Raw genomic sequence first — 72,089 nt, 5'->3', positions numbered from 1 at the left:
GGGTACCTCTATCATGAAATTATTTTGTGTAGAATTCCATGAAGACGAAAAATGTCTGTAATAGAGACATGACTAATTTCTTTAGCAGTGGGCGGTTTTTTGAGTAGCACAAAATAAGCCAGCTTGGAAAAAACATCCATGGTCACCATGATTATAGCATAACCATTGGAAAGAGGAAGGCCCACCATCAAATCAGTGGAGACAGTATGCCAAGGGGTAGATGGGAGTTCAGGTTGGCTAAGTTTAACAATTGGTTTACCATGAGCATACTTGGACTGAGTGCATGTAGGACAAGGCTTGACATAGCGTTCAATGTCCTTCTTGAGAGATGGCCACCAAAAGTGTCTTTTTACCAATTCTTTAGTAGTACATACTCCTCAATGCCCAGAAATCTGGGACTCATGACATACTTCTAAGCTTTCCATCAGTTGATCTTTGGTAGGAAGGAACAATTGTTGGCCATGAAACAAGAATTCTGAGATTTCTTAAGTTTGGTAGATGTCAAACTACACACCTAAGGATGTTGGTGTAAAGCTTCTTTAATACGTTGAACAAAGGTGTCAACCGTAGCGGTAAAGGCTTTCTCTGTAAACATTGTTGGTTTACAGGACCGTAGACTCCAGGACAGAGCATCCGCAAGAATGTTTTTAGTACCAGGAATATGAGTAAAAAGTAGATCGTAATGATGAAAAGAATTAGCCTCTTGAGCCTGACGGCTGTTTCGGCATTCAAACTCTTGTAGGTATTGGAGATTCCAATGATTTGTGCGGACCAATGTGGGAAAACGAGAATCCATCAAGATGTGACACCAATCTCTGCATGCAAGTTTATTAGCAAGGAGTTCTTTCTCTAGGATTGAGTAGTTATTTTCTGCTGGTGATAGTATTTTGGAATAATATGCCACTGGGTGATCTTGGTCATCCCTTTGAACTTGTTTCAATACGGCTCCTACCGCATGATCCAAAGCATCAGTCTCCAATATGAAGGCTCTATCTGTGTTAGGCTGGCAAAGGATGAAGCGGAGGTCAAGCATCTCTTCAGCTGTTGAAAGTCTTCATCAGTCTCATTAGATCATAAAATGCAGACTAGGTGTTAGGGGTATGACGATACAGGAAAAAGATGGTATGAATTTCCAATAAAGGTTTGCTAAACCCAAAAATCTCTGTACTTGTAAAAAACCTGCATAGTTGTGCGGCAAGGAGAATAGTCCAGGGTAGTAGCTGAATCCAAGTCGAAGAACCAAACGAATGACCAGCAGAGCAATGGTGCACTACACCAAGCAGCAGAAGAGGAAGGGCCAAGGCAAGGGAAAGAAGCAGGCGATCAGCATGGAAGGAAGTTTGAGAACAGTCGGCAATAGGCAAACAGGAACACCGAGGGAACCAAAGGGGAATTAGGAAAGAAGAAAACAAAGTGTCCTGCAATAGAGTAATATTGCGACGCGGTGCTCTGCAGTGTGTTCATATACATATAGAACTTCAGACTCTTCCGGACTTCCAGGCGGGTGACGTCATGGCACAGCGAAGTGTGCTAACGTGACATAGACCTCCATGTTAGTATGGTAGGAAGTGGCGTCAGCATCACCATAGCTACCATGATGGGAAGCCAGTGCTCCGGTGGAGCATCAGGAAATCTTCTGATCAAATACTTATTATAAGGACGTAATAATACCAAGTATAAACAAAGTAGAGATAAATGAGTAACATGTTGTGCCAGCGAGAAGGTTAGGTACATTATAGAGTAGTATGTAAATACTTCTAACTATTTTAGACGATTTCAAATATGGTACTCTGGTAATGGGCTATATTGAATCATAAAAATTATGATTACCCCGAGGCTTTCCCTATACGAAGCAATTCTACCCAGCAAATATTGAAACATCTAATCTCTTTCCTGTCAAGGGTTTGATTTCCCAATAGATCCTTACTGACCAAAGCACCAGTTTTATGAGTGAAGTCATGGCTGATGTGAACAAAGTCCTTCAAATTAAGACCCTCAAGCCATCTGTCTATCACCCACAGACTGATGGCTTGGTCGAACTATTTAACCAAGCCCTAAAAAGAATTCTAAAGAAATTGGTTGAGGCAGATAAGAAGAAGTGGGTCATGATGATACCCTGGGCCCTGTTTGCCATAAGAAAAGATTCCCAAAGCTCTCTGGGATTTTCACCCTTTAAACTCTTATATGGGATAGATCCCAAAGACGTACTAAACATGCTGAAAGAGACGTGGGAATAGAGGGCGGAAGCTATTTTGCATTATCTCAAACTGTGCAACGAATGAAGGAGCACATGGTGCTGGTAAGGGATATGGTAAACTCCAATCTAGCTAAGGTCCAAGAAAAACAGAAGTGCCATAATGATAGGAAAGCAACCCCTCACTCCTTTGCAGTAGGGCAGAGAGTCCTTGTTCTATTCCCCACTTATTAGGTTTGTTAAAGTGCCTATAATAGCCGAAAGTAGATGTCTGTTGAATGTGGACTATAAATGTGAAGACAATCAGATGAACAACAACAAGATTGTCATTCGGTTTGCCACCAAGCAATTTCTCAGGCAGTATCAAGATGAGTTGCTACCAAGTACACTGCAAAGGTTCTATGCAGATGTAAGGATGTGCTATGTGCAGTGTGCCACCTACATTAGAATAAAACGTCTATGGGAAGACCAAATAATAAAGAGTGAAAAGTTCTGTGACTGGCAACATTCAGTTTCCACTTCTAAGCAAATTTGCTAAGGCTCTTCTTATTCTACGTCACAGTAATGTAGACCCAGAGAGGGTTTTCAGCATGGTCAGAAAAAACAAGACTGAATTCCGTGAACTCTTGCATCCATTATTAAATGCAAAGTGACCATGTTGAGTGGGAAGCACTACTATGATATGAACTTTGCAAAGCCTTTGCCCAGGAAGGTGAAATCTGCACATACTGTGGAAATTCATGGCAACAAGTCATAATTTGCTTATCCTCACAGCTGAACAAGCATGGGAATCGGCACCATTGTTGCTGCCTCCATTTTTTAATTTGTCGTTCATTGATGAAAGATGTCGTTCATTGATGTTCCCAAGAATCACACACTTTTTAATCCTGGTGATATTGCATGTTCTTGGACAATCACATTTACTATATTCCAGTGTAAATCACAAACTGCAAATGTGTTTCTAATGGCAACTACTACAACCGAGTTTGCCTTTTTAACATTTGGCCGGGGCATGTGGGCAGAGCCTTGTGCCGTTGGGCTGAGTCTTGTGTTGCTATGTGCAGTGCATAAATCTCAGGGTTTTCAAATGTAGGCAGGTCTGGCCTCAGAAGGGAATCTGGATAACTCACACAAAGGGGCAGCAGTGTGGTAGTGAATGTACTACAGAGTAGAGGTAATAGCTCAGAGAAAGGGAAAATTCATACTTCCGACTTCGTTGACATGACCTCCAGTAGAGACCAATTTATGCAAATGAGGGCAGCAGAAGAGGAGGGAACGTCTGAAGGGATGAGCAGGAGGGAAACAGAGTCCCAGTTGTTGAGCAGTTCACCTTAAATCAAATGACTCACAGGGCAATCAGGAAAACATACAGAGTACAGCAGCAGTGTCGTACCAACAGACTGCGGGGACTTCTAGTAGCTCTGAGGTAGGGGAGAGTTTGTACTTCTCCCTAATTTACACAAACCTTCTGTAATAAACACTTCAGACAAGGGATGGTGGTAGAAGAGAAGGGGTACAGAGGAGAGGGGAAAATGCTAAAAGCAATGAATAAATACAGATATGTAACTAATTAGTCACAAGAAAACACAGTCTGTTCAAACCAATTCACACTAATTGGATTACAACAAACCTCAAAGGTATTCAAATATTGTATTCCTTGCTAAAACATGTTGTGCTGCGTTCTCTGTCTTGTGATGGCTAATTGCACGGTACTGCCTATCTCAGTTAACTTTCTCGTGCTAGTTTTCCCAGCACTTACCTTGGTTGATCACAGAAAATTCCGGGAATCCAACAGTTCAACTACCTTACCCATGTGTTACTATGTACCGGCCACACTCTTTATGATCCTTGACTCATGTACACTCATGCAACTGTTCTCCATCACTGCTGCCACGTTCAACCTTTAATGTCCACTGAATTTCACCCCTTCCCACCCAAAATGAGATGAGAGAAAGTGTTATGCAATGCTGTCAGTGCCACTGAGGTGAGTGTGGCTTATAGACAGTAAGTTAAGGGCAGGTTGCATTTGGTCTGCCAAAGACATCACTTTTATATGTAACACACACTTTGAGGTAAGTTGTACATTTGTAATGTGAGAAAGAAGAAACTACATTTGAAGAAATTAACTTTCAAATGTAAACGACGAACACTCAGTGTAATTGTGTACTGAAAATCACTACCTGCACGGTAAAGTGATTTGAGTCATACAATAAGAGGTGGTACATTTTTTAAGAATTGGCTGATATGCGATCAGATATAGTAAACCTTCAGAAGTCTTGCATTTCTAAACTGTATAGGAAACTAGTTGATGTTCCACAATTTGAATTTTTGGTCCTAATAGAATAGAATTCTAAAATCTCAGGGGTGACAATGCTTAAATGTATACATCTACAAATAAGTGATATCTGTGGTAGATGGGAAATAAAACCAAATCACAATTAATACTGAAACGCTTACGGCCCTAATCTGGCTGATTCCAGGTCATATAGGAAAACCTATCCAAATAATTTCAAAGGCCATGTATTACAGGTGGGGATTTAAATCTCTCTTTTCAGCACAATTAGAAAATCCATCAAAGAAATAGAATAAACACATATTTCCAATAATTCTGAGAGGCTTTAAAGGAAATCCTATTCGAGTTTAATTGAACTCATACCTGGAGAGAGATGAATCACCAAAAAACAGGAATGTACATTTTATTCCTCAAGTCATAAGCAATACTCCCATACAGGAGTCCTCGTGATAAGTAAAGACATGCAGACCGAAACAAGAGTAACTATAAAGATATGTATCACATCATGCAGATATTCATGTTGAAATTAATATAAATCAAAATTGGAAAACAAGTTTTAATAATAATAATGATTATACAAAAAAGGTAGCAGGCGCCCCTCTCCAGAACAAACATGGCATGATAACCTGTTCTGTGTTATTTTTTCTACTTTGAGAGTTTGCAACCATCGCTTTTTGCTCACTGTACTTTTCACAAAGGAGGAATATCAATTTGCATATCAGTCTTTGTCCCGCCCACAAGGGCAGTCCAGCACCAAAATGCCAGGCAAAACTCCTTTGAGCAAGAGCAACCCCTTACACGTGTTTCAGCCTTGTTGGGCCTCATCAGTGAGGTGGAGCTGTGCCTCTCTGAGCAGTGAGCAAGGGGTCCACGTCTGGGTTCCCCCAGGTTACTTAGGGTGACCAGCCCCAAGTTCCTTCCAAAAATACAAAAAAGGTTGCAGGCGCCCCTCTCTGGAATTAACATGGCATGATAACCTATTCTGTGGTTTTTTCCTACTTTGAGAGTACGCAGCCATCACTTTTTGCTCACTGTACTTTTCACAAAGGAGGAATATCCATTTGCATATCATTCTTTGTCCCACCCAGAGGACTCGCAGGACGAGAAGTGGATAGGCTCTGCCATTTCCCTGAGCCTGGGAGCCTCCAAAATTTGGTACCAGAAGAAGGGGCTGCTGGAGAGCGCGGAACCCCGAGGACGTGGTCCACGTGTGAGAACAAGAGCCAGAGGTGCTGGCGTGAATGAGAAGCTGTACAGTGAGTGAGTGAAGCTTGCACCAGTGGGTTTCCCTGCGTCTTGAGTAGAAGGGAAGCTGCGGGAACCATCAGACAACTTAAAGAAGGCTGGTGAGTGTCGGAGGGACAGTGAGTAACAGTCCTTGAAATCTAACAATTGAACACGTATTGAATACTGAACTATACAAAACATTAACTTTGAAACAAAGCAATATGTTTTGAATGCCAAACTATATGAAAACTTAACATTGAGTCAAGCAAAGTATTGAACATCAAACGTATTCATAGTTTTGCTGTGAAGCAAACACATTTACAATTGAAGCTGAATATCATTAAGCATATAAAACCACTTTGAACTCTGAACTGAAATTCAACCATAATGAATCTAAGTTGCACAATGAGTTACACTTAAGATACAAGTTGAATATATTAAAGGCTGAAGGAAGCTGGAATACTGAAGGATAAGAACTGAATGCAGTGTGGCAAATCTACAACTTGACAAGGGGTGTGTGATACATGGTTGCAGAGCAACGGGGCAACCAAGGAGAAGCCAGAGGAATAAAAGAGGGCCCTAAAGCCAAGAGGTCCATACAAGGGGGCAAGTGAAAGTGACTTGGTGCACAGGAGTGAGTTCCAAGAAACCTGCATATGGGCTAAGAAATCTAGGGATCCTGGTTGCGCAACCTTTTATGGGTGGACCGTGTGGTATGACCGCAGCACCTAGACCAGAGAACCCTGAATGGTGAAAAGTAAAGGACACCACAAAGTAAGCCCAACAAAACCACTGCAACACTTTAAAAGGCTCAGGCAATTGAAATGTTGGGGAAGGGAATCTTGAAAATTGAGGTATTACATTTGTTTTCTTGGGAATGAAGTCCCAAGATCCTTTTTGTTTGGATTGTGCAACATAAAGCTTGGGGAGGGAACCCCAAGGTTTAATTTGGAATCATGTCACATTGAACTGGAGAAGGTCAAATTTTGAGACATTTTGTTGAAGGAATTGTCATATGCTTGTGGAGAACTTTTACATACTTGGAGAAGGGGAGATGAAAGAAAGCTGTGAGCTGGAAGAAGCTCAGAACTTTAAGTTGAATACGGTTTCTTTTGACTTTGATATCCCTACACATTTAGTGGTTATATTTGTGAGAGCAAGGATAAGCTTTGGACACAGATGGACTATTAAGTTGAACTCTTTGACACAGACTTTCCTTAGTTTTTTTTTTCATATAGGGAAATCCCACCATACTGTCATGTTGTCACCCAGTCTAGTCCCGATGACTGTGAAACACCCCTTGTAAAGATTAGAATCAACATCTATGTATCATTGAGCATCTTGGTCATTTATAGACCTCCAATGGGCATGCCTCACTTTGAGGAAAAATTCCTCAACCTTTTTAACCTCATTACTAAGGCCAAGACTCCAGTGATTATTCTCAGAGATCTGAATCTCTGCGCTGAAAGGCTAGCTTCCTCCATTATTAATGCCCTCCACATCATCGATTTCACACAATGGGTGACAATTCTTACCCATACAGGAGGACATACACTTGACTGGGCTATACCTTGGCCAGCATAGTAGATCAGGATCATTCTGCCCTGCTGATGCCGTTGGATCCCTCTGGGGCCTTTGATCTGGTTGATCACTTCTTGTTGGTCACCAGACTAAGGGATCAGGCCCAGTGTTCAGATTTAGCAGCTCAATGGATCTCTTCTTTTCTCAGACAACGCCCTGTTAGATTGGTGATTGGTGAGGCAAGCTCATCACCCACCACACAAACATGCATCGTGCCATAGGGGTCATACATCACACCTACACTCTTTAATACCTATATTAGGCCCCTCCTCAGTCTCTTGGACAACCTGGGTGTACAGTATACCAACTATGCAGATGACACCCAGGTTGTCCTTGAGCTCACTGGGGATTATGCTGTGGACTCTGATGCTATAAATAAAGTGTATGATGCTGTACAGACGTGGATGGCGGACAACTCACTAGCTTTAAACAGATAAAAGAGAGTGGCTGATCGCAGCCTTAGGTCCCGGCCTGGAAAAACTGGATCCAACCTATGGCTTTTTCAGCATTGCTGGCAATTCCATCATTGTCTCTAAGAGTGTGAAGGCGCTATGCGTCTTTTTAGACGCTGAATTTACCATGAAAACACATGTCTCACAAACATGCGCTTCATGCGGTTACACAACAAAGCATCTAAGCCCGATTCGCCCCTTGATCTCGGCAAGTAACTGCTCTCTTCAAACCACTGCGCTGGTGAACTCAAAGCTAGACTATTGTAATAGTCTGCTGGCAGACACCATGCAAGCTAATCTCTAATCGCCCCACGTATCTCAAAACTTTGCTGTCCATGTTATTTATGGTCTGTCTAGATGGAATCATGTTTCCGATGCCAGAAGAGAACTTCACTGGCATGCCATCGAACACTGCATTACCCATACGATCCTAACTCTCCCTTATAAATGGTGGACCAACACAAGCTCTAAATACTTCAAGGATCGGATCAAGGTGAACAAATCGGTACGCCACTTGCACTCCCAGGACAATTCTAAACTGTTTCAACCGAGATACAGGCTCGTCAGGCGTGACGGCCCTGCTTTTCATGTCCAGCCCTCCTTGCATGGAATGCGCTACCAGGTTCCATAAGATCAGCAGGTACTCTTAGTGTCTTTAGAAAAGCACCACCTTTTGAACCTGAAACCTGGCTGATTTGGTATTCTATCCTAGCAGCTTCCCCTCCCAGGGTTGACCCTTTTACGTCATATTTTTGTTTTGTGTTTTTTTATGTGCGTCCGGAGGCCCATGGGCATGTGGCGCTCTATACAAATTAAATAATATTTTTAATAATAATAATAGCATAGGGCAAGTTAGGCTTTCAACCATCCTGACATTTGAGTTGATAAACATCTTTTGTTTGAATTTTAAGTCTGTTGTCTGTGTCCTTCTTCATGTTGCCTCCATAGTGCTTAAATCAAGCAGGAAAGATCTACTGTGGGAGGCTAAATAGGCTGAGAAAGGCGTTGCAGGTATAATGATCAACTCCCTCGGCTGTCGCCTTTGGAATTGGTTCCCAATCTTAATTTGTCTCTGTTCTACCATGCAAAGCTTTAAGACTAGATTAAAAAAAGCATCTGGTCTCGTCTTTTTTTATTCCATGAATTGCTCAGATATATAGAACACTGCTGATTGGAGGAGGCCTGAACTGTTTCTGTGTTTAATATAATTTTAGGTTGATTATGTTTTAAATCTAATGTACGTGATTGTGTTTGTATTTATGTAGCACCTTGAAACTGGTTTCGCTGGCAATAATTGCGCTTAGTAAATATTGATCTATCTATCTATCTATCTATCTATCTATCTATCTATCTATCTATCTATCTATCTATCTATCTATCTATCTTTTGCTTACAAACTTACCTGGTGTTAAAAACACTTCTTTAACAAACAGCATATGCAAATAACAACCAACTGCAAATGCGTAATGTACATCAACCAATCAACATGCAGAAAGACTCTGCCGTACTTACGTTACCACAAACGCACGTGCAATTTATGCTTTAGAGAAGACAATGCCCAAACGTGCAACTTATTCGACAACTTCAATTGAAGACATTGGTCAGTGCGGAGGCAAAGTAAGTGCCCTTTACAAAGATATAAATAAGGCACTAACATATACATAATATCACCATATCACCATATACAAATATTAAAAATTTCAATTTTGGAATTTTCAATTGGACTCTTTTTTAAAGGTTCTTATTCAATTTGGAGGTAAGGGACGGCTTAAAGGGGTGATGTGGAGGCCGTCAAAAACATTTGATTTCCATTTTCACAAATGTAAATAATTTCAATTTTACACAATTACATCAAAAAACACAATTAGAACAAAAAATTAAATATTTCAATAAAATACCTTTTAAGACATAATACTCTCAAGAATTCAATAATAATACTAAATATTGTACTTATAAGTTCACAACATATATTATTTTAATATTAATTATTAGTTACGAGTACATTTCCTCAAATTCTGGTGATTTTCATAATGATACCCAGAAAAAATATTCTTCTATAACTTAAGAGCCTTTAATTGGCATTTTTCTAAAAGCCATTATACATAACTAAACTGCACCTGGGCGAAGTACCGAGAAGTACCGCTTTGCCGCTCTACCTGCTGGTTTCTAATCTTGTTTGGAACTGTACTGCTGAGCAACACAGTATTTTCCTCTTCACGGCTTCAAGATCTTCATTACCTTGGTGTACAATTGTGGATTGAATCTAAGTTTCTTTTCTTTTTCATTTTACAGCTCAAGGAAGCCTTTAATAAGGCTGTTACTACTTAAATATTAGACTCTGCCCCTTTTTTTGGCGTGAACATATATAATCTGGCACGCACTCGAAGTACCGAGAAGTACCGCTTTGCCGCTTCGCCGCGACGACGCGAGCGGTGCTGGCTTTTTCTTACTTAGTACTTTGCTTTGTACAGCTCAGATTGGCTGAGGTTTGTGCCTTTTGTTGTTATTTACGTTGTTGTTTGCTTTGAATTGCATTTGTCATACTTGCACTGTGAGTGCATATTGTAGTGCTTTAGCTCCTTAGCATAGTGTGAGAGGTTTCTCAAATGAAACAAAGCCGTTACACGCTGCAAACAGGCATGCCGCCTCCTTACTGTGAAAGCCAGGATGCAAACTGCAAACAGACTAAAGCTGTCCCCAGTGTCTCCACTCCACGACAAGTGTGCTCTACCCCGAATGCTCGCTTCAAAGCAAAGAAGCGGGTGATCCAACGCTCTACGGACATAAAAGATTCCGCTGTGCGTGATATATGGTTTTTCTATCCCGAGTTTGCTGTAAAACTACAGGCTTCAAAGAGCGATGTGGCTGCTTGTCAGTCCCATCCTAATATGGATATTAAGAGCAAGTCCACTCAGTGCACAATCACTAATGTCTCCCTTTCCGACAGTACTGTCTTGAGAGGAGACTCCATTGCCCCTATAGTCTTGGTTTCCCAGGATAAAAGCACAGCTGTTTCTGCAGTTTCTGATGACGTTGCAGTCATCGATTTACTGTCTCCAGGATCAAACTTCACTGTGCAGGAAACAATTGAAAACTTGTCCTTTTCGCCTAAGATGTTTACCAATACTGACCTCACGAAATCTAACATAACTTCCTCCTTTCTTGCTCCCACTCCCCGAAAATGTAATACCACGGAAAGTCGTCCAAATACTCAAAGCATTCCAAAAGTAGTCGAATTCACATTGGAAGCAATGAACCTTACAATGAAAACCATTACTCAACTCTTCAATACGTTAAATATGAAATTAGATGCTCAAAGTGCACAACTAATTTCCGTTATTGCTGGGCAATCGAAGCAAGACCTACTCTTGGAACAAAAGGGTTTTCATTCAGTTGAGCCAACTTCGCGCAAAATTATTCCTCTCCCATTAATTGATCGAAGCACATCTCCTATGAAATCCTTAACTTCAACCATCGCAATAAATACTTACTTTTCAACATTGGAAAAAGATTCTTTGGTCATGCTTCCGTTGGCCCCATGTTCGCTGCCGCAAACGAGTACAACGACTGCGGTAAATCCTGGTTTAATCTCTTCTCTTTTTTTTAACACACAAGAACACTTATTGGGGTCTACCTTTTCAGTGTGGAGACTGATCCTTATTTTGGTACCATTTAATGGGTGACCTCAGAGGATAGGTTTCACAGAAGATTCCTCATAATGTATGGGGGCTCCTGTCCTTAGGCATGGGGTGCATGGGGCTGTTGCCCATTTCAGAGACAATTGTGTTGTTTCATAAGAACTTGGGGCCACATTTCAGTGAGGAACTATTTTTTCTTTTTATTCGACCTTCATAAGAAGTGTGTGGTCCCCGAATTATAAATCACTCGGTGATTCTTCAAGAGTGAGGTTATCGTAGGAAAAATTTAAAAGCAACGAACTTCGTCCATAGTGCAGAGTTATATGGTGTTGTTCACAGGGTATCCCGGGTTGGTTTTTGAGATATCCTTAGTTAAAAAATGGTCGACCGGTTTCGATGAATTTAATTGATCATCTTCTTCAGGACCTTGATTTTGGCTTGTCTCTATGAGATCAGGGGTATGGGAGGGGCATAGACACCATCATCCCTTTTACCTAAGAGAAATCAAACCGAAATGGGTTTTAGATCTTGGGGTCACAGTGATTCTTGAAGTTTTATTCTATAGTACTTTCTATTGATTTTACACAATTAAATTGATATGCTAAAAATTTTTTTGACAGTCATTTGGCTATTTGGGCTAAAGTGGACATAGAAGGCATCTGGTGATTACCTTATATATATATAGACACTGACAGCCAGGTCTTTTTTGTATCATGCGTGTCTCCAGTCCTGCAAGACATTAACAAGGCGTATTTTAGAAGACAAAAAAGCCTGCATGAGACCTCGTGGTGCTGTATCATAAGTGAGTCGTAATACGATTATAGGGATGTCTGGCACCGTCTGTTTTGGGGTTGACAGACGGAGCGCTGGTGTGCGCTCATATCTCTGTATTTGCTTCCATTCGCACGTGCAGCTGTTGGTGTGGCGGTTCGCGGCACAGTGCGGGGAAACCATTTGTTCTAAGGAACGCCACTTTCTTGTGAAGAGGGGCCATCCCAGTCACATGCGCGTAGGCCATATGGGAATACATCTGCCCACATTCATGCGCGGTGAACAAGTCTACATACCTGTCCATAGAGCGTTGATATGCGCCCGAATGCTTGTAAAGATACCGATCGCGTGCGCGGCTGCTATCCCAATAACAGTTCGCGGTCGTGCGCGAGGGATCTTAATTCTAAAAGGGCCATGAGTGTCGACGCATGAATCGCGTTCGACTAGGAGATCACTCACCGTGTGTCACGAATGCTTGCTGGTGTCTGTGAGACGCCGGAGGAGTTGTTCTGTTTTAGCAACCGTTGCCCGGCAACGGCGGCATTTATACGTTGGCCGTTTTCGCTGTTGATGATCCTCGTTTTTGGGGGCCATCTTAGAGTGACTAGAGTTACATTTAGGGGATATACATTTTTGCATAGGCGGTTTAGTAGCGGGCTGCAAAGATAGCTGGTGCAGCAACCTTATTTTCTTTTAACTCCTGTATTCATTACAGCAATCCTTTTTAAGACACAGTGGTCTCGTTCCCTTATTTGGTTTTTGAAAAAGGGGAAAAGGCAAAGATAATTTGTTATTCTAAGCAGTGTCCATATTTTATTTATACCACCTACATATGTATTCGCCTTCTGTCTTCATCACGGGTGCTGGGCAGGGGACTTGGGCATAATTGCGATTCCTTATTTGGGTAGCTTGGTGATTGTGTTATGTGTAAGGGGGGGGCGGGGCGGGGCCTCAGCAGAACTTGACTGCGGAGAGGAGGTTCCACATATGTAGGGGGTGTACATTATCATTTTTTTATCATTTTTCAGGTGTATCCCCAGTAGACGAAATCCCATGTGGAGTTTCTTGTCATGCTTCTTCATCTCTTTTTTGAACAATATCTTCATTTCATTAGAGCCAGGCTGTTCCACTGGATTTCTTCATTGAGTCCATTTTTCTCTGTATTGAGTCTAAAAATCCAGAGTTGTTCTCGTTTCAGGAGCATTTTTCCAAAATCCCCGCCCCTTCTGGGTGGAGTTAATTTTTCCAAGATGGTCCATGTGAAGTCTTCTTGTTTGTGACCTTTTTTCACGAAATGGTTCACAAGGGGGGCTGTCAATTTTTTTGTACGAATACATGATTTGTGTTCAATAAGTCTTGTTTTTACTTCTCTCGTTGTCATGCCTACGTATCGTAGGGTACATGGGCACGTGATGAGGTAAATTACCCCTTTGGATTTGCAATTGGTGAAACTCCTCTGTTGCCATGGTGTATGCATCCGATCTCGATGGATTTGCTACGTGTAGTTTGGGCGCACATTGAGCACCCTCCACATGGTGTGTGTCCCGTTGATTTGTTGGCTCCCCAGATTGTGTTCTCCGATTCATTGTTGCTTGGTTCTCTCATAGTGTGGACCAGACTATCCCTTAGGTTTCTGCGTCTTTTGATGGCAAAGGACGGTAGAGCCAAAGAGCTGGAGCCTGTGTTTAGGATGGGCCAAAGTTTTTTTATTTCTTTTTTGATGCGGTTGAACATGGGGGAATAACTCATTACTGCTGTTATTTCTTCTCTTTTTTCATCTTTTTTGTGTTGTTGGAGAGTAATTTCTCTCGGTATATTTCTTGCCCTTTTGCATGTGTCATTAATGATTCTTTTCAGATAGCCTCTTTTTTTCAGTTGTTTCTTGAGAGCTCCAGATTGTTCTTTGAAGTCTTCTAATCTTGTACATGTCCTGCGATATTGGAGAAATTGTCCAAATGGGAGGTTGTCCCTCAGGGCTTTTGGGTGATAGCTGTTGTATTGTAGTAATGAATTCCTATCAGTGTCTTTTTTATAGACCCGTGCCAACAGTTAATTTCCTTGGTTTGTGATATGGAGGTCCAGGAAGTGTGTCTCTGTCCTGTTGGCCTCAATGGTGAATCTCAGGTGTGCATTACAGTTGTTCAGCCACTGGTGGAAGGCTGTGAGTTCTTGTTCAGTCCCTTCAAATATCATGAGGACATCGTCGATGTACCTTTTCCAGACTTTTATTTTGTCCCTATAGGGGTTAGTGTCTTCATATACGAATTCCTTTTCAAAATGTTCAACATAGAGATTCGCCAAGCTAGGCGCAAAGATTGCGCCCATTGCTGTCCCAGAAATCTGCTGGAAGAATACGTTTTCCAGAATGAAAGAGTTTCTAGTTAGGGCTATTCTAGCAAGTTCTGTGATGAAGCCCACATGTCCTGGGGTTAGACTCTGGTCATTAATCAGGGTTCTTCTTACCATTTCCACTGTCTCCTGCTGGGGAATACTGGTATAGAGTGCCTCGATGTCCATTGTTACTAGCCATTGGTTGGTTCCATCAAAAGGGAGAGCAGTGAGCAGATTTAGTATGGCCGTTGAATCTTTTACATAGGATGTCATCTTGGGGATCCTGTCACGTAGGAATCAGTCTACATATTGGGACAGGGGTTCCAAGATCGAGTTGATTCCTGATACTATGGGTCTTCCAGGTATGGGGGTTATCCCTTTATGCACCTTTGGTAGTGCGTAAAACGCTGGCTGCCTTGGATGTGTTGGTGTGAGGAAAGAAGCTTCTTTTTCGTTAATGTGTTCCTCATTGAGTGCCTCCTCCACGATAGGTGCAATCAATCTTCGTAGAGATGGAGTAGGATCACAGGGAAGAATTCTGTAACTGGTCTGATCTTGTACCAGAGTGTTGACCATCTGTTGGTAATTATGTATGTCCATTAGGACCGTGGCTCCTCCCTTATCTGCTGGCTTGATTATTATTGTATCATCATTGGCCAATGTTTTAAGGCCTCTGCTTCTGCTTTACTGTAATTGTTGTGTACGAATTTGTGTTCTTTTTCCATTGTTTCCACTTTTTTGATGAGTGCTTGTTCAAAAGTGTTACACTCTGAGGTGTTGCTTTCAGTAGGCGTAAAAATCTGTGAGGCCGGATGGAGGTCCGTAAATTTCCCAGTTTCTTTTTCCATGGTGTCTTGAAAGAATTGTTTCAATCTTATTTTTCTGATCAGTTGCTTTATTTCGATTCTTGTTTGGAATGGGTCATATCGAGCAGTTGGTACAAAAGAGAGTCCTTTTTCTAGAATTTTTCTTCCTGCTTCTGTGAGTATATGTGATGACAAGTTCATGACTAGGGAAAGTTCGGTTGTTGGAATCCTTTGCCGCGGCTGCGGGTTGTCATTGGGGAAAAGGGTTGCCACCGTGGTCTCCCTCGTTGGTTCCCTTGTTGGCCTAAAAAACAGACATTGTTGGTGCCTCGAACAATCTTCTGTGAAACCTATCCTCTGAGGTCACCCATTAAATGGTACCAAAATAAGGATCAGTCTCCACACTGAAAAGGTGGACCCCAATAAGTGTTCTTGTGTGTTAAAACATTGTTTCGAATAACACTTCGGGAAAAACTTTGAAGCCTAATTCAACGCCTCCCTGAATGTGATCCAGTTAATCTCTTCTCTACCTTACATTGGTCAAATTATTACGGAACAAACAGCCTGTAAATATAATTGTGCTGTAGCTCCTCTCAGCTCAAATAGTACATTTTCAGACCAGGAACCATATACCATCTTTTGTAAAAAAGAAAACTCCTTTAAGTAAAAAAAACATTCTCTCTGAAGAGAAAAAATCAAAAAACATAAAAACGAGCCAAGTTACTTCAACAGCTGGCTCAAAGCAATTTATTAAAACATTAACCATCCCACCTAAGAACAACCATCTAGCCTCTATGGCTGTAACCAGAAAATACATTCAATTGAACCAAGCCCGTATATTAAAACTTGCAAATGCAAACAGTACCTCTAAACTCATAACACCCTATGCACCGCTGGATAACTTAGTTCATGCTGTTCAGAATCATGAAAATTTGCAGTCAGCGTTGGAAGCTAAAAACATAAAAGCCATGATATTTGTTGACACTGATCAGGTTCTGTTGAATAACCCAAATATCTCAGTTGAAAAGACTAAAACTCTGTATCCAGCTCTAGAATCTCAGACGATCAAAGCTTATTCCCAATGTACAATCTCCTGTGATAAACACTGACCCTGTAAATAAATCCTCTGTAAAACCTCGGCCTAGCAATGGCAGTTTGGATTTGGTTTCCCAACCCTTCACTCTTCTCATGATGCTGAAATAGCCCTATTGCTACAATCATTGTTACCTTCTAAACAACATAAGGTTCTAACACCCATAGCTTCCAATCCCCAAAAAATGACCCAAAATCCAAAGCCAATTGCTAATGCAAAACTTTGCAATAAAAACTCCACAGCACTAATACTTGGTTGTTGACCTTTACCGTACCCGCAATATGTTCTTAACAGACGCAGTGTTTTAGAATTGTTTTCGGATATTCCATTATTGGAGGACATCAGTACTGCAGATATTGAACAAGTTGAATTCTTTAATGACTCTACTTTGAGCACGGCATGTTTGTGGGCCAGCTAGCGAGTTGTTCAAATCTTACCTGGGAAGCTAAAGATCCACTCCTAGCAATGCGGTTTTTGATTCTGTTGGGTACTTCCCAAACCATTAATGAACAACCACAAGCGGGTCTGTGGGTTGATGCGACCGCAAAAGAACTCAGCAAACTTACTATAGAAAAAACAGCCGAACAGGCTACCTCGAAATGCATTTGTAATTGTGATTCCAGAAGTTAACTAGAGTGTATTAACAGCAAAGAGCACTTTATAACTCTCGCCTCTTGGAACACTAGTGGTCATCATCACCTGATCAATAACGAAAAATTCACATTGAACAGTTATGACTTGATCCTCTTACAGGAAACTTGGCTGACAGTAGAACCTTCTTGGGACAACCATGCTCTTCATTTTACTCCTGCCCTTAAGGGAGATAAAGGTCGTCCCATGTCTGGTCTCCTGACTAGATCTAAATTGAGTTCTAATATTAGCATTATTTTTACCTATGCTCTGAACGCTTATTCCCAATTTACTGTTGTTTCAATTGATGCAGTTTTATATGCACTAGTTAATTTATACTGGAATCCCAAGAGCATTAACGATCAGAGGTTCTTATCTGATGGATTAACCGTGCTGGATTATATTGTATTGGTACCTGAAATTGCTCATACGATTGTAGCTGGAGATTTAAATCTGCACTGCCTTTTGCAAAATAACATTTACGATCTCTCAAGACGTACACAATGGGAACAGTTTATGACCGCTAGAGGATTTTGCATGCTTAATGGGAGTAGCTTTGACAATAGTGACTCAAAACACACTTGGTCTCAGGGGTATAAAAAAGCTACCATTGATTATATTTATGTTGACGACAAATTATTTTTACAATCTAAGTCCTTCCAAATTAAATCTATGGTGGGAAGTGATCAGTGTATGCTTGTCTTTGAGTGGATCGTAACCTTGGCTTCTCCTAATCACCTTTCTTTGCCCACAAAAGGAACAATGTTTGTCAATGGACGCCTGAATCGAATAAATTGGACTGAAACCACATTGATCCAATTTGACCAATCCTTACATTCTGTTTTCCTCCATTCACGAGTAAATCAATCAGCTTGCGACATTCCTTATTATGACCTTATGCAATGTTTTGCTGTAGAAGCAATAACGATCTATCTCACGGACGCCGTAACCACACCTTCGAAGTCGAGGTTAAGAATATGAAAACTGCATTTCGTTTGCAAAAACGAGAAGCCATGAATTTACCTTTGATTCTTAGATCAAAAGCTCTGACTAAGGCCAAAACAACCTATAGAAATTGGCGCCGTTGGCATCATATTACATTTTTGCAACAAGATGGTGAGACTATGTTATTAGCCACTCGGGATAAAAACACTGCCCACATCTGGAAAGTGCTGAATAATGCATTAGCTACCCCTCAGCCTATGTCTCAAGTACACAGTGTCCCTGAGTCTGTATGGATTAGCCATTTCACAAAAATGTATGGTAGTCCTTCTCGCTCAGGCAAAGCATCCAAATCTGTCCCTGACAGCACTTTTTATATCAACATAATAAAGTCTGTTATACTATATTTCATTACTACAGTAAGCCAATCAAGAGCCCCTGGACCCGATGGCCTTTCCAATAAAATGCTTAAGCAACATCCTGAAATGTGGTCATCAATCTTGCAACAAATATTTGAACAAATTAATATAACACAAAACATACCTGCCTCTTGGAAACATTCCATAATTGTCCCTGTCCACAAGAAAGGTGATTGTCGTTTGCCTGAAAGCTATAGACCCATTGCCTTATTGGATGCACCCGGAAAGATCTATAGTCGCATTGTTTCACAAGAACTAAACAAGTGGACCTTAAGAGAGTGCAAAAGAGACCCATTTCAATCTGGCTTTGTCTCTGGGCTAGGCACCTCCATTAATTTGTTCACTCTAAATATGTTAAAGTCTAAATATTTTGAGCATAATCAACCGATTTACATGGCATTCGTGGACTTCCACATAGCGTTTGATTCGGTTGATCGAGAACTTTTCTTTGGTAAACCAAAAAAATACGGCTGCCCTTCTTCTCTTTTAACTGTTATTATGAAGCTCCACACAAATACCACCATCCAAGTTAGATTATCACTCGATGGTTCTCTATCAGCTAACATCAAGACTCAGAGGGGACTAAAGCAAGGGTGCATGCTTGCATCAACGTTATTTAACCTCTTTTTGTTGGATTTAGGAGTGGCCTTCAAAGGTGTTCTGACTTATTCACCAAAATTAGGCCCTCAGAAGATTATCTGGCTATTATATGCTGATGATCTTGTATTACTTTCCCAAACTCCAAAGGGCCTGCAAGAGTCATTAAACAAACTGGATGAATATGTCACTAATAACACCTAACTATTAATGTTGACAAAACCCAAATATTGTTTTGCGGAAAAAAGAAAGAATCCCAAAATGTCAAACTACCAATGGTCCCTCCAGGATATAACACTTGTGGTGGTACCTCATTACAAATATTTGGGTTTGCCCTTTGCAGGGACCGTGAACAATTTGATCTATGAAGCAACTATGTATGCTAAAATTAGGACACTGATTTCGCAAGTAAAGATCATACTGCACAGATTTGGTAAATTCACAACGGCTCATATATTAACCTTTTTTCTTCAAAAAGTGGTCCCTATTCTTTCATACGGGGCGGATACCATACTACCCAGACAAAGAAAATTTTGGGACCGACTTGAGGGTACATTTTGGAAGTCCGTTCTCTGTTTACACTCCTGCACTCCGATCAGTCTTTTACAATATGAATTGGGCTTCATTTCTATGTTTGGACAAGTGCTTTGGAAGATGTGCAATCTTTACCGAAAATGTTTATTGAGAATGAATGCAACAAACATACTAGGCTCGGTTGCAGTGTACATTCACACTTTGGAGGCTGAATTTCCTAAAAAATGGGTTAAATGTCTTTTGAATTCCCTTGTTGATGCTGGCATAACTATTGATCTATTACTAACTAATCCTGGAAAGGCAAAAATTCAACTTTATCGTTATGACTGGATTTTGACACAAAAGTCTTGTGCATGTTATGTGGACTTTAATTTGCAACTATTTCCACACAAGAATCTTAGAACAATGAAAAGTTATCACATTCAACGTCCATCAGGTTCCGTTATATCTGAAATGTTAAGACTGCGCCTAAAGTTGTGCCCTGCTAACCAAATTCTAGCGAGAAGAGGTTTAATTCACAAAAGCCAAAACTTCTGTCGATTTTGTAAAAACCTTGAAATGCTGGAGACTTTACCACATTTGATAGTAGAATGCCCAGCCCTTCTCTCACTACAAGTACAGTACTTTCATAACTTATTGCAATTCACATGTGCTCGTACCTCAAATGAAATATGGAATACTTTGCTTACTAGTTCTAGAACAGTTATACATACCGCGTTAACTCAATTCATAAAAACCATTCTACCTCGTGATTTGTACCCAAAGGGAAATTGAATAACAGTATTCATATATCTATTCTCAAATGTGTATTAACCAGCTTTAATACTGTTTTTTACTTTATGAACAAAATTCCTTTTATAATTGTAATCCTTTTTTCCTTTTATTCTTGCTTCTTGATTTGAATTGTTGCAAATAATGAATTATATTTGCAGACTTGTATTTTAATTTTGTATCTGTGAAATTCTTTTTTAGGATCTTCAATATTTTTGAACGTTTGTATTTTGTTAATGCTGATTATTACTATTAATTGATGTAAATATCTGTTTTAACCTTGTTGAAAGTAAAAAAAAAATGAAAGGTTGAACATTTCAGCCAAACAAATAAAAAAAAAATAAAAAAATAACTAAACTGTAATTGGAATTTTGAACATTTATAATTTGGAATTTTTAATTGGACTCTTTTTCATGAGTTATTATTACATTTGGAGTGTTTGCTGAGTGTTTGAAGGTACAAGGCTGCCCTCTATTGCTGTCCTTTGCAGCTGCACTTGGAGAAAAGGAAAGACTGCTGCAAAAGGTCTGTCCACAGTGACTACCACTTAGCTTCACTCAGCTTTAAAAACACTTTCCAGACACGGTGCATCACAGAATGTTTGCAGAGTTTTCGTGGAGTGGACGTAGCCTCAGAAGTGCATTGACTGACGTTCTTCTAATGGAGGAAATTCACAATCGACGTACGAGGAGCCAGGTACGTTTACATGACTCGCACAAACTGCATGCCAAAGCAGCTTTATCTAGTAGCCTCTGTAAAAATTCAAAGACATCATCTCATACTGTTAAAGTCTTAGACATCACACTTGACAATAGTGTACACAGTGATGGCAAGGCCACCTTCGCAGACTGTGAGTTTGCACAAGCTTCAATATGTGACCCACCTCCCCAAGTGCTACTGCTGACTTTTCCATTCCTCACACCGCGGCTGACCGAGCAGCTCTAAGTTCTGCCAGAGATTTGGCCTCTGGCACCTCTGTTCTTGCTGCAAGTTCTGGTTGTTGCGGCCGCAGTGTGTTGCGCAGCAAGAAGGTGGCTGGCGGTCATGCAGTGCTGCCAGAGCAGGCAGTGGAAATGGGTGCTGTAGCTCCCCAGCTTTGTTGCGAGAAACTTGCTAACGAAGATTCTGACATGACTCTACAGATAGTAGATGAATACAACACACGAAAGGAAAAAGCAACACACACTGACAGCTTACAAGATAGCATCTGTACTGCCCCTAGCGGCCCTGTGGCTCACAGGTTTGCTCAAAAACCAATGCAAAATCTGATCATAAAACCTTAAAAAAGACAGCTACTAAGAGAAGCTATTCCAGTTTTGATATGGGGACCCTAAAATGGCATTTTAAAGCAAAAGTGACACCCATTGTTGCATGTCCTTGTGAGAAAGGTATATTAGACTCAACCCATACTCTCCTGAACGATTGCAGAATGAAAGCTCTCCCGAAGCATCAAAAGAAACCGAAATTACCAACGAAGACCTGATATTTGGCACTCAAATGATATGCACTGAAATGGATCAGATAAAACCTACAAAACCAATTGCCGTAGAAGAGATGTCCAAAGGGCTGATATCTCCAGAAGAAAATCCAAACAATACACACAATTCTTGTACATTCAGTCCACGAGGTACATTCGAAGGCGACCCTGAAAGTGAGTCCTGACTGCAGTCCGGTGCAAATAATAGAACTCTGCACGCTGTGCCAACAATTTCTCTGCTTGCAGATAAAATTATGTCAGTATCAACAGATCTATTGGCAAAAGATCACATTGCCCTTTCAAGCAACGCTATTGATCAACCGCTGACGCAATTGGAATCAGAAAGGTGGGCTCTCAAAAGACCGAGATTGGCACAGAATAATAGTAAATTACCCTCTTATGTGGAATTGCGAATCTAACTATGAAAACAGGAGCCTCACAAGGAGCCCCCATTTGATTACCAGCAGAACTTTCATTCCCACCGCGTCGGAAGGTGGAACAATCACCACTAGCACCTTAAATGTGATCTCATTTGACAAATGCCGAGATTTATTGTGAATCAGCATGGTCATTTAAATTCTAAACCCAACAGACGGTTGATAAACTGTGAAGATTCTTCAGACTCCTCTGATACAAATGACAGTGAAAGCCCAAACCGGGAACCTGCCCAAAGACCAAACGAAAGACAATCAAACTCATATAAATTGAAGAAAAACGCCAAGACCTCAGAGACAGAGTTGATTGAGGTAACACGAATAAAAGAAATACAAGAAGCAATCACCTCTGCAGTAACAATAACACTGGCCCCCTTCCTCAAATTGTATGAAAACTTGACCAACAATTACATAGACCAGAGTACTTTGATTGCGCTAATGAATACCAAGATGTCTTATGTTGAATCAGTTATGGAGGCACTCAAAGAAAAATGCAGTTGAGAAAAAGAAATGGAAAGCATAGTCCTCAAATCACTGATCGACCTCTTACAAGATGCAAAATCTGATAAACGTATGTTTCTAGAAGGAATTAAAGAAATTGTTTCCAAAATCCATCCAACGGGAAACAGTTGCACAATGGACTACTCAAAATTTCCTGAAATAATAACAGGCTCAACGAAAGACATACCCTTACAATCAACTTCTGGAAATTTGATACACAAAACAGCAAATTTAGCAAATGTACCTTCGAATATTCAATCCAAATAATTCCTGGACAAAATCCACCCTTCGAACAGTGTACAAAATCAAGGTTGCCTGCTTCCGACTAGTCAACCTGACTGCACTCTTGATCAAACACAATCCACAGGTAGCGAGCAAAAGCAAGATTGCATACATGACCTAACAATCAGTGAGACTAAAGAACGGAACACAGAGAACCCAAATACAGGAATAGATATGAATATGACAAATCCGTTTTCAATTTTTGATCATAAGAACTGAATGAGAAAAATACGAAAGGGAGCGGTCTTAAACACACGTGTAAATCAAAAAATATCAGGAAACCGGATTCAAAGAGATTCTGTGGATCGAGAAGCTACTTAAGAAAAATCAGTTTACCATCTGGGAGCCACCCAGGCTCATCTCAAACAACTAGAAACTGTATAAATAAAAATAAAGTTAAACAGAATATGTCACAAAGTGCTTACAGAAGAGGCAAACAGATCAATTGAAGCTTTAAGTGAGAGCGAGGAAATTGCCCAAGATCTGTTAGAATTATCAGAATATGAAACTGAAGATCTGATCGAAATTCCCAAATTTTAAAGGAGAATAAATGATTTTAACATCTATGAAGCAAACACGGTTTGTCTGCCTCTTAAGGCGGTCCCCGAAGATGAGCCTTGCTTTTTGACAATGAACGAAAAAAAGAGATAGATTCAACTTCAAGTATCACATAACTTGCAACACTCTTGCTCAGGACATTGAACCGAAGCCTTCTGTCGTTAAACCAACAACAGCCATAAGTCAAAAGAATACCAATCTTAAAGAACCAACGAATGGCATAGCTGACCGAATGCCACAAAAAAATGAGAACTATCGATCCAATGAAAAAAAAATGACCACTCCAGATTTGAACACTAAGATAACCTTGGAAAGGATTGCAAGAGCCACAAATGGTCTTATCCTTAATAGATCTTCTATGATGAAACTTCTACAATATATACCACAACTGAAAACCATCCGGTCTGAAGAAATATTGACCGTAAGCTTCCCAAATGAAGCACAAAATTATCTGGCAGAACTAACTCTCAATTCAGTGGTCTTAGCCTCGATAATGATACAAGCTGAGGAAGACTTCAGATTATTAGGCTTTAAGATTCGAAGAAGTGCTGACTCTACTGTCCCTCAGGACTTAAGCATAAAGCTTGCAAAATCCATAGTTACGGAAACACCGCAACAAGAGGACAAGACACCAATCATACTGTCTGAGATGAAACTGCAAACATTATCCACAGATCCTATGATAAACCTTGAAGCAGAAAGTAATAAATATCAAAACATGCTCAAAGAAAAAGACCATCTAGAAAAAATTCTAATTACCTTTAAAGGCAGAAACACAATTGAACAACAACTAACAGGCCGATTCATGGAATTAATGTGCGCTGAAATTTTCGGTGCAAGCGTGCGAAAGCGTGCGAAAGCGTGCAAAAGCATGCGAATCGCAGTGCCAGTGCGAAAATCACAGCGAAACCCGCGCACAGCGATTCATGGAAGTCCGTGCGCGTGTAAATCCCAGGATGTGCGCCAAAATTCTGCGTGGTGCACGTTGGCGCACACGTCTCCAAACAGCGTGCACTACACGCACAGCGAAATCGCACGTAGCGCGGCGCACACAACAAAAGTAGGAGGAACAGAGGGCGTGACAGGCGGAATGGGGAACAACGCATGAAAATGTGGGCATCACGGGGGAAGTACAGGAGGCAAATGCGCAGAACGCCCACACGCACGTTCAAAACACGTATTCATGGATTCAAACAGGGCTAACGTGTGCGCCAAAAAAGACACGCTAATCCGGGAACACGTACGCCAGCAGGAACCAGGCGTACGTGGACCCGCGCAGCATAAATGTGCGCGCAAACAACAAACAAGCTCAGACGCCAGGATGAATATACCGTTCCTAGCAGCAGTGGTCGTGGGATACCGCAGGAGGAGCAAGAGGATAGTCAGGCCTAGAATTTTCACACCCAGAACCAGCCTTTTTGGGATGCCTGATGACCAGGTGTATGGGAGGTACAGGTTTCCACCTCACATAATACTCGACCTGGTCAGTGAGTGGGAGGATGACCTCACATCACCCACCCTGTGCTACCAAGCACTCAGCCCCCTGGAGAAGGTCCTCAATGTACTGCACTTCTTACCACTGGATCATTTCAGCGGACAAGTGCTATAGTGGGGGGGTGTCACAGGCCACGCAGTCACACTGCCTACACCAGGTCTTGGCCATCATGACTGCACGCCGATCCGTCCGCAGGCACATATACCTGCCCAGAACACCTGCAGAAAGGCAGGCTGCCGTCCAGGATTTCTACGGGGTGGCACAATTCCCCAAAGTGCTAGAAACCGCAAGCACTGTCATTCCATCAACGTCCAGGTAGTATGTGATGCCAAGGGAATCATTACCTCAGTAAATGTCAACTATCCAGGGTCCACCCACGACAGTTTTATTTACAGAATGTCAACCCTAAACCGGGACATAGAAGCTGGGTGGCATGGCGATACATGGCTGCTCGGTGAGTATAAATGCCACAGCACATGCATGCATGTCAGATACTGAGTAATGTCACAACCCCACTAATGATACCCATCACCACCTCCCCAGGGGACAGTGCCTACCCTCCGAGCACCCACATGATGACGCCAATTTGGAACCCCACCACGCTACCCCAGGTAAGATACAACACAGCCCACATTGCAACCCAGGGCATAGTGGAGCGCACATTCGGAGTGCTCAAGTCACGCTTTCGCTCCCTTGAACGTTCTGGCAGGTTCCCCCAGTAGGATCATAGTGGCAGCATGTGTCCTGCAAAACGTTGCAACACGCCGGGGCCTGCCCGTGGTCATGGTGGTGCCCCCACATCGCCAACCACATGCACGCCCGCTGCGCATGGGAGGGGAAAGGGCACGGGGTGAGGCAGCCCGTACGCAGCTGGTGGCTAATTACTTCACCTAAAATCACACCCCTGTGGAGTGCACACAGCCCTGACACATACCATCTGACAATCAATGATGATGACATAAGGGACAGTCAACTGTCACAACCATACCAGCCTGAGATTGGCCACCTGGAAGTGTTACATTGTGTGCCTCCCTACCTACACAAACACCACCAATGCTGTGTCATCAAAAGACACACTTCTATGCTGCTAAATTAATTACCCCCTTGCAAAATACAACATGACAACAGTGCCATGTCACCCAACCCCTCCCCAGCACCGCCACCCAACACACCATGGCATGTCATGCTATGTGAGAGCAAGCAAAGCAATCCCCAAAACATGACACAAGTGTCACAAAGTACAGTGTCCCTAATGGAAACTGGCCACACACAAAATGCTCCCAGTAATGTAGAACTAACAACACACATGACCAAATACTTACAAACAATACAATGCAGCTACACAACCTCAAAAATAGCATAAACATGACAGTACTAAGTTAAAGTAGTGGTAGTCTTACAACCTGATTATGCCAGCACATCGACCACTTCCAACTGTACAGTGTTGCTGCCACGCAAATGTGTAAGTGCACTGCTTACAAAATGAACTCCATCTCCAAAGTAGACGGCCTTGTGAAGACATGAGGAATTAGGAGGAAGACATGGATGCACAAGCACATATCAATACACCATGCAGTGTACAATACAACAACAATATCCACTAGGAATGTATACACAGTATTGACTACAGACTGCCCACACAGCTCATGGGAGTCCAACAGCACTGTGTAAGTCACTGTCACTTGGGCACACCCTTTGCAAGCCCATGGAAACGGGAAGCAGGAGGGGTGTGTGTCTCACGAACCCAAGCATCTAACCCAAACTCAGGACAAGCCTGCATGTTCCCAGCCGGAATACAGTGGATACCCATGGGAGCCACACAAGGCAACACACTGTAAAAAAAAAAAATCAAAAATCACAAATCAAAAATCAAAAATGGCCATGTGGGGACTGGGGGGGGGAGGCCACCCAGGAGGTCGGAGGACAGGGTGCGCACCAACAGCCACCTGTGTGGATGTTGGGAAAAAAAACACCTCCATGGGCTCATGGCCTGCACGGCTATGCCAATGTGGGAGAACTGCTGATGTCGCTCTCATCACCCTCTGCTGCTGCTGCCACAGGAGGTGGTGGTGCTATGGGAGGCAGCCCACGCAAAGCCCTGGTATGGTCCTCCACAGCAGCAAGCATGCGGGTGTGGAAGGTCTTGTTCTGGAGGATTACAGTGCGGAGATTCCCATGTACCACCTGACGTGATGCCCGGATCTCCTCCCGAGTTGCCCGCATCTCAGCTGAGAGCGAACGTGTGAGCCGCTTCAGCTGCTGTTCTGTCCTCAAGTTAGTGGAAGCCTCAAGGTGAACAAGAGTCTCCCTGAGGTGATGGAGTTCTACCCTCAGGGCTTCCCTGTGGCCCAGGGACTCTATTGATATCGATTGGCGTAGAGTCTCCAGTGCCGCCCATCTGTCCCTGTTGGATGCCAACATGTCCTCCCTGTGTGATTGGCAAATGGAGTCTGTTGCCTGCTGTAGTTGCTCCATCTGCCTTTCAGGGGGGACAATGGAAGTGGCCACCCTCTCCATTGCTTGAGCCATCATCTCAACTGATGCTGCCTGTTGGGTTGCCATACCGTACATGGATTGTTCCCATGCGGTATTGCCTGGTGGCGTACGGCCACCGCGTCGGCAGGCACCACACCTGTTTGGGGCAAGGCGATCTGCGCCTTGCTGTGCCGGCACTGCCTGAGGCTGCAGGACTGCATTCCCCTCTGATCTGCTGGCCCAGGAACAGGATCAGATGTTGTGGAGTGTGACCCTGCATCCGTAACCACCAAAGGCGGACTTACCAACACTGACATCCCCATAGAGGGTTCTACCCCTGGTGCAGGTGGGTTGGACAGAACAGAATCCCTGCCAGAAACACTTACTTGCAACGCCACATAGGTCTCATCATCCGAATCAGCACCTGAATAGAGGTCTGGGGAGGTGCACCCAGAGCCACTCCTCGACAGAATGGTCTGCAGCAAGATTGGGTTCTCACCCACCACCACACCATGTCCCCCACTGGTGCCTGGTCGTGCCTGAGATCCCTCCTGGGTCTGCACCATCTCCTCAACCTCAACAGCATCAAGTGCGTCATCCCCTGCAAAAACATGAAAGACAAAAAATGGAAACAGGCATTAGCACTATAGCACACAAATAGACCTGACAAGCTACAGAACCAGTACATGATTTACACATGTCCCACATGACTATAACCCCCCCATGTATGCACTGTCACTGAGTTGGTAGGGGAGGCAAAAGGCAGACACTGATGACACCAAGATGGAAGAGCAACACATTTGCTGCATGATGGGTAGCACTGCCATCACACATTGGCCTGTGAGTGGCATGTCCAATACACATACATGACACATGCCATCACACAGATTCCACAAGTACATCCATATGTCAGTGAATGAATACTGTCAGCCATCCATGTGAGATGGACATGATGAGATGAAAAATGCTGCATAGTGTGACAAAATAGGCATGTGCCACACACAGGAACACATCCAGTGTACAAAAATACAGTGATTGCAGGCCGATGTACACATCAATGGTTGTGCACTTCAACATGACAGGAAACAACTATCATGTTCCACATTCAACCAGGCCCCAAACATTTATGTGATCAGGCCAATACCCAATCGGCCTGAATGGTCAAATCATTCACCTAACAAGGTAACACATGTGGGCCAATGCGGGGTTCATCAATGACAGAAGCATGTCACAAATGTGACAATAGGGCTGAGGAATGTGTAGCAAAAGTGGGAGAATTGAAACAATCAGCCTGAACGAACACTGAAAAATACAAACACTGTTATTGCAAGATGCCACTTCAAGGGTAACTGCTGTAATGTTGCGCTAAATTACTACTGTGGGCAGAAGGGATACTGTCACACCCAAATCCAAGGCCGCTGAATGTTTTGGATGAAGCACATGGGTGACCCATACCACTCAGGCACAGACACCCTCACCTGGCACTCAATCAGAACCCGTCACCCAAACAACATACAAATGCATTACACACACATGCATGGGCACTCACCGGACAATGCATCATAATCAGGTAGTTCTCCCACACCTTGGATCTGTTCCTCTGTGACGAAGGCCCCAGCAACAGACTCATGTTCAGTGAGTTTGTTGTCCTCTTGTGGAGACCCACCGCCAGTCACCAGAGTAGCGGCATGATTTGAGGCCAGCTTGTTCTTTGCTCTGCGTTTCAGGTCATTCTACCGCTTGTAGCAATCATCAGCTGTGCGCCTCACAAATCCAAGGACACTTATGCGGTCGGCGATGATCTGCCAGCGTGCCTTACGTTGACCAGTTGTGGTCTTGGACCCTGCAGTCACCAGCATTTCGTGGCTATGTGCCGACACATAGGCCACAAGTGCATCAAGTTCCGGATCATTAAAGCAAGGCTTCCTTGAGGTACCGGAGTGTGTAGCCGTGTCTGGGGTCTCAGCCTGTCATGCCAGAGCACCCTTCTTCCTCTTCTTTAAAGGTGGAGCAGAGCCAGAGTGGCTTACGCCGCTCTGGTCAGTAGGGGCAGAATCACCGGTGGACTGGGTAGTAGGAGTGTGGGAATGCACAATGACCATAGGTCTTGATGCAGTCATTGGTTGCAGGGTAATGTTGGCAGGGGGAACGTCAGTTTGATGGACCTGTACTGACACTGTCCTGGCTGGGAGAGTCAGAGCTGGGGCGGATGGAGCTGCAGCTGCCCCTGCAGCCTCCCCACCCTGCATACTTGGGGCAGCAGATGACATAGCTTCCCCAGATCCACGTGGCTTGGTGACAACAACTTGCACCGCCACACGTAGCCTAGACTTGGAAGTCAGCCAGGGAGTCATCCTGTGCCAGGTCAGGTGCCACAATGGGCTGGTCCAACAGGGGCTGAGCTGGGATGGTGTCAGCCACGTTTCCCTCAACCATGGGGGGGGTGGGTGTCCCTGATTGTTCCTCCACACATGGGGGTATAGGGAAACCCTGCAATTCCCGGCCACGTCCCCTACCGTGCCCACCACGCCCACCTTTTGTAGGTCGGCCACCTTTGCCTCCCTTACTGCTTGGTCCCCTCCCAACCATCGCACTGATGTTGTTGTGTGTATGGGAGTTGCAGTAAACTATTGTCCTGGGCAATTGTGGGTCAAAGGGGTAGGATACCAGATGGAATTGGTACCCTGGTGCTCTAACAAGGCTGTCTGTGACCCCTCGGGGAAGATGACGAGTCACAAATGCACAGGCAGTCCAAAATCAATAATTAACGTGCATGCAACCCCTCGTAGACCACGTGCGTGAAAAAATGAACCCGCACTACGCTGTGGCACCCAAAAACACAAAACTAAGCATACGTGTAATACACGCATGCCTACAATGACCTCTGAAGGGGAACGCGACACAGGGGGAAAGGGCAGTTGCTAAGTACGTGCGGAACTCACCGTCTGCCTGGAAAAAGAACGTGAAAAATATGCGTGTGTGCGCGTTGGCAACACCCCCACCAAAAGAAGAATTGTACGCTGTCTGAGGAGACAGGACAAAATGAGAAGTGAACTCTGTTTGAGGAAACAGGCCCAACTGAAATTCAGAAAAGAGCTGTCAGAGGTAACAAGGAGTACGAACTAGAAACGCTGTGAAGTAATCGCATGTGAACCGACAAGAAGTACAGATTTCACCCACTCACTCTCCACGAAAAGCACGTACAAGGAAATGGCATCATACACGTAGCTTTTAAACCGGCCCACACGTACACGTTAGATACGCGTGTACGCGGGCACTTTCCTCCAATTACACGTGATGACACTCGGACGTGCAGTTTTCCCACATGTGCTCTGTCATCACGTGCTATGAGGGAAACGCCCTCGCGTGTAATGTAATTTATGCGCTTACGCGCTAAGGGCCTTTGGTCCAATGGAATCGCGTGCGTGTGCTGACGCACTTACGCGCTAAGGCCCTTTCCTCGAATTACACGCTGACGTGCAATTTTTTCACGTGCCAAATCACTCTGTATCAAGCTGGCCACGCGAAAACACACGGAAGACCACGCTCCTGCCCAGAAGGCCGAATTACTGCCCCCCAGAACCCCAAGCACACTCCCACCTGCCATCTGTAGCTGCCTGACTGCCTGCTGCCCACGTGCCCTGTCATTTGCTGCCTGCACGTCAGCCAGGGGTGCAGTTGCTGTGACCACCCCTGCTGGAACCGAAGACTCCCGACTGGGCTTCCATTGCTCCACAGCCCAGCCCCAGGACCCAGTTGCCCACCCACTCCTGCCTCTGGGGTTGCCATGTCCAGCAGTGCCAGGGAAGTTGGTGTCCTGGTGGAGCAAGTACTGGGGCAGTATGATGCCCTCTTTGGAAGTTTGCGCGCCGACAATGAAGGACAGACCAGGATCTGGATGGACATCGTGCAAGGGGACATGAGTGGGGGCCTGCTGGCAGGTGCCCTGCACTGCTGGGGGGTGGGGGTGCAGGGGGACATGAGTGGGACATGAGTGGGGGCCCACTCATGTCCCCCTGCACCCCCACCCCCCAGCAGTGCAGGGCACCTGCCAGCAGGCCCCCACTCATGTCCCACTCATGTCCCCTGAACCCCCACCCCCCAGCAGTGCAGGGCACCTGCCAGCAGGCCCCCACTCATGTCCCCCTGAACCCCCACCCCCCAGCAGTGCAGGGCACCTGTCAGCAGGCCCCCACTCATGCCCCACTCATGTCCGCCTGTACCCCAACCCACCAGCAGTGCAGGACACCTGCCAGCAGGCCCCCACTCATGTCCCACTTATGTCCCCTGCACCCCCACCCCCAGCAGTGTAGGGCACCTGCCAGCAGGCCCCCACTCATGTCCCACTCATGTCCCCTGCACCCCCACCCCCCAGCAGTGCAGGGCACCTGCCAGCAGGCCCCACACTCATGTCCCGCTGCCCCCCCACCCCCAAGCAGTTCAGAGCACCTGCCAGCAGGCCCCCACTCATGTCCCACTCATGTCCCCTGCACCCCCACCCCCCAGCAGTGCAGGGCGCCAGCCGCGTGCGCCACTTTTGTGGTGAAAATTCTATGAATTACCCTGATAATACATAACAAGATTATATAGTAATGACAAATATTTCATAAACAATTACAGAACCTTAAAAAACACAGAAAAGTATTTGCATTTTTTTTTACAAAATAGTTAAGATTAAAGCAACAAAAGCTTAAAGTTAAAATAATGCAAATTGTAAATACTAACACAAGCAGCACAGATATAATACACATTAAGAAACAGGGTGAGTTAAGGTTACCATGATATTCGTTTTTTAAAAATATTGTTTTTAATGGCATTTTGAAGTTTTGAACATTAACATTAACAATCCCCTTCCCCACAGGCCTCCGCCCCAGTCAAGTCCTGCCCCTCCCCTCCCCTGGATCACTGCGATGCATATCTTGCCAAGATGAATATTCAGGGCATAGCGAGTCATAGGGCCTCATTCCGAGTACGGCGCTAACCAATGGCGCTATTAACGCCTTGGTTGACGCCGTACCCGGACCGGCAGCGCCTTGGTGGTTGGCGGAATTACCGCCCCATTCCAAGGTTGGCGGGGCGGTAATTCCCCAATCCCCATTTACCCTTCCCCATTCCCATTCTTGCCCCATAGGGCATAATGGGAGTGGGGAAGGCGTCAATTACGCCACCGTAAATTACGGTGGCGTAATTAACATCAAGGTCCCTTAGCGCCATGGTATTTAACGCCTGCTAAAAGCAGGTGTTAAAAGCACCATGGCGCTAAGGGAACTCGGAGTATGGCGGTAAGGGATTACCGCCACCGCTCTCGTTAGCGGTGGCCGCTATCCCTTACCGCCATACTCGGAATGAGGCCGATAGTCTTTATAGTATGCCCAATAGTCTTAGTCTTTGGGGGCACCATTGTTCACAGTAGTCTTTTTGCAGGAAATCCAGAACCAAGTCCCACTCCTTCTTGAATTTGGCATAGTCCCCCTGGATAGTGTATGTTACCCATTCCAGTGAGGTGTAATGCCATATTTTTTGTTATCCATTCCTGTTCATTGGGGATCGTGGCTTACTTCCACTTTTGCGCTATTTAGGAGAGAGCCGCCACGCTTAGGACCATGTATGCTTTCCTCTGTGGTTTGGTCAGGAGTGTGTCCAGAACGTCGCTCAGGCCCAGCATAGCTTCTCCACATTCTCTCCATATTTGGAGGCCGAAGATGGCTTTCATTTCTTTGTTAACTACTTCCCAGAACGGTTTTAGTATAGGGCAGGACCACCAAATGTGGAGCCATGTGCCTACCTCTTTGCATCCCCGCCAACACATCTGGGATATTGAGGGGTGTATGTTATCCAGCCTCTCTGGTGTTAAGTGCCACCGCACCAGTATCCTGGTCCACATTTCCCTCATTTGCATCCCTCTCATGAATTAACAAGATTATATAGTAATGACAAATATTTTGTAAACAATTACAGATCCTTAAAAAACACAGAAAATTATTTGCATTTTTTTTTACAAAATAGTTAAGATTAAAGCAACAAAAGCTTTAAGTTAAAATAATGTAAATTGTAAATACTAACACAAGCAGCACAGATATAATACACATTAAGAAATAGGGTGAGTTAAGGTTACCATGATATTGTTTTTTTAAAAATATTGTTTTTAATGTCATTTTGAAGTTTTGAACATTAACATTAACAATCCCCTTCCCCACAGGCCTCCCCCCCAGTCCAGTCCCGCCCCTCCTCTCCCCTGGATCACTGTGATGCAGATCTTTCCAAGATGAATATTCAGGGCATAACGAGTCGTAGTCTACAGTATGCCCAATAGTCTTAGTCTTTGGGGGCACCATTGTTCACAGTAGTCTTTGTGCAGGAAATCCAGAATCAAGACCCACACCTTCTTGAATTTGGCATAGTCCCCCTGGATAGTGTATGTTACCCATTCCAGTGAGGTGTAATGCCATGTTTTTGCTATCCATTCCTGTTCATTGGGGATTGTGGTTTACTTCCACCTTTGCTCTATTTAGGAGAGAGCCACAACGCATAGGACCATGTATGCTTTCCTCTGTGGTTTAGTAAGGAGTGTGTCCAGAACGTCGCTCAGGCCCAGCATAGCTTCTCCACATTCTCTCCATATTTGGGGGCCGAAGATGGCTTTCATTTCTTTGTTAACTACTTCCCAGAATGGTTTTAGTATAGGGCAGGACCACCAAATGTGGAGCCATGTCCCTACCTCTTTGCACCTGTTAGGGTTATATTTTATGCAGCTTCTCTGGGGTTAAGTGCCACTGCACCAGTATCCTGGTCCACATTTCCCTTATTTGCATCCCTCTCATGAATTTGGGGATTCGCTGCCACACCTCCCATCACTGTGCTTATGCGATCGGTAGGGGCAGCATGCCCGCCCATTGTTTCATATAGGGCCATTGGGTCTGGGCCGCTGGTGTGGTGAACAATTTGTACATTTGGCTAATCATTTGTCTATCACCCAAGCTTGTTTATAAGTACTTTTCTAGCAGGGTGAATTCTCTGGTGGTGGATTGTTTCATGTCCGGTGATGAGAGCCAGTGCCTCAATTGAGCATAGCGATACCGATCTTCTTCACTCAACCACATGGTTCGTTTGCAAAGCCAAAATGACTTAACCTCCTGCCCCTCCATCATGTCCCTTGTGCGGTTGCAGCCAGCCTCTTCCCACCTGGCAAATGCTCCCTTCTCCAACCCCAGGGTGAATTGAGGATTTCAGAATATGGGAGTGAACGTTGATGGATAGGCTGTAACCCCTTCTTTAATAGCCATAGCGTGCTCACAACACAGTTACTAAATCAGAAGATAAAACCGACACACAAGTGGTGGGGGTCCACAAGTGGTGCTGAGGAAAAGGGCTCACCTGCCTGGGTAGGTAGTAGGTAGGCCAAACCGGTATCTCTAGGTCGGTACGCAAAAGCTCACCACTACATGAGTCAGCTGTTAGTCTCCACGAGACAATTAAAGCCCAGAGGGATTCGAAATAAGGCGTCCTGCAACCAAAGGCCAAAATCAATTGCCCTCAACAGATCACGAGGGTATGGAGATCCATACAAATTAGATGTAACCAAATTAGTACTAGTGCCAATTAGTGCCTTGTGGTTTTTATTGAAGGCCCTTTTTGCAGATTTTTTAACTAGCTTCTTAGGGTAGCCTCTTTGTCTTAATTTTTTACTAAGGGAGTCAGCTTCTCTCTCGAATGTGTCTTTCGAAAGACGGCAGGTATGTGATGTCCTGATGGTTTAATGCACTGTGGCTGATCTTTTGGTTATGGTTTGCCCCTGTCACTATGGGCAGTGCACGATTGACTTAGTTCAATGCATGTTGCTGTTGGTTCCAACCGCCCACTTTAGTTACGGTACCTATGACAACTGTCAGGGTACTTTTCCTTCTATCCACAGGTGAACCTCACGTTTCTTGCGGGACCCCTTTGTCCCACCTTTGGACCACCATGTAGTACTAATTTGGTTACATCTAATTTGTATGGATCTCCATACCCTCGTGATCTGTGCTATGAGACAGACCCAGATCAAGTCTGTGACTCTATAGGAGCTAGGTTTTTCGTTGTAATTATCATTTTCTCCTGATGAATGTTCGTTAATTGTGTTTGTGAACAGAAACATGTCGACACAGGTCTCTGGATCGAAAACAGAGAAATGAGAATATGATATACTAATCCAAATGGAGTTTGGTACATAGCAGGTTGTCCTAGATGTACTCTGTTTTTTCTTGAATTTGTTTTAATTAGCATCTATTGCCAATTACGTATTCCTATGTTTTCTGAGAAGTTTTGTATTTTGGACCATTGAATTTAATCATGTATTTTAATTATCTGACTTATTATTAAAAATGATGTTATAATTTTTTAGATGCGTCTGGTCCCCTCTTCCTTTTAGATGTTTTGAGATCAGTACCTGTATCGCTAGCTCTGTCTTCTGTTAGATTTGTAATTGATCCTCCCGGATATAGACAAAGTAGACACTGCCAACTGGTTTGTATAGTAGTCTACCGGGTTTCCTCTTTTGATATTACGGTCTTCAGGCCCGCCACTCTGCTAAATTCCCCTAGGAGTGCCATTAGCTTCGGGAGGGAAGAATTCATGTCGTAAGCACAATCAGGAGGTCGTCAGCAAAGACCATCGCTTTATGGTCTTCCCCTCCGAAGGTAACCCCTTTTATGCCACTCGCCTGTCCTGACTAGGGACATAGGAAAGCCCTGTTTAGTACCCCTGGTTACTCTTATCGCCTGGGAGACGTGCCCATTGATGACTAGCCTAATAAGTGGTGCTCTGTAGATGGCTGAGACGAGGTGGAGAAAGCCCGGGCCAAACCCCATTGCCTCCATGGTGGTGAACAAGAATGACCATTTGACACAGTCGAAGGCCTTCTCGGCATATAGAGCCACCACCCCTGCTTTTAGTCCCACCTTGTTGGATTTCTCTATCAGGTAGCAGATTTGCCTAATGTTGTCAAACGTTTGGCTTCCCTTGACAAAGCTCGCCTGGTCCGGATGGATCAGGTCTGGGATTACTTTATCCATTCTAGATGTTAAAACATTTGTGAATATTTTGGCCTCGAGGTTTATTAGGGAAATAGGGCGATATGAGCTACAGAGGATTTCATTCTTATTTGGTTTAGGGAAGAGAACCACCTTAGCTTCTTCCTTGGGCTGGGATATATGGCCAGAGACCGACAAGGAGTTGAACAGGGATGTCATTAACGGGGCTAATGTGGTCTGGAATGCCTTGTAAAACATAGCGGGGTAACTGTCTGGGCCTGAGGCTTTATTTGGTGGTAGCGATCGGATCGCCGCACGGACCTTGTCTTTTGTGATCACCCCTTCCAGGGTGTCTCGCTGACTCTGGTCTAGCATTTGTAGCGGGCAAGATCTTTGGAAGGCCTTTCGGAGGTCACTGTCAGGCATTTCCAAAGAATACAGGGTTTACTAGAAGTCAGTGAATGCCTGTAGGATCTCCTCTGTTAACGTGGTTACCTTTCCCGCTGCCGTCTGGATGCAGCGTATCGTGCCTGCCGCCTCCTTTTTCTTAACCTGCCTGGCCAGGAGTCGGCCAGCTTAGTTTGCCTGTTCGTAGTACCTCTGTCTCAGGAACAGGAGCGATTTTTCTGCCTGCTTGGCCAGGATGGTGTTAATTTGCCCTTTGAGATGCCTATATTTCTTCCTTACCCCCTTATCGGTTTCCATTCTAGCCATCACCTCTTTAAAGCGCTGTTCTAGGTCTGTCCATAGGGCCTTCTCCTGTTTGGCTCATGTTGCCTGCTTTGCTATGAGCATCCCCTGCATGGTTGCCTTAAAGGCGTTCCAAACGACCTCTTCCTGCACCTCTGGGGTTTTATTTTCCCCAAAGAATTTGCGGATGGACTCTCGTATCTCGTCACATATTACTGTGTCTCTCAGCAGATGGCGAGGGAACCGCCACCTCCAGAGCCCCGAACCCCCCCTTTTCCCTTTGGAGTTCTAGTTGCAGGGGAGCGTGGACTGACAGGGCTTTGGGCCCCATTTCTACGTTCTGCACTTGGTTGAGCAATGTCATCGAAACCCATATATAGTCGATTCTTGAAAATTTCCAGTGCACATGGGAGTAGAATGTATACCCCTTGGCGTCCCCTTTCAATTCATGCCAAGTGTCCACTAAAGTCAGTCTATCTATACTAGCCTGTAGGCTTCGAGTTGGGCCTTTAGATGTGGTCCTGCCCGCGCTTCTGTCTGTGGTTGGGTGCCATGCCATATTAAAATCCCCTGCTAGTATAAGCTGTCCCGTTGTGTACTGGTCTAGATTCTCCATTACCCCACACAAGTGCCCATACTGCCCTGAGTTGGGGGCGTACACTGTGGCGATTGTGAGAGGTGTTCTTACATATTGGAGCTGGACAAAGAGGAATCTACCCTCTTTGTCGGCTTTTGTGCCTACCATTTGCACATCAGGTAGGTGTCTAAATGCTGTGAGGACCCCTTGCACCTTGCTCTTATCATTAGCCTGTAGGACCTGGTGGTACCCTCTCAACTTCTATCCGTGTTTATCTTGCGTACGGATGTGGGTCTCCTGTAGTGTCACTATTTCGGATTTGGCATCTTGGAGGAGGTTCTCAAGTTTCTGTCTCTTAGCCGGTGTTTTTAACCCTCTAATGTTCAGTGTGAGTATTTGGATCCCTTTTTTGCTACCCTTACCCCGTTTTACCTTGAGTATTGCAGTATTGCAGCGATCCCCCTCCCACTTGCTCCATTCCCCCCTTACCTCCTCCAGCTAGACTCGGCTCAACTTCCCCAGACCGTAAGCTCAGCCATGGGAGCCGGGTCTCGTTCCATTCTCGGAGATTAACTGTGCGGGGAGAGCTATCCCTCTGCCCTCCCCCGTTTCCAAGATCTGCGACCATCCCCCCACCTCCCACAGCAGACCCCTGGACTGAAGTTTCCCCTGGAACCCTGCTGTGTCTCGACCCAGAACATTGTGGTCCCTGTGGCAGTTGTTGGGTGAAAAGTTTATTTAGCCTGGGGACTATGGTTGCTATACCCCTGGGCCCCGCAAATGTTTACGTCTTGTCTTTGACTCCCCTACTCTTCTCCACTCCCATGGCTTCTCTTGATGACATTTATATCCTGGCCTTCTGTTTTGTCCTCCGCCTGCGTCCCATTCTTCTTCGATATTCAGGATCTTGAGCCTTTCCTCCAGAGTGGTGATGCAGTGTTGGCGTCCTTCCCATTTGAAGACCACTGCGAAGGGAAATGTCCACCTGTATCGTATTTGGGCTTTGGAGAGTACCTTGGTCACCGGGCCCATTTTTCTCCTCTTCGCTAGCGTGGAGTTGGCCAGGTCTTGAAAGAGCTCTATTGCAGTGCCATTCACCTTCATCAGGGTTGCTTTCCTCGCAGCTTGTAGGATTGTTTCTTTTTGGTCATATTGTTGCAGAGCCATCACCACTTCTCTTGGCCTGGCACCGGGTTCCTCTTGTTGCGTATATGGATGTCTCCCCCCATCTCAGGTCTTTGAACACTTGCTGACTCGTTTCCCTGAGGTCGCTGTCATTCACACTTTCGGGCAGCCTCTTCACCCTGATGTTCAACCTTCTCGAGCGGTTCTCAAAGTCCTCTGCTTGGAGCTCCAGATTATGTGTCGCAACCACCAGCTGCTCCGCTAGTATGTCTATCTTATGGGTGTCTTCAGTAAGTTCTTGGATGGTGTTTTCATTTGTGTCAACTCTATCTCCCAGTTCCACAATGTCGCAGTTGATTTCCTGCAGGGATTGTGCTAGCTCTGTGCGTATTGGGCTTAATTGCGTTTGTAAGGTCACTGTCATTTGGTCGCTGAATGACTTAAAGCATTGTTGGAGCCCCTTGCTCATGACCTCTTGTCCCTGTGGTAGCACTGGGGGTTCCTCCATGGTATCAGGTAATAATATCCCTATATATATGGTTGCCGTATATACTGTCGCTGGGAAAAGGTTGTGGTGACATTATATAGGTGACCATATATATAGGGACAGGGGCAGCAGGGGTTGCGTTGGTGTCCCCCACTCCCCATGAAAAATAAAAAAGGGTTGCAGGGGTGTTCCCCGCATGTTCCATGTGATAATGTCCCCACAAAAAATGACAATTTTTTGGTGATTTTTTTGCATGGCAGTATTTTTGAGGGGACATTATTACATGGAACCTTCCTCCATCCCCTGCAACTCTGTCAATGCTGGGTCCTCTTCTACCAGGGTTTCCCCTCCTTTCTCCATAGCTTTTGGAGGGCCCCTTCTTATTTTGTCGAGGGCCTGGCTCCCAAAGGCCCCACTTTGGCATCCTTGGGTTTGTTTTGCGACATTGCCGGGTGGCGGTTAATGCCTGTTCGCACCTTGATGCGGGGGGCTTCTCCCACGGGCCTTTGATGTTCCTCCTGCCCCCTGGGCAGTGGCCGCTTGTGCCGTGTGGGGAGGGTACTCCTTACTCCCTCCTGGGAGCTGCAATGTTCTGATTGCCCTGTAGAGCCTGGGTTGACTGCCCCCAGGGGGATAACAGCTGGGTGCACTAAGAGGTGGTCCCGGTTTGGTCGGGGCCACAATGTCCTACAGGTTAGGAGCGTCTTTCATTACTTGACCTTTCCAATTTCCTGCCTCCCAACTTTCTTAGGTGCCCCCCGTGTTCTTACTATTCCGGGACCGTTATGTTAACCAGTGCACCCCTTCTCTGCTTGCCTTTTGTTAACTGCTTCCAGTTCTCGTGGGGATGATTGGTGACGTGGACCTGTGCACTTCTGAAGGAGTCCAATGCTGGGACCTGGCAGCCCGTGCTGGCCCCCTGAGACCCTCCTGGGGCGATGGTCAGGGGTGCCGGAAGAGGCTTAGTGAGGCGGCCTTTCGGTTTTCTGCTGGCGGTGTCACAATTCGTATCCCTGGTGACTCTTCACATATTTGCCCCCAGGCCACAGCGGTAATACAGCGTCTAAGAATGGCCCCAAGGGCCCCAAAGGCCCTAAGGAGGAATTCCTGGTCCCAGTCCTGGCGCCTCTGGAACCAGGCTTCTTGCAGTGATTAGGTCAAGTGTCAGGTACTGATCTGAATTCAACATGGAGGTCTGCATCACAGTTCTGTTCCCAAACTAGTCCATGCAGACTAGTGTTTTGGGTGTGGTTGGGCCTGCGGGAGTGGCTGGCTATATAAGCCACGCCCCGGCTGGAAATCGTGCTTCGCGTTATTCTGCACGTTGCAGCGTAACGCTCACTGCGTCCAGCTCCAGTTTACCTGATCTCCGGCCCTGAAATCTTCGGTCCTGAAAATCACTGCTGATCTACTAAGGAGAAAGAACTGAACAACATTATTCAGAGGGTTAGCTACCTTCACAATTGCCCCAAGCCCAACGCCAGCGTTTTGTGCACTAAAACTTACCTGTCATCCTCGTTGGCCTCGGCTCTGCGCCCTCCGCTCTTCATCCGGCTGTAAGCATAGACTACATGTGGCCCCACGCCACAAACGACGGCAGAGGCAACACCATGGAGACAAAAAGGGACATCATATTAGATGGGCACATATCGAACAGTCGGAAAAAACACCGAAAAGAAGGATAAACACGGAAAGAGAGGAAAAGGGACAGGTGAGAGCCAGAAAGACAATTGAGAAAGAATACAAGAGACTCTCATAACGTACAGGGAAAAGACACTCTTCACTCACCTGAAAAAACAGCAAAGCAAGAGTCGGAGCTGCAGCTGGTCTGGGCTTGACACGCAGGTCCACGGACCAGTGAAGTAACTAGGTCCATTAGGACGTCTGCATCCACAACGGCACCCCTGCATACAGAAGCAGGACGAGAGATCACTGCTTACAAACCTAAGGTGAGAGATAACCCTGAGGGAAGGGGTTTGTGACCAGAGGGAGGTGAGGGCCACACCAATCAAGAACTCTTTCTAATTGCTCCCTTCACCTGTTATAGGAGCAGACTTTCCCAAGGTGAATTGTTGACCAGAGTGACCACAGAAGTAGCGTTCGCCACCCAGCATCGTTTGGTGCCCCCGTGGAGACCAGGTGAGCGTAACAGGCGGTCTCAGTTGTTGCTTTGTGCTATGGGCCTGGCCCTTTCCCAGGGTCCGGGTGCGCCGCTTCTCTCCCGCCATTGGGGGTCCCCTCCTCAGTGTAGACCCGGGTGCCTTGGGGTTAGAAATTGCTGGAACCCCTATGTCCAGAGAGTGGGCGTAGCTTTGTGCGCACCTTCCTCGTGGCAGCCGGCTCCTTTGACTACTCCCCCTCTATGTATGTCCCACGGCTCTTTCTCCTGGGATTGCCTAATTAGCCGGGTGATGAGCATCACCACTCTTGGGGGCTCTGCGCCGTAAGGTGTTGGGTTTTACTGTGGGTGGGACTGGGGTGGGGGAATGCCAGAGGTAGCTTGCCCGCTCCCCCTTCTTACTTGTGTAGCCGAATTTCCAGAGCTGCTCGGGCTGTCCTGTAGTGCTGCGCTGCTGCCTGCATGTTTGCGTATCCTGTGGAGCGTGTGGGTCTGGCAGCCTCGCCACCCCTAGGATTGGGCCGTGGGGTGTCAGCAGTGACTAGTGTGTGTGTTCACTTGCCCCGTTGGTGTGCCCACAAATGGATGGGCACCACCTGTGTCTTCCTGCCCTAGTTGTGGGAGGTTGGATCTCCCCTCCGGTCTCCCCGCATTCGGTGACGGGTTTCCGGCCCCCGCGCAGGCACTGCTGGTCGCGGTCTTTGTTCCACTCACACTGCCCCACTCTGCTTTAATTCGCTCCGATTGGAGTCTTCATGGGGACCAATCTTCTTTCTGACTGTTCCCCTTGTCTTTGCCGCCTTGGGGTTAGATATTTCTCGCCGCTTGTTGCACCTCTATGGGGTCGCCGGGGAGGAGCATGCTCCTGACGGTGGAGTGGTCACGGTGGCCATCTTGGAAGTGATATTCGTTTTTAATACAATATTTTGTATTTTATTGATTAATAACGTTTATCATGTTGTTATCTGAACGTTACTATTTCTATTTATATAGAGAGATATGTTCATATGAGAACCTAACACAAATAGGTTCTTGCGAAATGTACTTGTGGATAATTCCAGTGAAAATATCTCATGCGAACAAAGTAAGTACATTTTTATGCAGGCATTCTTAGGTAGACTGGATGAATTGAGAAGGGACCAAGCATCTCAACTACAAAAGTTGTGTGCATATTGCTTATGTCTATGGAGAGAGCATTTTCGACTATTTTTGCCAAACATTAAGATGCTCCCAACAATCGAGATGTTTCCTATAATGCATTTCTGGTTTAGATGCTTTTCAATTTTGAAATGCAACATTTACAATTGCAGTGTTGTTCCTTGACGTGAGATAAGAAAATCGCTATGTTATTTCTAAAAAAAGTGCTTAAAATTGTAAATGGGGAGTTCATGAGCTATGTCTGAAGATAGCATGGATTTGGGGAGTGCTGATGTGGTGATTAGTGAAGGTATGGATTTTTTGGAGGCCAAGAAGTCTGTTATTTTTCTGAGCAATTGGAGGACATCTCAATATTGTGTCATACAAAAATTTTGAATCCCATAACTGCGAATGTGATTACAACGCATCAAACAAAACAAATGTCAGTGAAAATATAGATGGGAGTTTGGTGTAATCACTAAAGTGGGGGGATGTTGGGAGGGCTGTGGAGGGTAATTTATTTCCATTGAAATTAATTGTAAAAAATCTGTTGTGATCGCATACGCAGTAACTAATGTTATATTTTCACATAGATCCGAATTGAGAAGAGACGTGGATCTTTTTGGACATGTACCAATAACATATCTGGAAAATAGAAACATTGACCGTATACAGGAATTTTCTGTTTAAAATAGTGACACACAGCTGAGGATAACAACTCAGTGCTTTAAATATAAATGCTACTGACATCTGAGTAGAGTAATCTACAGAGAAGTTACATGATGCGTTTTGTGTAGGAAGACATTTTGTTAGATATTTTTAGATGGTGTTATGCAGTAAATGAAATGGACATTTGTTTTGTAAAATTATTTCAGAGATATACGTATATTTTTGTTACATACTTAATTAAATAAAGACGGTTTTGATAAATAAGAGATTAGAATGCATATGAGAACTAAAAACCTTTGTTGACATATCCATGGTAGGTCATGCATACATGAGTGATTGTCGAAGTTGCAGGTATACTTACTATGGTCTTGGTGTTCATCACGGTCTCCTCTTTTATTAATGGTGTCCTATGGACTCCAGAAATTGAGAATTACCACAACGTGTAAACCCACAGAGACCACGTGGTGGTAACAGTAATCGAGTTTGGGGGTAATCTGTTGGATTTACAACAGAACTAACACTAAACTCATAATGCGGCCCATTGTCCTGCCCAGGATCACCAAATTTGGAAGGTTTGATGGAAATTAATGCACTGGTTTAAAAATGATATATGTGTATCCATTTGGCTAGATGAAAGCTGTGTGCACATGTACCTGAAATGCTATATACTTATAAGAAACCTGAACCCTACCTGACATTATGTCCTTCTCAGAATCTGCATAGGTTTATTCTGTTGCTCCGCATTAACAACCTGCCTGTGTTGTCGGTAGTAGGCCCTGTGTTGAAAATACTGTTTGGAGAAAAGGAATTGTTGTATTTGTGAGAATCAGGAGTTAGTCTGCAAAACATGTCCTGATGGAATGTACGAAAATGGGCCAAACCTATATGTGATATTTTGGGGAATACTTTCAGGACCTTGAATCAATTAAAGGCCTAGCCTTTTGGAGATATTGTATGAACACCAAAAGTAATAGTTTGCACTTAGCACTTTACAGAATATGGTTGACTATTTAGTTGCCGGCACCATTGTTTCCGGACCGGCACACTCATAATGAGGCCCTATCTGTCCTTTAGTCTTCGACTATGTAGCCATTTCTTGGTAACTTTTTATCTATGTTCCAAATACCTTAGAGTACCGTGCATAAAGGGCCTTTTGTTTTTTGGCCCTAGCCACCCTATAAGGATTTTTTGGGTGTTTGTACAAGTCTGTCTAGCACCAACTCGTGGCAGCAGTTTACTTTTAAAGTAGTTTTGCTTTGTTTTTATGGACCATACCGCGTTTGGCCCAAGACTGTGGCCACTGCCGAAAACGACAGTGCCACAAAGTATTTTATTCTGTCCTTCTGTGGCCAGTGCCGAAAATGACAGTGCCACAAAGTCTTTTATTCTGTCCTTTGGCCATTTTGTCCCTTTGCCTTTCCCCAGGTCAAGAGACCCCAGTATTCCTTATTCGGGCATGCAGCCTCCCGTGAAAACCAAATCTTTCACGGTCTCCTGCATGTCACGTGTGCTAGTGCCCAGAAAGAGGGTTGGGACTGTCCCAATCCACACTACTGGTGCCAGTGTGTCTGGTAGGCATGAATGACTGGAACCACCATGGACTACGGTTGGCCAACGCCTGCCATGCATGAAAAAGAGCAGATCTTTATTAGCTATCTAAGATTTGGGTGCAAAGCATCTTGGATAAGAGAAGGAGCTCTGCATCCATTCCAGGTCGATCACCTGAAGTTCACACTGAACTACAGATAGAGCAAAGTATCCTTAATGAAAGAGTAAACTTGAGGAACCACCAGAGACGTGCTAGGAAGGTTTGGCACCCTGACCCTGCTGTTGTCCCGTCAGACTCCTGCTTTTGCATCATACCAAGAAGGCCTGCAAGGGCGCTTCGATCCAGTGGAGTAGTGGGAACAACTACACTCGGCACCTCCTACTTATCCTCATAAAGAGCCTCTTCAGAAGTTTTCCTGAGCCATCCAGTGAACTCACTAGCTTGAACACAGTGTACCGCACAGGAACGCAGCAGTCCCGAGTTGAGACTCAAGACTTTGGGAATCACTTGCTTGTTGTCCTGGGCCCTTTCCTGCCAAACTGTCCTAGCTCCTCTGGGTCACAATTTATGAGAGTGCACCACAATGCAAGGATTTTTGATCCCTGTGTCACCCGCTGTGGCGACTGTTGCTGTAAGTGCATGCAGATCTGCCCCACCATGTCCTGAGACGTGCTGCACTGGAACTATCCTTCTCCTTTCTTCGAGAGCTGATAAAAGGCTACTGTCCGTCCGGGGACGATTGTCCCATCCCACAGTCGCTAAGAGCTGGAGCATCCTGTAACTCCAGGGGTGAAACCTGCTAGTGAAGTGGACTATACTGGCAAAGTTTGGTTTGGACTGTGTTGAGGGTCGGTGAGTACTTTTATGACTTACTGGTGGCCCTCTGGCACATCCATCTGTTTTTACAGAAGCGAATCCCTTAAAAGATACTCACCTTGGCTGGGCTAGCCTGCACTCCCCAGCTATTCCCAAACTCCGAAAGTCACTCTATATGCAAAGGTAGATCCTCCTCAAGGATTAGGGCTTCATCACCTCAACCCCCTCCCTGAACAGCTAATGCTTCCTGAAGAGAACCTGATTTTTGCTTTACGCACAAAAGCACGTTGTTAACGCACTACTGTACTTTGAGCATAATGCTCCTCACTTCTTAGGGCTGGACGGCAAAAGCTAGGGATTGTCTACGAAGAACTGCCTAATGCGATATCTATCTGTGTACAAGTTACTCCTTTCTGTTGCAGGTTGTAGTTATCTTCTCCCCTTTTCATCAGCATTAGGCTAAACACATTTTGTATATTTGTTACATAGTGAATAAGCGTGTGTGGTAACTGTTTTCTTGATACTGTGGTTAAGTCATGTTTTATTATAAAGGCCTTTAATAAATCTATTTTTGATATACATCTGTCTAAGTGTAATCTGTGGAGATGTACTGTGTGTGCTCATTGTGGGCTTCTGATCACTCTCACCCCTCCTGAGACTTAGACTTGACTGCCTGTCAAGTTATCGTAGATTGGTCTGGTTTGTCATTTCCCATTTTCCCTTCCCCATTCCCATTTTTGCCCCCATAGGGCATAATGGGAATGGGGAAGGTGCTAATTACGGTACCGCAAATTGCGGTACCATAATTAGCACCAAGGTCCTTTTGCGGCACCCTACTTTAATGGCTGGTAAAACCAGCCGTTAAGGTTGGGTCCCGCAAAGGGAACTCGTAGTAAGGCGGTAAGGGTTTACCTGATGTTGAACTGGGTCTAAAGATTACTTGCACTGCCTGTTTTCCTCCCCATCCAGGTGGTCTACATACTCCGTGCTTTTAACTCCTTAGACCCCTTGGTCTTGTATATATATTGTATTGATTGTGATGTATTGGTTTTCTTTAGTGTTACTGTGATTCTTTGCTATGGTCTATGTTACAAAGGCCTTGTAATAAATGTGTATATATATTTAATATAACACCTGTCTGGAGTAATTTGTAAGTGTCCTTGCTTTGTGTGCTCATTGCGGACTTTCAGTCACCCTCACCCCTCTTGAGACTTAGGCCTCATTACACGGTAGGCGGTTACACGCCAAGCGGGGTTTCCCAAATGGGACAGTGGTGATTTCTCCGCTCAGGTTAGAGGAATCGGCCCAGTTCCACTGCAGCAGGCTTCAGGGGCAAAGGGGTCACAAATGCAGTGAACGTGCACAGGTCGTTGCCACAGCAGGGCAACACAGCAACCGCGTTTACTCCGGTCCAGGTACACTCGTCTCACTGCAGACTGGGAAGACCAAGTGTACGAAATTCGGTGCAAGGGTGCCGTGGACACAGAGCTAGCAGTGTGCCAAGTTTCGAGGGCCTCCTCAAAACGGCAGCGGTGACAGAGCAAATGTCCCGTGTAAGCTGGTCAGCCCACTGGTTGGCCCAGGGACACTTCCGAAGAGGCTTACTTGCAGGGTTTGATGAAGGTGCAGAGAATAGTTGGTCCCACTATTCCAATAGGTTGAAGCGTCTTCGCAGACCTTCTAGGACTATCAGAGGCAGAGGGGTCCCACAGGACGACAGCGGGCTCTGGGTGCCAAACCTTCCAGCGGGTCACCAGCAGTTCCTCGTCTCGGGTTCTTGTTGCAGGATACTTGGCTCCTTATCCTTTGTTCGTGTGAACTTAGGAGATTGACATGGTAGTGGTGATTGTCAGAATGCAATCCCTGAAGAAGCTAAAAAGATACTGAAGGAAGGCGAATGGTGACGTCACAAGAACCCGGACTGACTCACATATAGAAGATATGATGACCTGTGAATAATGAAAAGAGACGAAACACCATGGACAAGTAACATCCTGAGCCTAAAGTGGAATAATTGATGTCAAGATGTCAGAAATGATGCCACATGCGCAATGAAGATATTCAGTTAGTTTAAATGTGTACACATGCAAGGAACCGCAAGAAGCAAGAAATCGTGAGGTTTGCTTATGCTTAGTAGTAATATAGATTGCGGCAAGCGCCAACTATACATATCTACCTCAAAGGGGGCACTTTATATAAGTATACTTCCACTATACACAAGAGCAGAATCAACTAAAGGTTACTAAAGGTCTCAAAAGGAGAGCTTCGCAGCAAACAAATCAAGAATTAAAGACGGAAGGAAACTCAGAAGAAGGTAAATCGTGCCAAGAAACCAAGGTCGTATCGGCTGAAATAGACCAACAGTGGTACAATTAATGAGAAGAACAGAGTATTCTGTTCAGAAAGGTCAAGATAAACCACAGATGGCAGGTGACTGGCAGAATTAAATCAAATACACGAAATTGCATGAAGAATAAGACGATTTCACAGTGTCGGAATCACGTGACCGAGCAAGCAGAAGGGATGAGACTTTCACACCTATGCATGGATTCTTGCCATGCCCAGATGTCTTAACATTTTACAGACCAAGAAGCAGACTTGAGGCCAACCACAAAGAAATAATTGACAGGTGACCACTGAGGTGATGATTGATTGTAGCAATAATTGGAGGGAAGCTGGGGGTGCAGACAAACTCTCTGCACCTTGCCGGCTATTCTGCACGCTGCCAAGCAAGTGGAAAAGTATGAGTGGGGTCGATGCCAACCCAATCATAGTGGACCAAGTAATCTAGGGTCCTATAGTTAGTAGAACCAATGAGACGTCATACTTTTAATGATGTCTACAGGAGCCATTTTGAAAGAAGGGCCTAGATGCCCCACCTGACAGTGTTCATCCAATCCCCACTCCCCGTTACCATATACAGATATAGTGCCTATATTAAAGTTACCCTCCTAAAACCAATGGAGTTGCATGCTAAAGTTTTAAGAGTTACATGTCAATGATGACAAGTTTTTCTTATAAATGATATGTTTTTTCTGAAATTAGTCGGAGCTGAAGCGAGAAGGAAGATTGCTGATATTCATGAACTCCCCGTTTTTTGTACTTGTCATTAAACAGACTCCCTTTGCCAAACTATCGAGTTGTCATTATTGATTTGATGCAAAAGTATTAATCTGCATGCCCATCCATCTCAAGGGTGCTGCTGCTCATCTTAAAGTGCTGTTGGGAAACCCCCATTTCTATGGGCCAGCTGGGGTCCTACTACACACTTGGTAGCAGAGATTGATGGTTTTCAATTGTAGATTAGATAGGACACCCATTGGCCGTCAACATAAGTAACTCTATGTCCTCGTCAATATCACAAGTCCTTTGCCATCCGGCTAAGTAGACTGAAAGGCTCCCCGTAGATAGTGGATAGTCTAAGTGAAAACCGTGCAGGTTGAGGTCTGAAGGAAACTGTGCTTTCCCCCCCAAACCCTTTCCCACTTCTACAAGCAGTTGATCGGACGAAAAGCAAGGAGAGGCGGTAACGAAGGCGGTGATCCTGAGCATCCAGAGAGGAACAAAAGCGAACAGTGAGTGAATAAGACTAAATACTTTGGCAAAAAGTTGCATGCCTTAGAACAGATAGAGTAAGAGTATAATGTATATATATATATAAGGGGAAAGAAAGATAACGGGAGGATACCCAAGCCAGAGGGAGGATACCGGGCGTAAACCTGAGCCAGAGAGAGGATACCTGGAGGATACCCGAGCTAGAGGATACGTCCAGATACCTATGCTTTAATATAGCGCTAGAAGAAGCCTGCATTTAAAGTCCTGAAAAAAATATGTCGCTATAGGAGACCAAAATGATTAAAAAGACGTTTTTGAAAGAAATGGGCTTACATTCCATGTCGGAATAATGATAGGGGCATGAGAATTATGTAGCCGGCCGGAGTCTGTCTAGTCTGTTGCGTCTGACTTGTGTGTTTTTCTTTTTTCTGTGACGTCACGAGGTAAGAACATTTTTAGGGGAAATAGCATGAAAATTGTGCGATTGTATAGTGTTGTATGACATGAATTGATGGTTGTTGTTTGAAAAGGTAAAAATAATTTTTGGGGTGTAAAACAGGATTGGAACTTGCGACGATTGGTGCTCGCTCATTTTGTTGATTTTGTTTGAGAAACGTAAAACATAACAAAGTGTTATATGAGGAGAAGATAAACAAATTTAAGCATCAAAGACATTACACCCTTAGTACACTTTTGCAAACAGTTGCCAAAACATGCACCTAAGCTGAAAAAGTACAGAGCAGAATGGGTTAAAGGAAGCACCCACAAAATGTTCATGCCATGGCCCAAGGTGGATCGCTATCTAAAACGGTCCTGCAACACATGACGACATATTTGCACCCTACATACACTGGTAAAAAGTTAGACAAACGCCTAGCTAGTTTAGAGCTTTGGAAGATGTACCAAGAGGATAAGGAGGAGGAGCCACCGTTAGATTGGATACTTAACATATGCACAGAGGGGGGTGAAATGCCTTCTGCGCCACCCGCCCCGTCTGAAACAAAAAGCGAAGCTAGTAAAGATGAGGGATTATACCCATTGAAGGAGCTTAAAGCAGCCACGGGATACAGTAACCAAGCATATGAGTCGCCTACGCATAGTAGTGACGAAAACCCCAAGGATAGAGACAGAGATATCGCCACCAACGTCCCGAGGGACAAGGAGAGACGTGAGAAAGAAAAAGGAGACCAGGCACAAGCAAGTACATCTCTAGATACAGATAGAGAGGGAAACAGATGGAAAGGAGATGAGGACGGAATTGATGAGATGGCATTCACACAGAATGAATGGATTGGAGGTAAGATTTTATTGAAACTTGATGGTAAAGGCATTGAGGACATGAGGCAAAAGGGAGAGCCAGATGATTCAAAAAGGAAAGAGAAGGAAAAAGAAAAAGGATTGATAGACGAAAGAATCAGGAAAAAAGATAGACAGAGACGAGAGCAGTTGTATCGCGAAGAGCAAGAAAGGAAATGCGATCATAAACAGAGGGCAGCCGATGATCAGGACAGGCAAGAACAAAGGATAATAGAAGAAGAAGAACAAAAAATACAGGAAAAGAGAATAAAGAGAAGAAGGGATGAGGAAATATGAAGGGCAACTCAACGTAGATATGCGAAGAAACAGGAAGAAGATAGGGTCAGAGAGGAAGCAAGGAAGCGTAGAGAGTTTGATGATGTCATAGAACGCAAGCGAAGACAGAGAGCACGAGATCTTGAATACCTGGAAAGAGAGGTTAAAAAACCAGATCCAGTAGTAGACGGGGAAGACATAGAAGAATTCTTTCCTGAGTACGATTCAATACCAGGCACATCCAGGGCAAATATGGAAGATGACTTCGACACCAGAAGCATCGGAGAGACGATAAATAGAATATATGATGAAATGGGGCTAGAACAAGTACTACAAGGGAAAAGAGATGATGAGCTTCTGGAGAGCACTCAATTGTACGACACTGAGGACGCCTCCCGAAGTAGCAGAAATAGAGAGCTGTCCCTAGATCGGTTGACGCTAAATAGGAACGAGGAAGATGAGAGGAGTTGCACGAGTTGGGCACAGACAATATCAGACGCAGAAAGAGAGGAATATGAGGAAAAGGAAGATGAGACAAGATGCGAAAAGCGCTTCTCTGGAGGAAAAGGACCAAGATGGTCAGATTCTAGTGGATCTGCACCTAAGACATCAGAGTCAGCCACACAATCAGACCGACAGGAAGGAGTATCTTACGGTCAGTGGGGGGTGTCTCCACCACCCTATGTGAGCAGACTAAGGACATTGCCAGGTAGACGGCGATGCAGGACTATTACCCCTGCAGTGGATAGGAAAATGATGAGAGAAGAAAAGGAGTGCCATGCAGGGCTCAAGTCGAGGGTACACGCGGGGGGACGGAGTCCATCCACTTTATTTAGAGGGTGGACTCAGTCCCCCCAGTTAAAATGAGAAACATTGAATGACCTCTTTGAATTTATGAATTAAAGCCAACCTCTGGGATCGAACTGCTGTCGTCTCGTTAGCAGGCCAGACACTTCACCACTGCACTACGTTACCTGATGAAAAATAACAAACAACTAAAGAGTGAAATGTCACATTTCGGTACTGCATGTTCCAGGGAAAAACATTTATATTGGTTCTTGGAGTTTAAAACATGCACCCCTTTTAATGTTTTCAAAAACACTATTAGAGGAAAATATTCTCTCTTGGTTTTGTGTTTGTGTTGATTTTATCAAAGGCAAATTCCATTTGTCTTGTGCAATTTGGGTGGTTATGTAAAGCCAATTTAATGAAATGTGCACATTTCACCTTGATATGCTAATTTCTGGCGATGTCGCATTCCATTGCGTTTGTTAATAAGTCCCCCACTTTAATTTTTAGGACTTGACCCCTGGTGCCATGTGTTACAGTTCCTATTGCTCGAAAAAGGAGGAACAAGGCCACAGTATATACCCTGGCCACACATGGATCGAGAAAATCTGTAAAATAAGCTTCCAATGTTAACATCAGTAGCCGGAAAATGGATACATGAGCTAAAAAAATTACGGGAGGGAACACGTTAGCTATAGGGGATATCAAGGGTCTTTTAATCGCCATACTTTATGATAGAGCTGACGTTGTGTGGACACGTGCAGGTTACCCCGGTGTGACTACAGTTAATACTATGCATGATGGAGCGCCATTTAACTACTGCAGAGCCGTGGTATGGAAAGCATTACGATTGCTATACCCGGACACTTCAGACATGGGAGCTATAATGACACGTAAAATGAAGGAGACAGAGGATCCTGTGCTTTACATTCAGAATTTCCAAGACGCATAGATGTTGGAAATTCGCAAATCTTGGGGGAAATCCATACCTGTGTTTTACCATATATTATGCCAAGGGCTGTCGGATCAGGTACAGAAGCAGCTCAAGAAATTGGTAGGAATTGAGGCCAAACCGTAATCTGAAATACAGTTGACCATAGCGCACTATTGCAGGCTGCTGCAAGAGAAAAATCGCAAAAAAAGAAGCTGCTCGAAAAGCTGAAGAGGCAAAGTTAGTGCAGAATAAATATTCAAAATATGCCATTGAAGGGGCAATGATAACTAACACAGACGGATCAAACATGCAGCAGGCCAATAATCAAGGGCAGGGTGATCAAGACAGTAATGGGTTTTACCCCAGAGGGAGAGGTTTTCGAGGAAGAGTTTTCCAGAGTAATCAGGGAGGTTTCCAGGGTAATCAGGGAGTGTTCCAAAACATGCAAAACAGCAATCAGGACATGTCAAATGGGCAAATAATCAGACCACCGCCAATATGTTGGATGTGTGGGATGGCAGGGCATCTAGCACGCAAATGCAGAAGTCAAGGCAAGAGTAGGGATGGTGAAACCACCTGTATTTTTACAGCAGGGTGGAAATGGAGTTGCACAACATCACACGGTGCAGCAGCAAGCACCAGGAGCACAGCAAAACTTGCAACCTCAGAATATGACATGTTTTCCGCAAGGACAGTCCCAACAGTCGCCGATGCTACTGTCACAGATAGCAAGTACAAGACAGGTACTGAATTCTAGACTGAGAAATAACACTGGGGATGGAGGAAGTCCATTCACTCAGCATGGGACAAAGTTATATATGGATTAGGACAGCTCACTGGGAAACCTGATGTGTTCTATCCTATAACTGACACCAAACCCTCACGAGGAACCAAGGGTACATGTTTTGGGGATAAAGAATATTCCTTCTTAGTTGACATAGGGGAAACATGCTCATGTATACGTGAAGGCAGGTTTTCCATGTCCGGTGATGCCATACATACTCAGGGCTTCACAGGAGCAACAAGTTGTGTTCCTTTTACAAACGAACTTCCAGTTTCTATAGGAGAATGTGACATGAACGTGCCACTACTGTGGCAGACCCCAGTAAATATATTGGGACGAGACCTAATGACGAAGTTAAACATGACAATCTCGTTCACGGAGAAGGGCATAGTATGTTCAACTATGCGAAATGATTAGCGCAAACGCAGGACAAACGGCTATGAGAGCTGTTCCATTGGAACCAGAAATATTCGCGTATGGAGTGCGTACACTAATGGCAGGGCTACCAGGCCTTGCAGACAAAACCATGAGAACCCCCAATGAGTTTCTATTCAGGCCAAGAATACCTATGCATGAGGAAAAGGGAAAAGTGTTTCCCTTGGCAATACACACAGCTATAGTACGAGGAAACGTGGCTTTGATCGATAGTTGTGGTGATGAAGGCAGACAATGGTGCGCAGTGATCGCCATTGAGGAAGGATACAGATTGACTGACGTCACTGATGACGATCTGTTTGAAGAGCAAACAGGTATAGATGAAATACCAGTTAAGGTTAATCTCGTTTTATTGGGTGAAAAGGATCAAAAGAGAGGTGCTCCAGAGAATGATGCTGGCACAGAAACGTCCTGAATATTTTGATGACAACATGGCAGAGGTGCCTGTCTCAGTGTGGACTACAGGCCCTTATGACGTAGGCTTGTTGAAAGGAGTCGGAGAAGTAAAAATTAAATTGAAGCCAGGAGCAATTTTACCAAAAGTACGACAGTATCCCATGTCTAGGGAAGCAGATGAAGGGATTTTCAAGACAATTTCTGCTATGATGGATCAGGGCATTTTAGTGACATCAGAATCGTCATGCAATACCGCAGTGTACCCTATCAAAAAATCAAAGGGAGGGTCTTGGCGTTTAATCCAAGATCTAAGGCCGATAAATGGTATTATAGAGGCCGAGTCCTCTAGTCCCTAACCCATCCACAATCCTATGTAATATACCCGTTGAGGCAAAATATTTCACGGTGATTGATTTGAAAATTAAATTTTTCTCAATCCCATTGCACAAAGACTCACAAGATTTGACGTCATTCATGTTCAGGCAAATGCGTCTGAAAAGCACAACGTTACCTCAGGGGTACTGTGAGTCTCCTTCGATTTTCAAAAGAGTCCTTACAGATGGACTTAAGCAATATCGCATTAGAAGGTGTTGTCTTGCAATATGTGGACGACATCTTAATTTGCAGCACGACAGAGGAAACGTGCAGACACAATTCTATTCAGCTATTGACTAGATTGGCTGAGAAAAGATATAACGTTGACAAAGAGAAGTTACAATATTGTCAGCAAGAAGTGCTGTACATAGGCCAGCTAATCTCACATGAGGGGAAATGGGTTACAACTGAAAGGGCTGAGGCCATATTAAATGCAGCCAAGCCACACACGATAAAACAGATGCAGAGTTTTCTAGAATTATGCAATTGTGTCAGGACATGGGTCTTTGACTAGAGCTCTTATACCAAGCCCTTGTTACAAGCCCTAAAGAAAGCACAGGTGACGAAAGAAAAAATTGAATGGACCGAAACCATGGAAGAAGGGTTTGTTGAACTCAAAAAGGCCATTTGCAAGGCATCAGTTCTAGGAATCGCCAATTATGCAGAGGGATTCTACCTGTTTTCACACATGAATGGCAGTGTTATGACGGCAGTACTCACACAGAGAACCACGTTGGTGTAAAAGCCCCTGGTATACTACAGTGGTAAGATAGAACCAGTGATGAGGGGTCACTTCCTGAGCAAACAAAGTTTAGCTGCCGCATCGTTCACCATAGAGAAGGCTACAACCATTGTCATGGGATGCTCAATGACGTTGTTCGTCGAGCATGCATTCTTTGCCATTCTAGAGAAACCGAAAGGCACATTGACATCTCAGAGAGCTTCTGCTTATGAAGTGATCATATGAAATCCATCGATTAAGATAATTCGATGTAAGATAGTGAACCCAGCTATGTTTATAGCAAAGCCAGTCACTGACGAAGAGCCAATCCATGACTGCGCAAACTATGAAGAATTCTATGATGAGATTCCCAGAGTGAAAGAAAATGCATTGGCAGAAGGAGAAATTGTCTTTGTTGATGGTTCTTCAAGAATCGATCAAAAAGACGGGCAACGATATATAGGCACAGCTGTGATGAAACACACAGCAAATGGAGAATTTCGAGTACTCATTAGTGCGTGATTAGAATCTCATTATTCAGCGCAAGCTGCAGAATTATTGCTGTTGATCCTCGCTATCGAGAATCACGCAGAACAGGAAGTGACGGTGTACAGTGACTCTGCCTATGTGACATCAACAGTGCACGCTGGAAAAGGAGAGGCTACCTCTGAGTGGACGACACGCCAGTGCAGCACGGACCCTTATTCGATAGGCTCATTAAGGCACTACAACTCCCAGTGGGCATAGCGGTCATGAAATGCGCCGCCCACACGACAAGGACAGATTTTATCTCACATGGAAATCAAGCAGCAGACACGGAAGCAAAGCGTGTGGCGACCAAGCACGAAATAATAATGAATGTGGAAATAACTGATGTGCATGAGAGAATGATTGTTGCGTGAAGTGAACCTGTAGGTTATAGTAACATGGGGCAAACCCAGTTAATGGAACTCCAAGGGGAAGCACCACAGGAAGAAAGAAATCTTTGGGAGCGGCAAGGGTGTTCCTTAAACCCCTCCAAGAGCTTGTGGTGACAAGACAGCACTGGTAAACCGGTGATGCCTATAGCCCTATTGAAATAGCATTGGAAGAGTTGCATTATTCAGCGCACATGACAAAGGAGAATCTAGCAGCGACGATTGCTGAAGACTGGTTTATACCAAACTTAGCAGAGCATGTTGCATTCTTTAACTGTATAATCTGCCAACAGTTCATGGCTGGGCACACACTATGAGTAATTAGAGGAGTCATCGCAAGGCTGAATGGACCTTTTCAGCACTTGCATGTCGATTATGTCGATATGATTCAAGTATGAACGGGTACAGGTATCTAATTGTTGTGGTGTGTCCATTCTCTAGATGGATAGAAGCAGGTCCATGTATGCACCCAAACTCTACCTATGCGGCCACATTTCTGGTGAGGGAGGTATTTCCCAGGTGGGGAGTATGTGAGGTATGAGGTCAGATAATGGTCCTCATTTTGTTAATCCAGTATCTTAACAGATTAGCTTGCTGCTTGGTATACAGCACACGTTTTCTTTGGCGCATCATCCCCAAGGGAATGGGATATGCGAGAAGCTCAACGGCTTGTTAAAGGAAAAGATAGCCAAGTTGAACATTACTCTAAAGAAGGGATGGCTGCACTTCCTTCCACTGGCACTGTATGTGCTCAGAAACCAGCCTGGTTCTGACCACCATCTTACGCCGCATGAAATCGCAACAGCCAGAAGGATGCACGCACCATTGACACCCTAAGATAGAGCTAGATGTGATGCTCAGCCGACAGGGGAAGTTTTAGGATCAGAAATGCAAAATTACTTGAATTGCATGACATGTTGTCTTACTGTAATTTCAGGACAGCTGCAGTAATGACAAAAAGGGTGCAAGGCAGCACAGAACACAGAAGGAGATACTTCAACAGATCAAATTCAAGGTTTACGTGTTCCACAACTGTTCCCTGGGGACACGGTCCTAGTGAGAAACCACACGAGAAAAAAGTGGGACGAGCCAAGGTTCAACGGACCATTCAGAGTGGAGGATGTCACTCCCGCTGCAGTCAAACCACAGGGTAGAAAAGCTTGGATATTCCTGGGTGACGTCATGCCATACAACGGAGAAGGCCCTCTGCCCGCACCCCAAAGCGTAGAGACTACAGACAATGGGGAAGAACCCCAGCACGTGCAGACGAGATCCATGACGAGAAAGAAGGACGCATGACCAGCAAGGCAAAGGCAAAGAACTTTTGTGCAAAGTTGTGACTTCATTTTGGACATTTCCTCTGAGCAAAATAAGGGGATAAGGACATAAACACGGACACTCTGTGAATTCTAGTTGCAGGGTGAAGAAGAAAAATTGCACGAATAAGCAACAACATAGTTTATTGACTTTGAACTTTGGACTGAGGCGCGCTGAATCCTTGATAAGAAAAGGATATGCCAAATTTTGATCGTGGACAAATAATTTGGACGAAAATATAGTATCCGGGCTCTTTTTATCCAGGCGCCTTATTTGGACTGACTTATGGTGTTCCACAGCAGTGACATCACTAAGGACGTTTTAATATATTTCGAGTTAGTACTGAGATTGTACCCATCGTTAGTAGGAAGGCTCACTAACATCACTGAATTTCTTCAGGACCCTGAGAACGAAAAGACAATAAGAAGGCTGCTCATTTTGATTGCTGAGCAGTTCCTTTTGCTCCCGGAATACAGGGAGGACAAGACAAATGTCCCCGTCACCAGAAGATAGCAGACTGGCAAGTAACATCTTCTTTCGCCTAATTGAGGACTTTCCAGAGCTTGTGGGGGGGCCTGCCGGTGTTGACGTCCTCCCTTTCATCAGAGACCCAGCGAACTCTACACAGATGAGCATGCTCTTGCATGGTATTGTAATGCAGGTTTACTTTTTTATCATCATCAGAATTTCCGGAGAAGATTGTAAGACTTTACGCCGAGGGACAGATTGAGAAAGCGTTGCCAGAAACGTCACTCCTGTTTATGCTGACAAGGACACAACATGTCTTCTGGAGTGAAACAGATAAGAGGCATTGACTGGGAGCTTGTTTATTTTGAACAAGCACACTAGAGACTTGCTGAACTCATTACCTTATTTTGACATTTTCGTATACAGAAAAGAGAACTGTTTCCAGAGACAATTGACAATCTATTATTCAGGCAAAGAAGGACAATCGTTCCAGTACCTGCAACCTACGAGCAGAGACAGCAGAATCCTGATATAATATTACCTAGAATGTATTAAAGAGTTAGTTTTCTTTCCTTAAATGATCGAGATGGGCAACCAAAGCAGTAATGTTGTCATCCCTCAGGAAGAGAGGCTCACGCATTGTCCCGGAACAAAGTGTTGTAGGTTAACCCATTGAGGAATCATGTGCCAATGCATTGTATTCATCATTGTTTTACTGTCACTGACAATTAGAATTGCATTTTTTATTGGTGCACAAAACGTTCCAAACCCACGAAGGCACCCAGACTGTACATAGTCATTACAGTCCCTAGAAGGTCTGACAGAGGAGTGAGTGAACTTGAAATGGATGTGATTAGCAATGACACACACTCACATTTGGTAACAAGTAAGTTGAAAAGCCAGAGACAGAGTCGGCAGAGTAAACATGAGAAAAGATTAATGAAAGACACACACACACAAACAATGAGTGCACATATACCAGGTCTAGTGTCAATAACTGCAGAACCACAATCCAAGGAATGGGAGAAGTTTGGACAACCAAAAATTTTAAGTTCTACTATAAGTGAAGTCAAAGGACAAATGGAAAAAGCTGAACTTTTAATAAGACAAAAGGAGTTGGAGAATAAACCGACAGAGACAGCATTGATAAGCACCCCTGACCCAGCACTGAAAGGGGCAAGTGCAAGCCCAGCAAAACTATCACGTGCAGAGATGATAGCAGAATCAATATGGCCATTTATAGCCAGAGCCAGGAAAAGGCAAGAGGACAAAGAAAGAATTACCAGACTTTCTCCTACTCAAATGATACAGATGAAAAAGTCTTGGACCATGGATGGGGGTACCTGAGAATCCTCCAGTGAGAAGAAGTAACATGGATGCTATTAAGCATGTGATGATAGCAAACTACATGAAAACCTTGAGGATCAGAAGAAGCACACAAGAAGACAATAACGAACTAAAGAACTACCTGGGCAGCACTGCACACTTGAGAATTATCATCAGGTACCAACATATGAAAGAAGTTGGAAGACGAAATTCCTAGGAAGAATGCTTTGTTTGTGCACTCCTACCTTACAGCATGGGAAAGTCAAAGATCTTTGTAGCTGTTGAAATAGATGTGCAGACGGAGCACTTTCTATCACACGTAGCAATGTACAAGACCAGAGGCCAGTTCATAGGAAATGATGCTTCACAGAAATTGGCAACTGAAGCAACAGATCCAAATGAAGACGATTATGTCCAGGACATAAAGACAAGAAACAATGGAAAAACAAAGAACATTGTGATCAGATATGAGAAGCCTGGAGTTAAAGGAGCAGAGATCAGAAGAGAGACAAACCAATAACTGAACGTTCAAGGAAGAACTCCAGAAGAGGCTCAGAATTGGAAGAACAGAGGCCAAATGCAAATTTGAGGAACAGTGCTTTCACCAGACGGATGGGAGAAAGGAGTAGTGATCTGCAGAGCATGGATGGTCATCGGTTGTTACCATCCTACCATTGACATAGTACAAAAATGGATGCAAGCCATTATGCCCAAGACTTGCTAAACTATTGACATGGGTCGAGGAGAGAGGAGGACCCTTGCAGATAGTGCCATTGGAGAGTCCAAAATTCTGCTTCAGGAATAATGGCACAAGGAAAATGGGAGAGAATCAGAGCTGTGGATGAGCTTTTGACGCTCCAGGAATGGTACATTGTACTGCAGTGATCATGGATCATTATTGGGCATGTGGATCCAAAGCATATATCAGATTGCCAAAGAATTGGGGAGGTATATGGACGTTGGTGAATGTCCATGTTCCAGCATTGGTGATTCCAAAAAGTGATTTGAATAGTGACAGTTTCCTGAAAGCAGATGCTCACCTAAGAAAGAAGAGATCTATGGAACTTATGAAGAGAACGAAGAGGAAAACTATTTCTCTGCAAAATCCATAGAAGCTTTCGATGCTATCTCATATGAACATAGACTGTTCAGTCAGACTTCTTCAGTGTTCACCTTGATCTTGATGCCAAGAGTTCAGGTTGGAGCAAATACTAAATGGTTGCAGATAACCAGATGGGAGTTACTGCAGACCATCAACACGACAATAAAAGGATTCAATGCAATCAAGGAAGAGTTAAGGGCGATTCGACTAATGACTTTGCAGAACAGATATGTCCTTGACATGATCACAGCTATGGATGGAGGTGTTTGTGCAAAAATCGGAGAATCATGTTGCACATTTATACCATCTCACGATGACGAAAATGCAACTTTAACAGAGGCCATAGGTATGCTGACGAAACTACAGAATCAGATGATTGATGAAACTGACGAAGTGGAGGACGACAGTTGGTTTGGATCACTATTTTCATGGGTTCCACAGTGGATGGCAGACACATTCAAATTCCTAGGAGCCCTGCTAGTGATTCTGTGTTATCAAGATAATAATCTCTCAGTGCCAGAAAACTGTGAAAAGGGCCATAGCGATGAAGATCATGATTGATGTCGAGTCAGACTGGAAGCCCAAGGACCTGACTGATGAAGATATAAGAGACTTTGTGAAAGCCAGCATTTATGCACCAAAATAAACAAAGTTTCGATATCCAAGGAAACATAGCAATTATGTGGGAAAATGGATCTATTGTAGTCCAAGTGGACAATGTCAACTAATGATTTGGAACAAAGATAAGCACGTAAGAACAGCAAGAAGCTTGAAGGGAGTCATAAAGATATGGACCCCAAAGATATATTTCTTCAAACCTCTATGTGTAGATCCAGAGGATGAAGTAAAAGTGGATCCATTGGATGAAGTAAAAGTGGATACCAAGGAAGAAGTGAAAGTGGCTGATGAATCGCCCAGAGGGGGGAGTGTAGAGGAGGTGCCAAGCTCGATTCACACTCCAACCCCCCATTTTGAGGTACCAGGAACGTTCATGCCGAAATATGTGACGTATGATGAGCAAATAAACCAGCAGAGCACCGCAGTTGGGCTCTGTCCAGTCCCTATCAGAAGAACAGCACCTGTTGAAGTACCGACATATAAGAAAACCTAGACAGTAAGGTACCCACTGAGGAAACCATAGTGGCACATGAGACAGAATGACGATTGTCAGAATGCAATACCTGAAAAAGCTAAAAAGATACAGAAGGAAGATGAATGGTGACGTCACAAGAACCCGGACTGACTCACATATAGAAGATATGATGACCTGTGAATAATGAAAAGAGACGAAACACCATGGACAAGTGACATCCTGAGCCTAAAGTGAAATAATTGATGTCAAGATGTCAGAAATGATGCCACATGCGCGATGAAGATATTCAGTTAGTTTAAACGTGTACATATGCAAAGAACCGCAAGAAGCAAGAAATCGTGAGGCTTGCTTATGCTTAGTAGTAAAAGAGATTGTGGCAAGCGCCAACTATACATATCTACCTCAAAGGGAGCACTTTATATAAGTATACTTCCAGTATGCACAAGAGCAAAATCAACTAAAGGTTACTAAAGGTCTCAAGAGGAGAGCTTTGCAGCAAACAAATCGAGAATTAAAGATGGAGAGAAACTCAGACGAAGGTAAATCGTGCCAAGAAGCCAAGGTCGTATTGGCTGAAATAGACCAAAAGTGGATACAATTAATGAGAAGAAGAACAGAGTATCCTGTTCAGAAAGGTCAAGATAAGCCACATGTGGCAGGCAACTGGCAGAATTAAATCAAATACACAAAATTGCATAAAGAATAAGACGATTTCATTGTGTCGGAATCATGTGACCGAGCAAGCAGAAGGGATGAGACTTTCACACGTACGCATGGACTCTTGCTATGCCCAGATGTCTTAAACTTTTCCAGACCAAGAAGCAGACCCGAGGCCAACCACAAACAAATAATTGACAAATGACCACTGAGGTGATGATTGATTGTAGCATAAATTGGAGGGAAGCTGGGGGTGCAGACAAACTCCCTGCACCTGGCCTACTGTTCTGCACGCTGCCAAGCAAGTGGAAAAGTATGAGTGGGGTTGATGCCAACCCAATCATAGTGGACCAAGTAGTCTAGGGTCCTATAATTAGTAGAACCAATGAGACGTCGTACTTTTAATGACGTCTACTGTAGCCATTTTGAAGGAAGGGCTTAGATGCCCCACCTGACAGTGTTTATCCAATCCCCACTCCCTGTTACCATATATAGATATAGTGTCTATATTAAAGTTACCTTCCTAGAACCAATAGAGTTGCATGCTAAAGTTTTAAGAGTTACACGTCAGTGATGACAAGTTTTTGTTATAAATACTATGTTTTTTCTGAAATTAGTTGGAGTTGAAGCGAGAAGGAAGATCGAGCGATTGCTGGTATTCATGAACTCCCCATTTTTTGTACTTGTCATTAAACAGACTCCCTTTGCCAAACTATCGAGTTGTCATTATTGATTAGATGCAAGAGTATTAATCTGCATCACCATCCATCTCAAGGGTGCTGCTGCTCATCTTAAAGTACTGTTGGGAAACCCCCAGTCCTATGGGCCGGCTGGGGTCCTACTGCACAGAACCCAGACATGGACTCCCTGCTCACTGTGCTCAGAGAGGCACAGCTCCACCTCACTGATGAGGCCCAATAAGGCTGAAACACGTGTATGGGTTTGCTGTTGGTACTCTTGTACCAGAAGGGTATTGCCTGTGTGGGCGGGACAAAGACTGATAAGCAAATGGATATTTTCCATCTGTGAAAGGTACAGTGAGCAAAAAGCGATGGCTGCAAACTCTCAAAGTGGGAAAAAACCCACAGAACAGGTTATCATGCCAAGTTCTTTCTGGAGAGGGGCGCCTGCTACCTTTTTTGAAAACTCCAAGCAGCATTGTTCAAGGTAATCCTCAGGGTTCCCTTCCCCAAATCTCATGCAACACAATTCCAAACAAAAAGGGGGAGGGTCTTGAGACTTCACTATCAAAACAACATAAACAGGTTCTTCAGTCTCAGGGCTCCCTTCCACAAGACTTCAAGTTCACCTTTTGTACTTGTTTTAGTTTGTCTGATCAGTTGATTTCCCCAATATCTTGGGTCTTCAGTTTTCAGGGCTCACTGGTCTAGGCGCAGTTATTAGACCACACTGTTCAAACATTATAGGTCACGTAACTGGGATCCCTGGGCTCTTCAGCCCCTTGCCGGTTGCTTGGCACTTGCTCCTGTGTGCCAAGGGATTTCTTGGTGTTTGTTCCTGTGCCCCACGGTGTTCCTTGGCACTTACTACTGTGCAACAAGGTGATTCTTGGCACTCACTACTGTGCATCAAGGTAGTTCTGCTTAATGTCTTTAAGTGGGCCTCATGGCCTTGTATACAACGTAACATTCTTCTGGCTTCCTCTGTGTCAGCCTTTGGGTTGTACTTCAATGTGCATATTGAGTTTCACATGTAAATTGCTGAAATATTTTAATGTGTTTTGAAGTTGAATTGCTCTCAATTCAATAGTTACTTGTGTTGCTTAAGGTTTAAGTTTCATTCCGAAAAAAAGAAACATCTTGTTCTTGATGTTCAAATTTAAGTTTGAAATGTATTCTTGTGAAAAGTAAGCACTCTTGTGTACTTGAAATGCTTTCTTGTTCTTAAAGTTCAAATATAAGTTTGCTTTCCGATCGGTAGTCAAAATGCACTTTGGTAGTTAAATATAGGTTGTCTTTCAGTTCGGTATTCAAAATGCACTTTTGTGTTTAAATATAAGTTTGTTTTCAGTCTGGAATTCAAAGTAGATGGACCGGCACTTGCCTGCGATCCGTTTTGGTGCTCCCTGGTGTTTGCGTGTCCCTCCGACACTCACCAGCGGTCTGCTCCTTCTCCCACAGCTCCTGCTGTTTCTGCTCTTCTTCCGGAGCCGGGAAACACCACCTTTGCAAGCCCTGCTCACCTGCTGGATACTTCTTGCTCCCGTTCTCCTGCTTTCCAGTGGATGCAGACAGCACCGTCTGTGATTCAGGGTCTGCTGGCGTCCTGGTTTGGCATTCAGTCCCACCACGGCTACTCCCACGAAGAGTGGCTCCCCTGCTGGTCTCTGCCATGCCTGCCTCCCTGCTTCTCCTGGTTCCCCTGGGTCTCTTTTCCTCTCTCCCGTTCTCATGGGTGTTACCAGTACCTCAATGTAAGTACCTGCAGCCTTCTAAGAGGCTGCAGGTGTGCCTCGTCAATGTGGTGAAAATGGGTGGTGTTTATGTCCTCTTAGTCTCCTCTTCCTCGTACCAGTACTGTCATATGTCACATTAGGGAAAGGGAGTAAAACAGGCTAATGTTACACTTACCATTCAATAATGATAAAACACACGCATTTTGGAAACCGTCTTGCACATTATAAATAGCATTCCCCAACAATCAGGAATAGAGCAGAAAACATGCATACATTTTTTGTTAAAACAATTGAATATGGACAAGTCCACTTATGCAATGTGGGGGTTTTTCCCAATAGGCTAACTGGGATTACCCCATGACTGGATGGAAAAGCTGTGAAGAATATTGGTGTACATAAGACTGGTTAAGATGTCAAATCACGATGCAATCTTTTGTTAATAAAATCAGAGAAAGTTAGTTAAAGCTTATTTAACAGCTTGTGTGATCGCATACTAAAATTACTTTTTGTTTGCTTTTTCTCATTGTTTTTCTCTGTCTTGTTGAATACCCACAAACCTCCTACCCAACCCCCCTCCTAAAAATGGCCATCTTTATTTTATTTATTGTTATACACAATTTTCTTTTGCAATGTACATGGATACATACTATGTGATTTGTCTCTTTTCACATTTGAACTTGGCAATGACGACATCAATTGCGAAAATCATGGTTTACAAACATTTAATTTATTTTGTTAAACAATTGTGATTTACCTTGTACTATTGGTACTTAGCTCTGATTTGAAAAAGATGGTCGATTCGTCATCACAAAAGGGCACTGAACAAGAAATATATATAAAAAACACTGTGTGAATTACAAAAAGACTTTTGGAATTTTTTCTTTTGAATATATTTTGGAGAAATGGGTGCATTAGCATAATTTAGTGTAACTATCACAATTAACCTTGTCTTTCTGAATGGAGTAGAGGAACCAAGGACTCCAATGTTACTCAAGTTGATGCGACCTGAAAAATCAGATTGAGCAAAACTAATACAGAGGGCGCAGAGCTCTTACAATCAGGTACCTCGAAACAGGTTCCTCACAACCGCAGTAAATAGGCTTACAATAGCCCATAAAGGTCAGGTCGGTTGTTGGTAGGAAAGGGGGATACCATGTCTCTACCAAGGGCACCCCACTCCCAGTCCCCAAACACCCTCCACCCAGGTTATCCTCCTTAGCTTGTCCATGCCCAGGGTCAAAAGCGGTGGCCTTTCCCAAGCCACCTACATAGAGGATCCACAGGGAATAGGAGTGAGAGTACCCTCAGGTTTCTCACAATGCACAGTAAGTGAACATATATCTCGAAGTGAAATATACAAATGTAGTTCAATTGACCTTCCCTTTAGAAGAAATTATGCAATACAAAATAGAATTGGACTTTAAAAAAAGTAATGAATACCAGAAAAATACCCTGAGAGAAGAAATGTTCCAATAAATATGCTGGTAAAGTATGAAAGGTGCTCACCTTTTAAACCCACCAATCTGTCATGAACTATTCCGTAGAAAAAAAATCCCAATACAAAACAAGTGCTTGTGGTCTTGTGGATAAGCGTCTGCACTGGCAACATGACAACCTGAGTAAAATCCTTGTAGCCAAATACTTGAGCAAGCTTGCCATCCTAAAAAAAACAAGGAGTTGCATCCACCCTCTGAAAAAAGGTATGCTGTCCACCCACATGTGTCGTTTACTTGTACCCTGAAAAGCAGACACAATCAGGGGCAAATAACTGCACTAGTGTCCAGGATTGCAAACTCTCTTTCCAAATCGTGCGCAAATTCCCATGACTTACTTGCACTCTCATCATTTCCCCACCTCACCCCCATGTCTCGCTTTTAACAATCCTTTGATTTATAAATATCATTATACATAACACATACCATACTGTCACTCACATATATCCCTGCTTATACAACTATGTTAGGGGAAAATTGTACATTTGTGGCATTATTCTCCACATCTTGATCGGGAGACTACAAATACCAGAATGCAATTTGTCAAAAGGCAAAAAATTGTCTTGTGAGTGCAATACTTTCAAGGACTGACAGTAGCACGATTTAAAAAAAATAATGCGGATGGCGTGTGTTTTCTTAGTGTTTTATGAGATATTTCAAACTAAGAAAACGCACAGCATGCGGGACTGTGGACTGTCTCCCACCCATGCAGGGTGCTTAGCTTCAAAGTGAGGAATGGACTGGCCCCCTCAGGCCATGTTGCTTTCAGTGGTCTATTAACTTGGGCTCATTAATTAGGCAACATGGCCTGAGGGGGGGTGGTTCCTTCCTTGCGTTGAAGTTAAGCAGGGTCAGTACTGGTTACTGCATGAATGGGACACCTGGATGCCTATCGGGTCACTGGCCATGGTTTTTCACCCCTGATGTTACTGTAGTTGTAAAAAAATATATTTTTCTATAGCCGCGAGTACAGAACTACAGATACCCTTGGTTATCTGTAGTCATATTATAGCCGTGAAAATCAAAGAACGGGCCAAAAAAGGCATTCCTTCCCCCCAGGCCTTCGCCAGGGGTCCCCCGCATCTGTGCCTGCTTCACCCCTCCCCCAATGGCCTCCTCACTTCCTCTGCCCTCTCCCATTCCCCCAAAACACACAATATTTCTGTGACGCAGTATGCTTTCAAATGTCAGCTATTCTCATCTGTTCTGTCCACAGCCGAGGCTCCAGAAAAGCTTTGTTTTGCAAACTCAGTCCCTAGACCCAGTCCAACTCCCAAATTTCACTTGGTGTCCTCTTAGTTCCGCCACCTCTAGAACAATGGCATTTGCATGTTTTTTGACCTGCAAATGGTTTTTTTCCTGCGTTTCATTTTCCGATACCGCTGCTATCTCTCACATTGAGCAAAAACAAAGATGGCGGCTGTTTCATTTCTAATAATACCCAGTTTTGGCAATTTACCGAGATACAGCTATCTATTTTGGAGCAGAGAGCACCTCCTTCCCTGTCAAAAATCTAAAAAACGACTGCACGGAATAACCCCAAACCACAAATAGGCCTCACGTCAACACTTCATGCCCAAGCTGTTTCAGACCTTGTCCAAATCCGTCCAGTGGTTTGCACTGTGCAGTCTGGCAAAAATTTACCTTTTTTGTATACGGGAAAATGAATGGAAAGTAGGCTGCAACAATTAACAAACTTTACCAAACATTGCAGTCTGGGGGGTAGGGGCAGGCACGTGCCCCACATAAATTGAACTGGTAAAAAGCCCAAAATATTGGACTTATTTGCCTCAAATTCGAAACAAGTCAGGCACAAGCAGCGATTAACCTTTTGTTGGATTAGTGTAAATCATCCAATAGTTTTAGTGATTTATTTCCGATGACTCATTGCCACAACTGATGTTTTTCAGAAATTAAAAGCTCCTATTTTATTCACTGATATCAGGCGTTCTCATTAGAATTCTCTCGAAAAATGGGAAATTAGAACGTGCTTAAAATGATATGAGGAGTGGCTAAAGGGGATATTTTCCTTAGCAGGGATGGAGAAAAAATAGCAATTGGGAAGTTGCAGCATTTGTGGTTGGCTATGGATAGGATTTGTTTTTAGCCTTTTCACGATAATAGTGATGTTCTCACTAAAATATGTTTTTTTTGTTGTTATAAAAAAACATTTTACACATTTTAGATTTCCATCACTTCACCTTCGTTACTCGTGGAAACTTCTTTATAATTCTTTACGATATTTGTCAAATATCATGAAGACGTCAAGGCTTCTAGTTCGGTCTTATGTTTCCTTTAGTTCCTTGTGGTGTCATTCCTGCTGATTAGTTCTTGATCTTTAATTAGTTTATCTTGCAGGTTTATACCTGCGCACACAAATCGCAAATTTCTTCCTTGTAGGAATTCACTCCACCAATCCTCATTCGTCTTGGTCTTAAATTGTTCCAAATACTTGTTTAGAAGTCGTGCCCTGTCGGCTATTACCTCTGTGCAGTCAAATAACAGATGCCTTACGGTTTCGTGGGATCCCTGAATTTTACAGAATCTGCACTGCTGTTGTTCACACCTCGTTGACCTCTGGTATGTCTAAACTCATTGGTAGGGTATACGTCTACCCTTATCAGCATCATCCTCTCCCGAAGATATTTGCTGGGGAATTTCATCAAATATTGCGGCATGGTATCCCTTTTCCGAGGTTCATTTTCTGCATTTTTTTGCGATTTATAGGCAAGCTTTTCTGCTCGAGTGCTTATCCAGTCCTCTCTTTTTAGCTTTTCTTTTACTTTTTCTGGGTTCATAATCAGTTCTTCTATTGATGAGTCCATCTGCTCCAGGTATAGACACCATTTTTCCTTCCAGCTGTTTAGTAACACAGCACTCTTTCCTTTCCCCTTTGATGTTAGAATGTTCAAACCTATCTCCGGTTTGGTCAATGATTATTTTCTCGATAAGGCAAGTGACTTCCATCTTATTACTGAGTATAATGATTGTAAGCCTAACTCAGCTCTTACTGCTATCAGAAGACACCTAGGTAGTTTTAGAATAGGTCTCCAAAACAAGCTTTGTATCTTTGTCCAAATCCTCCAAGACAGGTTCAGGCCGCTTCCGCTCCATACGCAATGATAAGCATCACTTTCAAATCGTTCATTCAAAATTGCTCCTTGTGAACATAGCATTTTTACTTTTGAGTAGAGCTCTTCTTCCCAATTCTTTTCTGTAACTGACGGGTTGAATTTTATACCCAGCTAATGAATCTCTTTTACCTTTTCCAGTTTATGTTGTCCGATTTTTCAACGGAAGGTTTTCACACTTTCCTTGCTTTTTTCACCTATTGTTACAATTTTGGATTTTGTGGTGTTTATGACAAGATCATTTATCTACATATATTCTTGTAGTTTATCTGGTAGGTGTTGTAATCCAGTTTGCATCTGTTCTACCAGAACTAGATCGTCGGCATAGTATAGCACTGAGATCTCTCTGTTGTTGATTTTCAGTCAGGGGGAAGTACTTTGTCTCTGAGTATCTGCAATATATAGCCTTAAGAGAGTGGCTGCGAGTGGGCAGCCCTGCTTAACGCCTCTTTTGGTGGTAATGGCTGCGGATAGCGTTCCTTCTTTGTTAATTCTTACTCGCGTTGTTGTATTCTCATGGAGGGCTATGATGGGTTGCAGGATCTCCTCAGGAGACTTCCACTTCTGTAATTTCAGTCTTAGTTTTTGTCAGTCCACCTCATCAAAGGCTTTCCTTAGGTCTATAAAGGCTAGATATAATTTGCCTTTTGACCGAATGGAATTCAATTTCAATAATGATAGGATGAACTGGTTTAGCTCAGTTCCGGTACCCTTTGTAAATCCTGTCTGTCGGGGGTCGATGATCAGGGTTTTTTCTGCCCACTTAGTCAGACTATTCTGCAGATTTGAGGCAAACATTTTTCCAATTACGTCAAGCAACGCTATTGGCCGATAGTTTGATGGATCATCTCGTTCGCTTTTTTTGAAAATTGGTACAGTGATACTTGCTTTCCGGGATGCTGGTATTAGTCTGCATTTCTCAATATTCTTAAAGACTACTATGATCAGCAAAGCCCACTTTTCCGGATCTTTTTTTATATTCAAGTTTGTTAGCCCGTTAGGCCCGCTGCAGAGCAGTTTTTCAGCTTTTTTATAATACTTTCAATTTGTCATTCATCTGCGTTCAAGGCCCATTGGTGGTTGGTGTTGGCCATGTGGTTCTGTTGCTACATTGTCTGCACTACCAAAAAACTTTAGAGTAAGGGTTGATCCATTTTGTTTTGGATACTCCACATATTAAGCGACTCTGTTGATTTAAGGTTAGATCATTTATTATTGTCCACATGTCTCTTGTTGTCGCTTGTGCCATTGCTCTCAACATCAATTCCCCTTGCTCCTCGTCTCGTTGTAGCCGAAACCCTGGCCAACCAGTTTTTATAATATTGCTTCTTTAGTTTGATTTGGCGTGTTTGTTCTACGCTGTTTCTGTTTGTTTTTCTTATTTGTTTTATTTCCTGTCTTAGTTGTTTCTTCCTTCTGACCACCGTTGCACTATATTGGTGTTTTGGCTCCAGTAGCGGCAGCTTCAGTCCAGTTTTCCTTACTTTATATATCTTTAGCAAGGACTCGTAGGATGTATCAGATGTTGCTTTCTTTATTTGATCACATTATTTGTCTGTTATTACTGAGATGTCTGTTTTTCTTAACCTCAGCCGGTTTCCTCCCTGCTTTCATTCCAGGGGACCTGTTTTATCACCAGTGTTTTTCCCGTATTTCCCAGTCCATGTTAGCCTCAGTATGTTATGAGTGCTTGCTCGTTGTGACAGTACATCAAAGCATTTGACCCTATACAGATGGTTCTTGGAAATCCAAATATAATCGATCGTTGACTCTTGACTCCCATTCGTCCAGGTTAACTTGCCTGGGATATCTCCCTCAATTTGCCCATTTAGCATACATAGATTGTTAAATTATGCCAACTGCACCCATTAGGAAACATCTTTGTCACCTTTTCTTATTTGGTCAATTCTTGAGATGCCCTGCTTGTTCAGGCATTTTATGTTAAAGTCTCCACATAGGACAATAGCTGGGCAGCTCTCTAGTATCTGTGCTTCTCTCATTTTGTTATTGATTACACTCAACAGCTTTGCCGTGTTGACTCTAACTAGGTTCCAATAAATGTTTATTAACATTATTTGTGATTCTATTTGTGTTTCATGTTCTTTCATTTGTATTAGCGCCCACTGAACATATGAGTTTGGGTTTCCGTGTTTAATTATTGTTACTTCTAATGTTTGTTTTATCAGAATCATAAGTCCAGCATATGCTTTTCCATTGACTCCTTTCGCATATCAGTGTTTCCTGCAGCCAGGTTTCTTGCAGGCAAATTATTTTTGCTCCCTTCAGTTGTTGCTCTGGTTGATTAAAAAAATGCCTGAAGCCTTTTGTGTTACATGAAATTAGAACATCTTTTCGGCATCCGCTTCCTTTTTTGCATCGTTAGGAATGGTGTTTCTTCCATGGAGTCTTCATCTTCTGGTCCTTCCTCGTGACTAGTCACTCTTGGACTAGCGACTTGATCTCTAAGGTTGGAATGCGGTGCTGCATGCTCTTCCACAGTCTCTTCTACTTCTTCCATGTCGGACCGTGATTCATTTAACTCGATATAGTATGATGCGTTGTCTAGCAAGTCATATGTATTGCCTTTGTCCTCTGCGTCTGAGTCTGCTTTACTCTCCTCATATGTTGTGTCTATTTTTATTACTGCTTTCCTTAGTTTTGCAGATTTGACTCCGTGCGCCCCTGCCTCTAGCTGTTCATTATTTTGTACTGGTTTTGTATGCAGGGGCATTTACACATTCCACAAGAACACCCGAGATCCATTCACATGCTACTTTGATCCATTTTTTATGTTTTTTGTTTTCAACTCCGTCTTGTTATTGCTGTTACTTCTTGGATGTCGTTCAGCTTTCTCATCACTTTCTTAATTCTTTGTCAACTGCACTTGTTTTGTATGAAAAACTGAGTGAAGGTCCTCGTTTCCCACATCG

The sequence above is a fragment of the Ambystoma mexicanum genome, chromosome 5p, assembly GCF_040938575.1.
Source record: "Ambystoma mexicanum isolate Mex_15411 chromosome 5p, UKY_AmexF1_1, whole genome shotgun sequence".
Lineage (NCBI taxonomy): Eukaryota > Metazoa > Chordata > Amphibia > Caudata > Ambystomatidae > Ambystoma > Ambystoma mexicanum.
This window is presented reverse-complemented; position numbering follows the sequence as displayed.